Source organism: Sprattus sprattus, assembly GCF_963457725.1.
Source record: "Sprattus sprattus genome assembly, chromosome: 19".
NCBI lineage: Eukaryota > Metazoa > Chordata > Actinopteri > Clupeiformes > Clupeidae > Sprattus > Sprattus sprattus.
The window spans coordinates 22,347,990-22,418,242 of NC_137917.1; the positions used below are offsets into that span (position 1 = coordinate 22,347,990).

The following is a 70,253-nucleotide window of genomic DNA, read 5'->3' on the forward strand; positions in this document are numbered from 1 at the left end:
CCCTTGACCCTTTTCCCTTGTCCTTGCTCTCTTTGTACTCACACTTTGAATTTGTCGTTGAGGGAGTGATGTTGGAACATTTTATCTCTCTGCCAGACTATTGTGATAACTACAGTGGACATCTGCCCGGGGCATCTTGCTGTTAAAAACCCCTGGACCGTTTCAACACAATTTTCCTGGCTGGGATTCCATCTCTGCTGTCCTGACCTTGTTTCTCTGATAGTAATTGGACAAAGTGTTCTGTGATGGCCTAGCAGTACCCCCCCCCCCCCCCCCCTTCTCACCCCCACCCCCCCGGCTCAGTCCACATAGCTCAAGTGCTGAGCGAAGACACTGTTCTGGACTGATGGCCAGGGGCAGAGTGAGGTCAACATTTTGCGATTGCAGAGACGTTCAGCAAATTAGCTGCATTTCACAAGACACCACAATAAGTATTTAACACTATTCGGGTACTATTCTGACACTTAATTTAATTAAAAACTAGACAGCTACTGTTATCTAATGTCTATTATTTGTTTTCTGTTCCATCCAACAGCATTTTGTCGTAGTGATTTAAAGATAAAGAGAAAAGAAAATATCACTTCTCCTTCTTTCTGCTGAAGTATTGTCACCAGTGAAGCCTAAACACCCCCACTGAGCTTTTGAATAACTGTGCTGTGTGTGTGTGTGTGTGTGTGTGTGTGTGTGTGTGTGTGTGTGTGTGTGTGTGTGTGTGTGTGTGCGCTGTGCTCTGTGTGTGTGTGTGTGTGTGTGTGTGTGTGTCTGTGTGTGTGTGTCTGTGTCTGTGTGTGTGTGTGTGTACACTGTGCTGTGCTCTGTGTGTGTGTGTGTGTGTGTGTGTGTGTGTGTGTGTGTGTGTGTGTGTGTGTGTGTGTCTGTGTGTGTGTGTCTGTGTCTGTGTGTGTGTGTGTGTACACTGTGCTGTGCTCTGTGTGTGTGTGTGTGTGTGTGCGCTGCCTGAACATGTCTGTTTACATTCCCTGCGCCTCACTCGTTTCCCTCTCCTGAACAAGTCCTGATCCTTAAACGGGTTGCCCTCGTTGAGGCTATAGCTGACAGACATTACCAGAACACATTTTGCTGTCTGTTGACACCGGTTCCACCATCCTCATCACAGGGTATTGTTTAGTGTTAATTTGGGGGAACCCACCCACTCAACATCTCACATCTCGGCAGGCTACGCCTCAACTTGTCTGGACTAACAATAGACCATAGATTTACCAGTGACAGATTTACGCACTGATTTAACAAATCACAGTGGGTGTCTGTAAGTGGGCCACATATAATAAAGGAATGTTTTTGCAGTTTTGTGACAGAAGAGATTACACAGGAACAAAATATGGCATTTTCTTAGACCAAGGCCAAACCCTGAAGGAATAATTGGTAGGTATGTCCAACAACATAACATGTAAGCATTTCAACTTTATTTGGTAAGTAAACCTTAGATGGCACATCTAAGATAGGCTGAATGGAGTGACTGCCCTCTAGTGGTCTTTTAAGGAAAAACTGGAAGAAAAAAAAATGACATTGAACAGAAGAGGGATCACAATCTCAACCCTTCCTTTGCCACCACCAGCACCATTCTCAAGCGTTTAAATTGGGCAGCTTCACATTGAATGCATCTGGAGAAATAACCACACTGACTATCTGAGGTCACAGCAGAGCGCTCGTTGATAGACAGTCCCAATGAGGAGCTTTCCTCCATATCTGGCTGCCACAGAAGATCCGATGATCACACTCCCATCATCTGCATACACTTGCTTTACAATTGGCTGGTCAGAGTGGATGTTCTTAATCTTAATCACCTGGAATAACATACAATGTACGTACAGTTCAACATTGAACTTGTATCTCTCTATGGCATTCTATGACATATCATTAAGATAATATAATATCATTAAGATCAAACACACACACACACACACACACACCATGTAATTACCTCAGATCCAGGGGGATCCTTAGGATCATTGTGGAGAAATTTGGCACCATTTGGGTGACACCCCAGCCATAAGTCACCTGTATCAGCATCCACATCAATGTTGTCACAAAGTGAACCCACATCGATAGACTGTGGGGGGGAGACGAGTTGCTCACTTTTTAATATGTGACAAATTAAGATTAACATAATTTTTTGATTAACATTGCACACCAGGAACTGTGCAGGCAAAATAAGGGAGGAGGAGTATATTATAACTCCCTTACCTTAATGGGGACTAACAAATTTCGTTTCTGTATTTCCAAGACATCAATTCCATGCTTGAAGATATCAGACACATACAAGTACCTAAAATGGTGAAAAAAGAATTGACAAATGTAGGATATTCTAAGATATACACAGGAAAAGATGGCAAATGACAAGTCTAACTGTCACATGCAAGTACTCATACCACAAAGTGTACCACAACCATCATACCAATGCTTAACAATACTTGACAACAACAACAAAGATACCTTCATGTACATTTTACTGCGGTTGTCAAGTGGGTACCTTCGTCAGTGTGTCACTGAATTAGGCCCATGAGACCTCCAGAGGGCACAACAGTGGTGCATGGCATCCCTGACCCCCCTCTTCATACTCATGATGCATACTAGGCCCATCCAGAAGTACACATGCCCCCCGGGATTACAAACCCAGATTAGGGTAGGGGAACAATCTGGGACACTCTAACCATGCTGAAAACCAAAATCCAACCGAAGCATCGTGGTTGATTTGGCTACAAAGCCAACACCTGGGACTCAACATGTCTTCCCTGGTCACTGTGCAAGGACTCCGGAACCTCACATTATGAAAACATGCCTTCCAGCCGTCTGGTGAGGAAATTGCACATGTCCTAGTGTCTCTCTCTGGGGACGTCCTAGTGTCTCTCTCTGGGGGCGTCCTAGTGTCTCTCTCTGGGGGCGTCCTAGTGTCTCTCTCTGGGGACGTCCTAGTGTCTCTCTCTGGGAAGTCCTAGTGTCTCTCTCTGGGGGCGTCCTAGTGTCTCTCTCTGGGGGCGTCCTAGTGTCTCTCTCTGGGAAGTCCTAGTGTCTCTCTCTGGGGATCCTAGTGTCTCTCTCTGGGAAGTCCTAGTGTCTCTCTCTGGGAAGTCCTAGTGTCTCTCTCTGGGGACGTCCTAGTGTCTCTCTCTGGGGGCGTCCTAGTGTCTCTCTCTGGGGGCGTCTTAGTGTCTCTCTCTGGGGACCTCCTAGTGTCTCTCTCTGGGGGCGTCCTAGTGTCTCTCTCTGGGGACGCCCTAGTGTCTCTCTCTGGGGACGTCCTAGTGTCTCTCTCTGGGGATCCTAGTGTCTCTCTCTGGGGGCGTCCTAGTGTCTCTCTCTGGGGACGTCCTAGTGTCTCTCTCTGGGGGCGTCCTAGTGTCTCTCTCTGGGGACGTCCTAGTGTCTCTCTCTGGGGACGTCTTAGTGTCTCTCTCTGGGGACGTCCTAGTGTCTCTCTCTGGGGGCGTCCTAGTGTCTCTCTCTGGGGACGCCCTAGTGTCTCTCTCTGGGGGCGTCCTAGTGTCTCTCTCTGAGAACATCCTAGTGTCTCTCTCTGGGGACGTCCTAGTGTCTCTCTCTGGGGACGTCCTAGTGTCTCTCTCTGGGGACGTCCTAGTGTCTCTCTCTGGGGACGTCCTAGTGTCTCTTTAACGCCATAGCGAAGCGGCCCTAGTAGTCCCATGGAAGAGGTGCAACACTGTGCTCTGCATCGGTCCTGGGACCACAAGCTGCCAGGTGTTCGTGTCTTTCTGAGGGTCCATCTATTTACGGTACAGCATGTGAGTCAAGCAGCTCGAGGTAGTCCGCTGTGCCTGCAGCTGCTTCACAGCAGTGGCATCTGGAGTCAGCTGATACCTGGTTGGCTGTGGCGCCCATTGTTTCCACACCCAGACTTGTTGGACTGCTGGGCTGCTAGCAGGTCAGTGTGGGAGACGCTGGAGATCACTTGCCAGGTTTCGGAGAGCAATGACTTGGGCTGTATACTCGACTGGGGCGCCATCACTCGTCACTCTCTCTCTCTCTGTCTTTTTTCTCAGCCCGACAGCAGTGGCGATATGAGTCACCACACGGGAGGTGTGAAAGGCCGAATCTCGATTCTTCTCCTTGCCCCTTTTGCTTAGTCTTGTCTTAGTCTTAACCCTAGCACTTGCAAGTGTAAGGGCCAAGGGCTGAGATCTTTCCCCTATGAAATGAGACGCCACTCGGTTTCGGGTACGTCATGCGTGACTGTATGAGCTATGAAACTAGCGATTTAAAAAAAGTCTAATGAAGAACATGGTTGCAAATATATATGTATACAACTGTGTAGAGCACGAAACAAGACTGTCGTCATTTTTAAATTAATTATAAGCCAAAAATACTTACATGTAGTGTATGTAGCATGATAGCTGGCAAGCTACCATATAAGCCAATGGAGTGGTGGTATACGCGCTAATTTGTATCCTAAAACTACCGCTTGAAAGCTTCATTAAAGAACGACAATACTATGCATCGTTCGAGTAGCACATTTCAGATCAAACCGAGTCATTATAAACATATAAAAAGTTGTGTAGATAGCTTTATTCATGTAAAATATTCCTCGCTTCAAGCAGCCATGTTTTTTTGAAAATTCCCGAGCTGGTTTCGCGGTGTGCTCTGGGATAGCTCTTGGAGGAGTAAGGTAGCTCTCCGATCATCTCAAAAACGAGGGCCATACACCCCTTAAACTTACCCCTTAATCTTGATCAAGTTGGGTATTGAGACACCACTAGCTCTCACATGAACGCGCAATTTCAAGGGTAAGGGGTAAGATAAGGGGTAAGGGGAAGTATTGAGATTGGGCCAAAGTGAGTATACACTGAAGTTAAGTCCCTGCAGGATCTCCAGCAACCGGGCGATCTATCCCTCTGGTTCAAGCAAGCCAGACAGTCACTGTACAGATGCAGGTTCAGAGCTGAGATGTAAGTGCCGACTGTACAAGTATGGGCTGAAGTGTTTCACTCCTGCAACCACTGCCAGCATTTCACGTCTAGTGACATACTAGCTTTGCTCCTGTCTGTCCAGGGCACGGCCTGTAGTACGCCACTACTTTCTCTCCCCCGTCTACTATCTGTGACAGCATGGTCCCCAGTCCCACAGTGTCTGTGTCTGTGTCTGTGTCTGTGTCTGTGTCTGTGTCTGTGTCTGTGTCTGTGTCTGTGTCTGTGTCTGTGTCTGTGTCTGTGTCTGTGTCTGCGTCTGCGTCTGCGTCTGCGTCTGCGTCTGCGTCTGCGTCTGCGTCTGGAGGCCAATGGCCACTGGCAGAGATGTTCGGCAGCGAGTCATGGAAAGCACCTGATGTTCTGAAACATCCACTGACAGTGTTACTGCCCAAACATAACCTATTTAGTGAAGTAGCTGAACCACTGCCAGCTTGTGGTGTTCTACTGCGCAAAGTAACCTACCCTGGTAATATACCCTAGTAATATTTCAGACTTTAGGAGAAAACTATACCAAAGAACACTCAAACAGACAATACCCATAACTCCCCAAACCAGGAACTGCTGAACTCACCGGTACATTGCACTCTCAATGGGTATTTATACTGAAATTAAATATTTTTCCACGGTGTGCATACAATGAATACAGAATGTATTTTATAGAGACTTCTTTTCAAAACACTGGTGAACTGATTTAGAATAAAATGCCCTGTTATACATGCTAAGGTACAATTCATGAATTGACACAATGATACAAAAACAAACCATACAGATATCTGGCTATCCAAAGACCGCAGCAAAATCACAAACAACAGTAACACCACAAAGATCTGTATGAGCTGTAAGGACTAACCTGTGATCTGGGGAAATGTTGATACCATTGGCTGAATAGAAGCCCTCTGCCACAACCTCCACCTTGTCTGGGCTATAGTACACAACATCACACCACGCTAGGCCAAAGAGCATCACCAGGAACCCCACGGCTTCATGACTGCTGTACCGATCATTGGTAGCATAGAAGCTATCTGTTCCAACAGCAACAATGTCATTTACACTGTAAGAGGATAAAAGAGAACAAAGAATATGTAAAGGGAAGCAGTGAATCCAATATTAATGTAAAATAATTTTAGCGACAAATCTTCAGGAGCTCTTACTGATGAAGAAGATCGTGTTTAATGGTCTGGAGGTGCACAATGGAGTTCTTCTCTTCAAGGAGTTGGAAAATCTCCACCTGGCTCTCATCGTACGGATGATTCACCACAAATAAGTAAATAGACCCATCTAAAAGAAAAGTATAAAATATATATATGATATAAAAGTGGACAGATTAAAGTTTCATAAAATATTCTAGGAAAAATGAACTGATTATATTAACTTTACAGTTTATAAGGCATATGATCATTAAGGTACAGAACATAAACAGCTTGTTGAATCATGAAGGTGGTATGATTTTCTGAAAGCTTTTCCAAGAGTAAAACATTGCAAACGCATTTCTAAGCCCTCCAAATCTTTCCCATGCTGAGTAAGAATTATGTTAACCTTACTAAAATGTAAGCAGTTAGTCAGTGAAATATAAGTCTTTCCCTTGAAATGTAAGTACTATTCCCTTGCAAAAAACAACGTGGACCATGTGTTTCCATCGGCTTTGAACAAACACCCGTCATACCATTATCGTCAGTGAAGGCACTGATGCCATGTGGGTTGAAAGATGTCTGGTCAAGGTCTCCTTCGATGTGAAGAGGCACAGGTGTCAGGTTGGGATCTAGCATGTCTAAGGTATACATCTTCCCAGGGTCATCAGAATAGGATATCATATTTGGATACTTCAATCCCTATGTGAGGGTACATACAGAGTGTGCACTGTATCAGGAAATAAACTGAAAGAAAAAATGAGCTGCAACGTCCAGGATTATGTTCACTGATGTGGAAGAATGTTCTTCAACTGTAAGAGGCTTGAGTAAGAGTAGGAGTCTTTGTAGCGGGTGAACACTTTTGACATTGAGGTATAGTTTGTACAGTAAAAAAAATTCCAGCAAGTGCTAATGTTGCTTATCACTGCTCTTTAAACAACTTAAAATAAAACATATCTTCATAAAAATACCCAATCACATCACTTTTGCCTAGTCACTAATCTGCAGAATGAGTTACAAATCATAAGTACTGAACCATACATACAACATGTATGTGCATATCCACATTGCTTTAGAAGATGCATTTCTATGAACTTTTCACATGCTATATGCATTTGCAATGGTTAATGTGGTCTGTTTGTAATGTATTGAACAGGTCAGGTAAGTAAGTGGTTAATTTTTTGCATTTTCGACTGATAATTATCAGATAACCTATCCAGTAAAAAAATACTTTAAAGAATATATTTTGACAACCCTCTGATGAAATGCTTTGACCTACTGTGCTGAGAATGGCTAGTCCGTTTCTAAGGATAGTGATGTCCTCTGCTCCAAATTCTGTAAATGTGAAAACAGCATGAGAACTTTTAAAAACAAAAAATACTCCAAATACTACCTGGCTGCAGCACCCCTATCGTAGTCAGGACAGGTACTGCACCTGTTCGCTTACCTATGCCATGAAGCAGTCTACATCTGGGAAGGTGGTTTCGTTTGAGTTCACGATTTGCAAGTGTTAAGTGACTGCAAGTGGAAATAAGTTCAGGTCATGCACATCGCTTAGTTTTACTTTTCCCATTATGCTCAAATGTATTGTGGAATTTACTAAAATTGTCATATATTGATAAATAAATAGTTTAGCGTCGTCCCTTTAAGCACTAACTTAAATAAGCTACTTCCTGTGTCCGTTTGGTCTACTTCAGGAGGCGGATTACACAAACACGCCGGCCAAATCTACGGTCAACGTTTATTTTACTCATAACACAGTTTAAAACGAACGTTAGGTCGAGGTAAGGAATATATTAAGTAGGTTACTAACTGTAGTGCATATAATCGCAGTCCAACAAACACCGCAATTGCCAGAACAATTGTAGACACCACGATCAACCGCCCCATGATTGCACTTTAACCCGCTCGTACGATACAAACAAAGTGACGTGATACGTAGCCTGCCCGTTTTAGGCAATTGTCCTTCATTACAAAACGATGGTCATATAACATCAATGATCAAACGGTTAAACAGACCCTAAATACACTATTTTAATTGTACAGACAGTGAAGCAGAACACCCTCCAACAAACAGAACAGATCGATTTATTGTATATGACCAAATGTGTGCAACATAAAACATGTAAAAACACCAAAGTAGTCTAAATAACTGATAACATTACAAACAAACCATGTTGAATAGAGTAGCAGCTGAAAGTGTAAACAAGCTACTTAAGGCTGTAACAGACTGGTGAGTCCAACAGGTTTTTATATTCAAGTGCAACATGAAAGCTCAAACGTACAGCTCTTCACACCTTGACCGGACGCAGTGTTGGTTCCGTGCACCTTTGATGAATTATGGACATAATTATGTTGATTAGCTTCTTCGGCTGTCAAGTGAGAAGAACAAAACTTCAGGAACTACTTGAGATCGCAGCAGAGTGCTCTGTGATGGACTGAACCGATGAGGACTTTTCCTCCATAGAGAGTCGCTACAGAGGAACCAATGATCACACTCCCATCATCCATATAGACCTGGTTTACAGTTGGCTGGTCCGAAAGGATGTTCTCAATCTTAATAACCTGGTTTAAAATAATAAAAGGCCAAAAGACAAAATGTCAACAAGAAAAAAAACATATGGTTCAGTCAAAAATTAAGCACATATATAGAACAGAAATAGGCCCAGTCAGACTTGCTATACACAAAACAAATATGACACAAATATGACTTTTTTCCCCACCAAACTAGGCTTTACCATAGTTATAAAAACTGTTGTTTTGAAAACCCATCCCCTTAAAGTTACTTTCTTATTAAGGGCGATTAAGTAAGTAGCTCTTACCTCTGAACCTGGTGGGTCCTCTACATTATTCACAAGAGCTTTCCAGGCGTTGGGATGACATCCCAACCACAAGTCACCCGTCTCAGGATCAACTTCAATATTATCAACAAGTGATCCCACATCCACAAACTTTGAAACAAACAAAACAAAACACTGTTAAAATGTTGATATTTCTACGCTTAATCAATAATTATTCCAAAACTTCCCAGAATGGCTGTATGTACACATCCAAACTGCTTGATTTAGTAGATGCATTTGTATCACCTTTCTTACATGTTTCATGTTATATGTGTCATTTGTGACAAATTGTCCTTGAGGAGAAAAAAAATACACATACACATGACATCAATTAGCTTGCATAACTGTGCCTCAAGTCAATAGATCAATTGTGTAGAACTGAATGTTAAAAAGACTCTCTGTGGTCACTGGTCACTCTCAGTAACTGGTTGCTGGAATTAAAAGAAGTTCAAAGATCTTTAACCCCACAATCTTGAGCCGTCTGGGAAGGATACAACAGGTGTGTTTATTTTTCCTTCTCATATCTAAACACAATATGCCAGATGTCCAGCCCACCACTTCACCTTTAAAGGTATTAAATCATTGCTGTCCTGTCTCTCCATCACATGAACCTTGCTGTCGAGAAGATCCGCCACATATATGTGCCTGCAAGAAGACGACCAATATTAGTATCCACATTGCAACAAATAGCACGAACGACATACACATATGATACACAAATAATATACAAATGTTTGAACACATACTTTTTGTCAGGAGAAACGTTGATGCCATTTGCCATGTAAAAACCTTCTGCCACAACTTTAACTTCTTCAGGGCTGTAGTACACTACGGTACACCAGGGGAGGGAAAGGAATAATCCTACCATTTTCAGAATCCCGTTGGAAAAGTAGTTATCATTTGTGGCATAAAAACTCTCCACTCCCAAGGCCACGATATCGTTCACACTGCAAGAGTTGGGTAAAAGAGAGTGAGTGTATTAGTCAGTCAGTTCAGATCCACTCAAAGTCCAAGACCCGTGCCACACCGCTCACCTAACCTATGTGTGATGGTCACGGTACCTCTTGCCTTTCATTTTGGCGCCATGTTAACAAGTTACAGCAGCCACACAGCCTGCTCGAGCCTGAATCCAACGGTGTGTAATCTAGAAATTTGCCGTGGAGCCTATGTTCATGCAAAACGGGTGGTTCTCAGCAAAAATAGACAGTAAATAAATCTCCGTTGATGGTTATGTTGACATCATACCAGTAACAGTGGCGGTGCGGACACACACACATGAGTGCACAACAACACCACCACAACAGTTCAGCGAGGTGGCCGTCACACACAGTTGAAGTAAGCAGTTTGGGCCAAGGCTGACATTATAGAGTATAATACGACATTATAGAGTATAACAAGTTTTCACCTGACATACCCTTACCTGTGCAAGAGTTCATGCTTTATCGTTTTCAGATACTCAAGGGTATTTTCTTCCTCCAGGAATCGAAATATTTCCACCTGGCTTTGAGACTGAGGATGATTGACAACGAAGAGGTGTATGGCACCATCTGTGTAGGGAGGTGCACATTAAGTGAAGCTGTGTGATAGTATGCCTGCAGGATTACATTTCATAGCTTTGTTCTGGGTATCTTGGGATTTATCCTACTACAGTTACTCTGCTACCACCATCACATAGAAAGGTAAACACATAGCAAGGAAGTCAGTTTGGTCGAGAAAGAATCATACCAGCATCGGTGTACACACTGATTCCGTGGGGATTGAATGACTCAAGGTCAAAGCCTCTTCCCATGCGTAGTTCCACAGGCTTCATTCGCGTCGATTCCATATCCAGGAGGTAGATTTTCCCAGGGCCATCTGAAAATGACGGCATGCCTGGATATTTCAGACCCTGAGGATATGAAGGACTGTTTTTGGTTTGACGTTTTTGTAAATGTACGAATACAACAGGTAAAAAAGACTTCACTTTTCTATTTGGATAATAATGCCCAGGACAGGTGTCACATCATATAAAACTAAACAGAATTCTCAAATGCGCCAACTCTTCTTTCATCTAATTTCTTAAACATAATTCAAGATATTGGGATAACTTAGAGCTCACTGGCCCATTAGCAAAATTTGAAGGGCGAACCATTTCCTCCCAATGTTTCCTTTTTTGTAGCTCATGAGAATACACAAATGGAATGTTGAGCACCACAGTAGTCACTCTGCAACTTACAGTGCTGATGAGTGCCAGTCCACCAGGAAGCATTGTGATATCTTCTGATCCATATTCTGATCAAAAGCCAAAACATATTTAGAACATCTTGAATAATCTATCGTTTGGTTATACAAAGATTGTACAAAGTTTTGATATTACGCCATCACACCTCACAATAATAGTACATACCAAGGCCTTTGATATGTTTACAGTTAGGGAGGTGGTTTGGAATTAGCTCCCTAGTAGCATGACATCTTTTCCTGTAAAATAAGACAACCGGTACATACAGGTTCCAGGTGAATGGATATCTCAACATGTTACAACTGCTTCTCTGTCTTTTCCGACATACCTCAGGTGGTGCTGAAACAGCCGAGTTTAGAACATTCGCTGAAAACACTATAGCCTCCTCGCCAGAGGCTAGGGAGAAGGAATGCTCCGGGGATTAAAGGGTTTTAAACTAGTGCAAAATATCAAGAAATTAGTCCTAGATAGTCTTATCAGGCAACTACCACAACCTCCTGTTAGCAATTTTAAGATACTCTCATGTTACAATGAGTATAAATGGATTAGATGATGGGAATAATCTTTTGATTTGCCAAGAGCCCATCACAACATTGCGTCTATCCTTTCAACCTCTTGATGTTGGTAGAGATACAAACAATTGCATTTCCATTCAGTTTACCATGTATAAAGAGCTTTTAGACAACCGTGGGGAGATAACGCACGCAACATCAAAATCACAGAAGTTGTAAGTCAAGTTAGCGATTATTCTTCAAACCAGTAAGGAGACTGTGCTCTCGTTCTGCTAGGACAAACAACTTTTCAAATTAACTTCAACTTCACTAAACTGTTAGAAAGAGACACTTTCCGAAGTTAAAACATTCCTCCACTTTATTAAAGTTCGCAGGCAATCGTTTTCCAAAGTTACAATTTGTTTTGCAACAAGGATGAAGGCTGGCAGTACATTGCAAACTAACGCATAATATTTCAACATAATAATGAACTAATTTTAGTTTTACATATTTTCCCTACCGTAAGGCTATAAGTCGTTCGCCAAGGAATGCTGAAAATGCTGCAATAATGACTGATATGAGGATCACTTTCTTTCCCATTTTGTTGTGAAGCGAAGAATTCCAGAGATCTCAGCTATGCGCCCAAGTGCCGTATGAAAAGAGAGCTACACCAACGGAAGTCACATTTGTTGACCGACCACGTGGTTCGTGGAATGCCAAATAAATACAAAGAAGTGATCCCGTGAAATGAGAAATTGACATTATGTTTATGTTTTTCTTGAATTTAATTCGGCTAGGGCAGGTTTAGTTGCAGCCATGCACCTTTTGCGTGCAGTCAAGCAGCCAGTTGTATGAAGTTCAGTAAATCTTAAACATATGACGTCAGTGTAATTGAGGTGCACTTCGTCATTACGTAGCCTATTTTAATGTAGCTTATTCAACTGGGAGGTCAAAAATAATAACGTGTCTGAACGGACACAGCAGCAACTATCCATTCAGCACAGATTCAGATGTAGCCCACCATGAACTTGGTATCCTAGTTAACTTACCGAATACATATTTCCAAGAATCATCTTTATTTTTTCCTTTAATGAAAAGCCAAATTATAAAACGGATCAAATTCAAACACCGGGGTCACTAGTTCAGGCTTAGAGCGGTTGAAACTAAGCTATCCCGAATAGGCTACAATTTGGTTAAAATACTTTAACGCTACCAAACTGAGAAAAAAAATCGTTCAACTGAAGTCAATGGGAGTGGTAGAGCTATTTTTCTGTACGGGCTCTGCGCTCAACCACTCTCGTTTGTAAAACTTTCCTTCCGGAGACACCCACCGGCAGAGGTCTCGTTTTTTTCTTTGTTTAAATCAGTAAGTTCTGTTCCAAAACTAGTAAGCTAAATGATTTAAAGTCATGCAAAAACCTTCCAAACACCACCAACAGCCCAGTAGGCCTAAAGGACTCACTAACTGGTGTATTTTGGCAGTAGGCCTATAGTTGGCAATGTCATCCGTGTGAAAGCTTTTCTTCCATTTTTGCAGGGGGTTAAATCTGTCCTTCACATGACCATATGCTATCAAAATGAGTGCCAATGCAATTTACTGATGACATTTTCAGTGGCCCCTGCAGATGTTTCAAGTAATTAAGCCTGTGGTGAGTTATTTGTCCCACCCCGAATGAGAACAAGTTCATGACATTGGTTGTGTTATTTTCTAGGTAGGGAGAACCTTCAGTAAAAAAATCCTTGAGAGAAATGGTAAAAGTCTACTTGTAGAGGGAAAAAAACAACCCGACCCTCCAGCTTGCTATAGGGGACTATGCCCCTCTACCTGATACATTTCTGAGTTGTACAGACTCTTACAGAAGTAATGTTTCTGAGGCTCCAGAACAGGTTGTTGTTATCAGTCTATATGTTGCACGGTCATGGCTCTAGTTTCAGGGTTCTCAGCACAATTAGTTTGGGGTGTCTCTCAGATGTATGTGAAGTTATTGGGTCTAGTCATGTTCTAAATTACAATTAATCTGTTTCCCTATTAAATGGTCTGACTGTCAGATTTCAGTGAAACCTCCAGTTCAGAGACATAGTTATCAGTTTGCATTACAAACCTGGCAGTATGTGCATCCAAGTGAATAATTGTACAGTATTTTGTGTGTGCATATGGAACTAGTTTTCATGGATGTGGGGGTACTTCTGAAGACACCCAGATAGCAAATCATTTTGGCTTTGTTTTGGTATACATATGGCCTCTTTGGGCTTCTTTTGGCACATGAAAAGCTCCCTCTAAGTCTTTTGGGCGAGCTGTGGCTTGATTATGATCTGCCATAATAAATAAAGGGCGCCATGTTATTCTGGCTTAGTTATGGCTTATGTCTGGTTAACCAGACGAAATTGTGATGAGCGGGACCGCATCTCATGACTTACGGGCGCGCTTTGGCATCTCTCTGGCTTGCCAAAAGGCTGCGCAAACGCCGGGAATTTTGAACATTCGATGCACAGAGAAGAGCCCCAGCTACACATTACACCCAGCTACACACTAAGGTAAGTCGCATTTTTTTTCTCTTTTAAAAAGTTATTAGACATTATTATTGCTCACATCAAGATACTCATATTCGTTTATCTGTTTTAAACGCCCGTCATGCCCTCCGCAACGTTACATTTAAATAGCCTAATGTTGGATTTGCTATAATTCAGTGAGCCGGTCATTATTTTCCTTCTAGCTATTTCTAGTGGATAAAACGCCTAGCTAGCATTTAACGTGCATAAAGGCATTTTAGATGTTAAAGGGGCTCTAAGTCTTCTTGCGCGGTTTCTAAGGTAAAACATTTTTTGTCACCTATAGTAAACATCTCATCACAGTCCTCTAGCTGCCTGTCCTCTGAATATATATATTAAAAAAACATTTTTTTAAACGGTGTCCGTTGTCAGCCCTGGCTTAGTTATGGCTTATGTCTGGTTAACCAGACGAAATTTTGATGAGCGGGACCGCATCTCATGACTTACAGGCGCGCTTTGGCATCTCTCTTGCCAAAAGTCTGCGCAAACGCCGGGAATTTTGAACATTGACTAACTCATGATTGGCTGTCTCGCACTGTCCCATGCTTAGGCCACTTAGCGCCTCCATGCACGCGATTGACGCAGCAAAAATGAAGGAGAGTGACACATGCACGCCCCCCCCCCCCACCCCCCAATCAATTTTTGAGGATTTAAAACTGCTTTTTAATACTAAATGTTTTGTTTTTGTTTTTCAGCTCTTCTGCGTGAGGTGTTGGTCAACCAACAAATTGTTATGGACCAGCAGAAGACCATGCTCCACATGCTCCAGCACCTCCACAAACACATCCAGGGAGGGCAGAGGATGTCCACCACCACCACCTGGCATGTTGCTTATTTCCCTCTGGGGAATGAGCAGGCACTGGAGGTTCTGGAGGGCGACCTCGCAACCAAGCGGGACCTTCGTCCGGAATTGGTGAGCTGCTTTTGATTTCTCTAAGAATGGTACGCTGAGTGATTTATCAAACAATGGTAGTTTTATTTTTGATACCTAATGCCACTGGTTCTTTTATAGGTCATCACTCTTGGATTGGCGGGGGGAGCCGATGTAAAAGACCCAGTGTGGCGAATATTGAAACAAGCTATTAAAAATTACCTTGCCAAAAAGATTTCCTGACTAGGGTTAAATGGCAAAATAGCATTTGATCAATTGCAGCTAAAGGCAGTAGTGATGGGTAAGCATTTAAACTGTTAATCACGGTTCACACAAGCATCCTGTTCTAGGCTCTGATCATTTTTTCCAAAGGCTCCATAGGGATATCAGGCTGAAACAAACATTCAACTGTCAGACAATTATTTTCTTAGTAGAAATTAACAGAACTGAACTCAAAGTATGTTTGCAATGTTTCTGTGGAAAACACAAAACCCACAGAACCCTCACACCTATCTTCCACATGATGAGTTTGTTTGGCAACGCTTACAGTTGGAACTTTGCATAGTGAAGAAGATTGTAGCATGCATTATTTCTGTTTAAATCCAGTTACATCTGTTAAAATCACTGACACTGAAAACCTTTTTTGTGTATGTCCTCAATTTCAGACGCAGTGAGGCGCAACCCCACCTGCTCGACCGCTACTGATTTAAAGATTGTGGAGGCTGTGAAACGATGGTTTTACTGGGCTGGGGATAGGGAGGGCGGGAGGAAAAAACGCCAGCCGGCTCCCAACCAGGAGCAGCGAGAGTGAATTGTAATAAAAAGAAATATCAATTTAAAATATATTGTTTCATTTTTTTGTGCATAACACGCACAGAACACAGTTTAACCATGTAACTTCATATATGAGCCTAGAATACTAGGACATTAAAGGTTTTTCCATAAAACCACATAAATAAATACATAAATAAATAGGAACACTTTGGGTCAGTTATGGCGTCACTCTGGGTCATTTATGGGGTCACTTTGGGTCAGTTATGGCATCACTTTGGGTCATTTATGGGGTCACTTTGGGTCAGTTATGGCATCACTTTGGGTCATTTATGGCTTCTTTTTGGTAAGGTTTGGGGGGTTTTGGCATCTATTTGGGATACTTCTGGCTAAGGTTTGGTATTCCAAAATTGGTTTTGGCTGAGTTTTGGCCTCCTTTTGTTTTTCTTTTGGCACGCCTAATTTGGCCCAAATTTGGGCCGTACATCATTCCAAAGCTTTGCCAAAATGGCATGCCAGTTTTGGCCCAAATTTGGGCCATAATGATTTTGCTATCTGCAGTGGCTGTAGCATAAGGGGTCAGTCACAGATAAGCGACAATTAAAATATTCATTCTGTGGTACATGATATACAGAACAGAGCAGGCAATATTGCCTTTTAGATGTCATTTAGGACAACAATGGTAAACTTTGTTGTAAAAAGCAAGTGCAGGGACTCCTGCATCGGAGATGCGCCATCTAGTGGTCCTTGACTAAGTCATAAAGACTCATAAAATTGCAAACAGCTATTCAATTTAGCCTTAAAAATGCCTGCCAGAATGTATGCATGAAGTGTACTCTAAGACATTCAGTCCTATCAGTAGCTAATATAGCTAAGCTGAAGAAATATCATTTTAGTATAATTATTAATGCTGTTGTAGTTGATGACGCCGTCTTCAGAAAGAAAGAAAAACGAGATAGAAATACATCTGTGGGCACATGCAGCCAAAGAGTAGCACACTTCATGAAATACTTTCTCTGAGCATCTCATCAGCACCAGGTCGCAGCCGGCGCGCCTTCTCTTAGCGGAGGGACTTGGAAACTGCTGTGACGTCTGGCATCGAACACTTCCGCCCAGAGGATGCTAGACAGAAAAGATAACCAGACTGGGGAGTATAATCTTTTTGTGTTTTGGATGTCCTGATATTTTGTTAATTTAAGCAGCAGGACACCAGTTTGCATCGCAGAGTGTTGCGAACAGCATAACCCAACCACTGCGAGAGGAACAATAGAAAATACGCACGGTACGAATAATGCCATTACAACGGATGCTTACTGTGTTATGCTACATGAAAATGCATATCTGTGATGGTGTGCATGTATTGTAGTCGTCAAATGTGAGTATGTACGTTGGAAATGCGGCATGCTAAGGTTTTAGCTGTCAAAGAGGTCAGTCAAAAGGCCAACGTATAGCCTAATCCCCACATAATTGCCTCGGTTTTACAATATCCGAAAATAAGAACGCATGTATTAAGAAATATCTCAAATCATTGCTGTTTAGTTAATTAGTAATTGTACATGAGTCTTACAGATATTTTAATTTGATCATTCGTTTTGCCTGCTAGGAAGCATCTTTAGGCTACGTCTTTGTTCATATCCCACTGATTACCTGCTCTATTTTCACTGTGTTCACAACGTCATTGTCTCAATTACACCCGTCATACTCATTGGTCATTATACGTCTGTGTTGCTTGTTTATCGATCAACAATCTCCCTGCATTGTCTTTTTCAATAAAGCTTAGTTACGCAGTTCATTTTCGTCATTTGTTTAATTCAAGTTTCGTTGTCTGCAAACAACTATCATTCAGTGTGTATGTCATGTTTTGCCTCATAGGATTAGGTTTCTTGGATTTCACTTTCTCCTTCGTGTGAAAGGCGTCATGTTCAAACATGTCATTTTTAAGGCGTCATGTTCAAACACGTCATTTTTAAGTTGTCATGTTAAAACACGGCATTTTTGCTGTTCACTATTAGGTTAAGCTGATATGCTCCCATTCACATTCTCATAGCCCAGTTAAAACCATATATATTATACAGTTATGATTTTTATTCTCTGTCTTAATCATAAATGCTGTTTCCAGTGTTGGATAACATCATATATCTTCATTGTCTATGTTTATGTTCTTTTATGATAATAGGTCAATACATGTCTGTGACCCAAATTCAGTCAAGCACGTCAATTGATTCACTATGATGTTTTAATATGATGGACTGTGTTGGTCCATGAGAAATCCCGAAGACCGATATCACAGAAGTTGTATACTTTTTTGAATACAGAGATCTCTACCTCTCTTGCCGTGGTCGAAGATGTCTGAAAAAAGTGACCTGAAAGCTGAGCTTGAGCGCAAAAAACAGCGCCTCGCACAGATCCGTGAGGAGAAGAAAAGGAAGGAGGAGGAGAGGAAAAAGAAAGAGGTAAGGCACACCCCAACTCCAAGATCTCTTTACTCTCCACGTGCAAGAGATCATAGCATTGCCCTTGGAAAATTCCAAGTGAGATTCTGAGTGAATACAATTTGTGTTCTGTTTTTTCCAAACATGTCCATGGTGCCTGTTCCAGTCGGAATCTCAGCAGAAGACGGAGAGCGTGTCTGAGGATTCGGATTTAGACCGGAAGCGAAGAGAGACAGAGGCCCTGCTCCAGAGTATTGGCATCTCACCGGAGCCCCCATTAGGTATAACAAAAAAAACGCCAGTGTTCTCTCACCCCAAAATGTTACCATAACAGCGCTTCCACTTACTCCCTAACAATCCCATTTGCACTCCGGAAGGCAAGCGCGCCTCTTTCCATCCTTGAGATGACAGAGGCGTATATTCTCAAGGTATGGTGTAAAGAGCAGTCAGTTACTTTTGATTATTGCTCTTCAGCTCTGTCCAGACTAATCACTGTGGGCACATGCTTATACAATTATTGGCTGAATCCCATTGCTTGTATGTGTGATATGATTGTGGATGTATTGCCTAGAATGATATTACACTATATGGTTTATTTTTAATTTTAGAAAAAGTAGCCACACGCAAGGCTACAGCTCCAGGGATGGGCAGCATTATCAGAATTAGAGCAAAACTTATATCCATGAGGTGTGGTGGCAGGTCAGAAACTATAATTTAACACGCCATTCCACAAATGTTGGAGATTCTGGAGCATGTCAGCAGAACTTCTCACAGGAAAAAAAACATCCTTTTCCTGTAAAAGTGTGGCAACATAAAATTATTGTTTGGGGGAAATATAGCACGCTACAGAGCCCAGCAAAGCCTCAGAGATAAGAGAAAAAGAGCAGTGAAAATGGTCTTTTGATTTCACACTTAGACTACATAAATATCAGCTCTTGCTCAAGAAACCAGTTGGTCAAATGTTACATGAGTGTATGGTTTTGTCCAGTTTGTTAAGGCTCAAATGTTTTGTAATACAAGTGGGCTATTTGGTGTTGAGAACGATCCAGGGAATACGTAGGGTAAGCCACTCAAGCCACTCAAGAATAGAGAAATATAACTGTCCCATTGTGTTTTGAACGCAGTTTACTTCCAGGTTACATAAAAAACGGAAAGGAAACCAGTTTAGTTGAATGAAACACTGAACTAGACACAAAAACAGTGTAACTAGCCAAGATGTGGTACGTAATTGTCTAGGGAGTCTTCCTGAGTCTATCTGGATCTTTATTTTGAGCATGAATTTAATTGTATTGCTTCAATAAAAAAGTCGTTCTCAATATAATAATATGAATTATACAATACAGTATATTGTGTTTGCCTGTTGAATGGAGTAAAAAGGAGCGCTATTAAATTAGTTCCGTTCAATTTGTATTCAGCCACTCGATTAAATCTTTGTTAAAAACTGCAGTAGATCCTGTGCGAAACTAGGTTAAAACAATATTTGTGAAATTTCCATCATATTATCACTGCCAAACTAAAGCCTTGTCACCAGCATTGTTCACATTTATGCTTTTCTGAAAATCATCTGATGATTTATCTGCTGCTTCAGAATTGAGCTGCAATCCATACCTGTAATAATTCATAATCATCCGTTACCATTGATTGATATTCGTTATCATTAATGTTGTATGGTTGGCTTAATGAGCTGTGTTACCCATTTATATTTATTGGCAATTTGTAATGTCTTACCGTTGAATGGTTACAATGATGAGGGCTTCCTCAAAGACATTATTTTGTAAAGAGGGGTATTTAGAGCTTTGGCTGAGAGCCGTTGAAATGTGCAAAGTATCTGCAATGAAGCGGCACTTATACTTGATTGAACTCAAAGCCAAATTTTGGATGAAATGACCAGACTAATGCCCCCTCCCCCAACATCACCCCCCAGTAGAGCTCACAACAGCACACATTTACATGGATTTGGAAACTCATACAGATATTTGGATTTTACATTAAGTATAAGGACATTTTTTAAACAACTCTGAAAATTCGCTTGACAATTTCTTATGTTGTTTTTCTTTTTGGATCCTTTCTTTCTCTTTTTTTTTTGCTTTCAAACCACCATTTCAATCCATCCTGATGATTTGGACTTCCCCTTCTCTCTCTTCCTCTCTCTCTCTCTCTCTCTCCCTCTTTCTCTCTCTTTGGTTTGGCTGTGTCTGCCACTGCTGTCCCCTCAGTGCAGCCTCTGCAGCTTTTAACATGGGATACCTGTTATTTTCATTATTTAGTCCCAACCCCTATGTCTCCCTCTTCGAAATCAGTGAGCACGCCCAGCGAGGCCGGCAGCCAGGAGTCAGTAAACGGAGGGACAACGGGAAGGTATGAAGTATAATATGTTGTATGACCTTCAACCTTAGCACTGTAGTCATGAGCATGAGTGGATGTAGCTTGCCTTTTGTTTTGTTCGATTCATTTCATTATTGGAGGGGGTGGGCAGGGACATTTTCCATTGAGGTGAAAGATTTTGCTGGAAATTAGGAGCATGTGATTAATAGCAATGCAGTGATCAGCTTTTTTCATTCGATATCCTTATAACCTCATTTTTGTAAAGATAAAGTGCTCAAATCAACAACAGCAAACTTGGGTGAAATATTTTTACCTAAAAAAAATAGCATCAGAGAGATTTTGTTATTTACGCAAACCTTAAAGTGTATCTCTTCTTGAAGCACTGCCTTGCAAATAGCTGATGTTTTCCTTTCCTTTACATCTCTTAATGGGGAAGCAGATATAGGTAAGGACGAGTCGGTGTTAGTACATCGTTGTGCCGTGAGCTCTAGATGTGATTTCTGGTCCCATGTATCAGTGCATATCACTGTGTAGTTGCGTCACTGGCTGTTTTTTTCCACTTAAACCACCTCCCTTACCAGCTGTGGATGTGGTGTGAAAAAAGCTGTCTGTTCTGACACCGTGCGTGAAATGGAGTTGTTGCCTCATTATCAGGTCCTGTAGCTAATTTTACGTTTTCCTTTTTTAAATATGACACCTCCTGCTCCCGTCAGGACCCTACAGTGGGATACTGATCCCTCCGTTCTTCAGCTGTTGGACGAGTCGGACGTTGGGTACGTCTAAGCATTCCAGCTGTAGTGAAATGCATCAACTCACAGATAACCGCTGTGTATTTTGTACTGGAGTCACATGGTGTGTCCCTTTGTTCAGTGTCTCATCTTTCTTCCTGTTAGCCGCAAGGTACCAAGACTCGGTCCCTCCAAAATCACACAGGTGGATATACTGCCCAGGGAGCTTGTGTCTTACTGTAAGGAAACGCAGACCCCTCTGGCATCGCATCACTCAGAAGGTACTTTAGGTTTACAGAAAATATCAGTATAACATGACAAAAATAACACAGATAATCTCATTTAGACTGGTATGACATCCATTAAAATGCAGTACATATTTTTCATGGTTTCTTGACTGGTATGGGAGTTCACAGAATCATAACGGTTTCCCACAAAATGGCTGTTTTTCCTCTGCTCCACAGAGGAGGAGGAGGATGAGGAGATCCCAGTGCCCAAACCTGAGACTGGGACTGACCTGCAGGATCATGAGGACAATCAGGAACCCACAGAAGGTATGAGTGCAAAATGGCTGCTGCTCTGTGGGTGATCACAAGGCATGCTTTCTTTTTAACTATCACTATCAGATAATGTATCAGAGGATAAATGCTTGTTGTATACATCGAAATGTCATATTGACTTACCACTCAATTACATGAAATAAAAACTTTGCTCTCCTGTTTGCCTTTATGTGTGTTTATGTTTGTGTGTGTGTGTGTGTACCTCCACGTACATGTTTGCTGGTGTGTGTACATGCCTGTGTGTGTGTGTGTGTGTGTGTGTGTGTGTGTGTGTGTGTGTGTGTGTGTGTGTGTGTGTGTGTGTGTGTGTGTGTGTGTACATCCACATACATGTTGTCTGTGTGTTGTTAAGTTCACCCAAGAGAGCTGACAGAGGAGGAGAAGGAGCAGATCACTCACTCTGAGGACTTCGTTGTGTTCTTTGACCGGAGTATTCGTGTGATGGAGCGTGCCTTAGCCCAGGACTCAGACATCTTCTTTGACTACAGCGGCCGTGACATGGAAGACAGAGATGGGTCAGAACCTTTCTTTCTTTCTTTCTTTCTTTCTTTCTTTCTGTTGACTTGCTGATACAGTCAATAATTCACAACGGGTTCCAGTCAGCAGCTTTCCCTCATTTCATCATTGCTTCCCACAGGGACACGCAGGCCGGCTCTAATTTATCTTTCAATCGACTGTTCTATGACGAGCACTGGTCCAAACATCGGGTTGTGACCTGTCTGGATTGGTCCCCTCAGGTAGAAAGGGTTTTATAGATTATTGGTATTATGTTGAGTGTGTGCAAGCACATGCGATAACTCATGTCAACGTTTTCCCCTTAGTACTCTGAGCTGCTGATGGCATCTTACAATAGCAATGAAGATGCCCCTCATGAACCGGATGGGGTGGTGTTAGTCTGGAACATGAAGTTTAAGAAGATGACGCCTGAATATATATTTCACTGTCAAGTAAGCCATGTTTATTTCAGTCATACATACGACCAGTTCAAAGTGGTGCCAATATTCATAGATAATAGCATCAGCAACAGTGAATAACAGTCATCTCTGTTTAATCCTGCCAGTGGTTATATCAGAGAGTGGCCAAGTCTGGTATTAGCAGCAAAAAATGAATTATTTGAGTATTTACTCTCATTACAGACTCAGCAGGGGATGAACCAAAAATAATCGCACCACTGAGACTGACCTGAATGTGTTTTTGTGCAAACATCAAAACAATAGGCAACAATTTTGTACTCTAAAACGACCCATGCCGGGCATCTAATTTGGGCATTTAACCCTGTTAGGCAATTAAAGATGCCTTATTCCTTTTTCTTTTTTTCTCTCTCTCCATCCCCCTTAATCATCCACCACCACCTCCTCTCTCTCCATCTCTCTCACCCATCCACCACCACCTCCTCCCTCTCCATCTCCCTCACCCATCCACCACCTCCTCTCTCTCCATCTCCCTCACCCATCCACCACCATCTCCCTCAATCATCCACCACCACCTCCTCTCTCAATCTCTCTCAATCATCCACCACCACCTCCTCTCGCTCCATCTCCCTCACCCATCCACCACCATCTTCTCTCTCTCCATCTCCCTCACCATCTCCTCTCTCTCCATCTCCCTAATCCATCCACCATCTCCTCTCTCTCCATCTCCCTAATCCATCCACCATCTCCTCTCTCTCCATCTCCCTAATCCATCCACCACCATCTCCTCTCTCTCCATCTCCCTAATCCATCCACCATCTCCTCTCTCTCCATCTCCCTCATCCATCCACCGCCACCTCTCTCCAATTCTGCCTACTTTGCCCTCTTCCCCACAGTCCTCAGTGATGTCTGTAGGATTTGCTCAGTTTCACCCCAACCTAGTGGTGGGAGGAACGTACTCGGGGCAGATTGTGTTGTGGGATAACCGCAGCCACAGACGAACCCCTGTGCAGAGGACCCCTCTATCATCCGCAGCACACACTGTGAGTTTAAGCTCGTCTCTCTCTCCCTCTCTCCTTCGGGACCTACTGTATTTATAAAGATGATGCTACATTATGGCTAAAAATGTGATTATGCTTATTTGGAAATGAAACAGATGATGTTATCTTGTTGGTCTCTCATGTGACTTCAGAAGTCTTAGAAAGCTTTCCAAACAATACAAGTCAAGGACTTAATCTTATTCCTTTCAAGTAAATGGAAACATTTTATCCTGGTATATAGTAATTAATCTTATTCCTTTCAAGTAAATGGAAACATTTTATCCTGGTATAACTCAATTTTAGCTGACTGCATGTTCACTTTGCCTATGGCCATCCATAAGAGCACAATACTGACACATGCTGACTTTGCAAGTATGTTCTATTCAACAGCACCCTGTGTACTGTGTGAATGTGGTTGGGACACAAAATGCCAACAACCTGATAACGGTGTCCACAGATGGAAAGATGTGTTCCTGGAGTTTGGACATGCTCTCGCAGCCTATGGTGAGAATTGTCGCTCAAGGTGTTTAAGCTGAATTGAAAAGGGGTTTTAAAAACCAGGGGTTCAGATGTATTTTTATGAGTTTGAAGGTCACAGATCAAGATTGAAAGACATTGTTGTTGCTGTATTGTTGTTAACAGGAGAGTATGGAGCTGGTGTATAATAAGTCCAAAGCTGTAGCGGTCACAGGAATGGCATTTCCTGCTGGTGATGTGAACAATTTTGTCGTGGGCAGCGAGGAGGGGACAGTGTACACAGCGTCCCGCCATGGAAGGTGAGTGGGAACGTATTAAGAAGGTGTTTGCTCTTGCCCAGGGTGGCATGATTTGCTCAGTCAGGTGTTTTGCCACAGGGATATGACTACAATGAGCTGGTGGTAAGTGTCTAGAAGGGAAGCCTAAATCGTATAACGTCTCTGTGATACAACATTTGGTTAAAAACTATGATACTGAACAGAGACACAGCCACAAGAAATTTCCTCACCATCTTTACAAACGTGAAGGTGAGAACTCTTCCATCTTTTGTGGTACATTACATTTTGTTTATTTGTTTTTGAAAAACATCTTGCATTCTTTCTCCCTTTCAGTAAGGCTGGCATTGGTGAGATGTTTGAGGGACACCAAGGCCCAGTCACTGGCATCAGTTGCCACAACGCTCTGGGCCCTATTGACTTCTCCCATCTTTTCATCACCTCCTCATTTGACTGGACCGTGAAACTGTGGTCTACTAAGGTATGATCCCCTTACACATTCCACGCACAACGATGCTGCCAGTTCGGCTAGCGCCAATTTAAGACCCAATACGTGTGCGCAGATGATTTTCTAATCTAACACAATTTGTCTTTACAGCACAACAAGCCTCTTTACTCCTTTGAGGACAACGCAGACTACGTCTATGATGTGATGTGGTCACCAGTCCATCCAGCACTCTTCGCGTCTGTAGATGGAATGGGCCGCTTAGACCTGTGGAACCTGAACAATGACACAGAGGTAAACACTTCCATAGTCAATCAATCAATCAATCAATTTGTTTATTTGATCAAGAGGGACAGTGTACATTCATGAACATTAAAATGTAAATGCACCTTAAAAAGAGTGAAAAAGGCTATACAACCTTAACAAAAGGCATGTTTTACTGATCAGTGATATTGCTCAGTGTTGCGTGTAAAGCAGTGATAGCATGATATAATCCTTAATCTCCATTTTATAGTAGGGTGCTCCGTCTGTGAAGGGGCAGGGATGGCAGGAACTGGTAATGTGCAAAAGGGGAATTAAGAAAACAACCAAAGGACATTCCCTTACGTTCTTGGAACACATGCATTTACTGTGTTATGTATAACCATGTAAGAGTTAGGACACAAACAGGAAACATTGACAGTCCAAACAGGAAGTCCACCAAGTATTTCGTTTCTGAGAACCCGCCCACAAAGACTCATGGACTGCCAGAAGCATATTCATCACAAGATCTGACCACACATTAGGAATAAATCAATTCCACGCTCTCAGGCTGTCCCAGATGTCAGTCATGGGAGTGTTTATATAAGGCTGTGTAAAACTACAAAATAGTGGGTAGTGATAACAGCATTCATAAATGCCCTTTTCCTTACAGGTGCCCACAGCCAGCGTGACAGTGGAAGGTGCCTGTGCCCTGAACCGAGTGAGATGGGCATCTGGGGGCCGGGAGGTGGCAGTGGGAGATTCAGAGGGTCATGTCTGGATCTATGATGTAGGAGAGGTAATAACACAGCTATTAAATAAGACACCACCACATCAGTCACTAAATACAAATTACCTACTAGTTTCAGTGAGCATATTTTTGCTTTCTGGAGAAGTATATCATAGCATATTGCCTCTAACTCCTGAACCTTAAGTGACTTTAAATGAGAAAAAAATACTGGAAGTTGACCAAAATATGAGAATCAGCTTCTTCTAGCACCATCAACACACAATGATAGTTGTACTGTGTTTATGTGCTCTCAGCAACTGGCAGTCCCACATCCAGAGGACTGGAACCGCTTTGCCCGCACGCTGGTGGAAATCCGTGCCAACCAAGGAGATGGTGAGGAGGAGGGCGCCGTGGAGATGGCAGCTTAAGAACAGTTCATCCACACGCCGATTTTAAATCAAACATTGAAGATGCCAGATTTATGCCGGCTGACTCAGAAGCACACTCAAGCTTGGCTGTGATCACACCTCATTTTTCGTCTCATGCAGTGGATCTATTTATACCATAAGTGTCAATGGCAATAATTCCTCTTTCTAGCAGCTCTGTTTAACTCTTAGAAGTGTACCGGTGAAACATTCAGATGTAACGCTTGCAGTGATAAATACAATTGGAGTGAGCCATGTTTGTTTGCCAAAATCAGAATGTTTGTTTGGTTCACAAATATCTTGTAGGGCATGTGCCTTTTATGATTGTGCTCTAGGTCATCATTTATGTGTTGAAAGGCAGAACACAAATGCTGACAAAAAAAAGTGTGGGCTTATTTATGTCTGTTGTTTCAAAAATATTGTATTTATCTTGTTTACCAAATAAAATACCAGGCCTATTTGTCTTTCAGTTGCTATGTGCTCATTTGGGTTGAGACACCAATAAAAGACTGATTCAAAAACATAACAACAGATATTTTTGTAACACTGGGTAGGCCTACTTTTCCCCATGTATACTACCCAGAAATAATGTAGGCTAATTATTTTCAGTGCTCACATCACTTTTTAAATTGAAATTGTCGGCTATATTTTACTTTTATTTGATCATTTCGGACCCCAGTCCTTGCATTTGAAAATGTGTCAGCTGATTCAATATGTCTTTATGTTTACCCTTAAAATTAAATATGCCCCCCCATACATTGATGTGATAAGTAGGCTACGTCTTCCGCTGATGGGTCCACACGGACGCAAGCGAATGCACGTAGCAGGCGGGGCTCTGTTACCATGACAATTACGTCAATATTAGTGTCGGGTAACTAAAGGTCAAACTAAAGACAAGAGAGACGGAAGGAAACTGACACGGAATGGCGGAGGAACCAGACATTTGGCAGTAAAACCCGTTGGAAATAACAGTAGTTCGTCTTGACTTTATTGCTCTTTCTCTTGACTTGAAGTGGTTTGATTGAACTGTCAAGGAGGAAGCAATGCAATGAGGTACTGGTGTTGGAAAGGACACTGTGGATATAGTTTAGCCGAACATCGTAGGTTATGTGCTGTTATGCTAGCAAATAGGCTAAAATAAACTAGCCCGATGGACTTTGAGTTAGTACTGTCTTTTGAAAGATCAGATATTGCAGCGGCACTGTTTTGCAGCAGTACAAGCTGAGTTGGTAATAATTGGTGTGTGCATGTTGACATTTGAAATTGCTTTAGAAAACGAGGTCGATGGTCTTGCGACCTTGCTTGCTCGCAGCCAAGTTAAAGTAACGTAGCTAACGTTAATGCCAACATTGCATTGCCTTGTTAGACCGGGAAGAGGCAAGTTTCTTTGACCCGTAGCATTGACATACTCTTAATGATAAATCTATGTAGAGTTCAGTGGTTACTAAGATCTACGTTGATGAGTTCTATGTCTTGAAAGTCTTTACCTTTATGTTAGCCACGGTCACGAGAGATTAAACACGAATCTTGTGAACTAGTTGTTGCGAATAGTGCGAGTTTACCTTATGCAGTTTCTCAACTAAAATTATTTGAGGATATTAGTGAATGCAACACATAGGCAGAACATCAAGGACGTGGACGTTATTAATCTACCTATCGTAGGTCATGCTAGAACACATCGTTATAATGACTTCTAAGATGAAGATGAATCGCGTATGTATGCGTATGTGACGATTTAATGTAAAGCAGTAAGTTATTTGACTAAAACAGAATTGATGCAGCAGTTGACAGACCTTGTTGGTTGCCTTTAATGGACTAATACCGAAGTGCTAATGGATATAATACTATCTGGAGTGTTCTTCTCATAACAGCTCAGAGATGAAGCTTGATACAGACGCTGGGTATTAGGTCATTGCATATGGCTGATAAGAAATAGAAGAAAGGGTACAGATTTACAGTTTATTTGGGGTGTTGCAATGTTATCTGTGACCGATTAGTAAGTAAGATTTATGGTAATATATACAGGACGTATGTTAAAGTGGCAGTCAACTGTAGGGTGTAGTCATTACTGAAGGCGATTCAGCATTATTGGCTCAATGATGACAGCACCCAAGACGAGATGTAATGCACCCAGATAACCTTGTGCTTGGTGTCCTTCTGAAACCTGGTCGTCAGTTGCTGTAAACATCCCCGACTGGAAGCTGTGCCAAAACATCTGAGCTTTCAGTTGGATGTTTGCTGCCACAGGCCTCCTTGTACGTCTTTGTCCCGAGAATGTAAATGTGCGTGCTATTTGTGTTTGTGCATGTTTTCTCGTTTCATGAAGAGAATGTGGAGATGTATTACCAGACACCAGCATGCTTTTACTTTTCTCTTTCTCTTTTCGTTTTTTTTTTTTTTTTTACCACTCTCACCTTTATTTGTGTTGTACTGATCTGTATGCGTGTGCTTTTCTGTTTGTATGCACCCTTCCAAGTGTAGTTACTGTAAACATCCTACACTCAGCTGTCATCACACAGGGCTGGGAGGAGGGTGTTTACTTTGACTGGTTGGAGAGTCCCATCCGAAATAGTCCGTGTCAGTCACAATGTCCTCGAAGTGCCAAAGAGCATCACCTAAAGTTATGTGCATCTTTTGCAGCAATTGCCTTGTTCGTTAAAATAAATACATAAATAAAGATTTATATTTTGAAACTCCCTCCTGTCTATCAGAAATCTTTATGAAATGACATTTGAAACTAACGGTTTGTCTGAGTAAAAACCGCTCCCTAGCATATCAGGTTGGTTATGTCCATTTGGTTGTTGAAGGCGAGAGACGGACTCCAGGCCAGCGTGTCCGACATATCACTAGAGCAATATTGTCAGTTATTTATATATATTCTATTAAGGCGCAGAACTGTGTCTGTCGTGCAATTTTTCAAGTTTTGGATCATTCATGGTAACACTATAAGCCATGAAGCTACAAGTCGATTGCTGGTCACGGACAGTTTCACCTTGCAAATGTGTAGTAGTTATACCTCCGAACGGAAGATGGCGCACCTCAAACTGCCAACAGATTTGCATCCACCACGGCGGCAATGAAGGAGAGTTCATCCGCCATAACATCGCAGATTCGACAGAAAACATGGGCAAAATAATTAAAATCAACCAAATGTATTAATTTAAACACTTGAAACCAAAACAAAATTGTGATTCATTAATGTTAAACTCTTGGATGTTTTGATTGTATTGGGAAATAATGGACGCCTCTAATCCAGGTAGGAAGAATATGACTGTTTCACTGTAGCAAACAAGCTAGCTGACTGGTTACTGTTTATGTCGAAAGGTAAAAGTAGCTGTAGCAGTAGTAATCGCAGTAGTTAAAGGAGCGTAATTAAATGTGCACATTGTAATTTAGGACCAAAAGCTGAAATATTTGCCCTTACACAACAACCTAATGCTGAAGTAGTCCTTGAATGAGAGCATGTATTGGGAAGCTACAGTCAGAAGTTGAAATATGTTTCACGAAACTGGTCTTTAGTTTCTCAGTACGAGCGACAGATTCTCGAAAATATTTTGTACACTCGATATGATGTTTCGCTACAATAAAGTAAAGGTTACTTGTTTCAATAAGCCCTTAATGAAGACAAGTAATAATGTCTGTCCTCATGTTTAATTTATTATTTGGTTGTCACAGGCATATTTAGACTGTATGTGTCCTTACCTGATGAGGAAACATTACTTTAAATTATACTGATCCTTTCCCCCCCCCCAGGTGTCACATCAATATTCATGTGCAAAATCTGCAATCTGTTTTCGCCGAGTAAAACTGACCTCCTCTCCCATGTATCTGAAATCCATAACTCTGAGGGAATTAATCCAGATGATATTATAATCTCTCTCAAGCCTTTATCCACACAATCCCCAGAAATATGTACAGGTGAGTGAAGTTAATGTCAGATTTGATATCAACGCTGTTCACTGTAATGTATAACTCTACAAATACAAATAGCCTAACAAAACCACACCTTAAATCAAGGACTTTTATGATTAATCAGAAATTGAAAAAAATAATAATAATCTGATGTGTTTCTCAGATGGCCCCATCAAGAGGAAAAGAGGAAGGCCTAAGGGCTCCACCAGAAAGGTCTGCTCCGATAATGGGGTGCTGGATTCCGCCAATGACAAAACCACCGAGAAGGAAAATCAGAAAAAGATACCTGAGGTTACAGTGGTCTTGACAGAAGACAACTCTGAGAGCACGTCACTGGAATGCAAGAGGTGCAATCGCAAATTCAGCAACAAGCGCCAAATCACAAAGCACATTTGTTTTGTTGCACTGAAAGAAGACAACGACAATGGTATTTGTCTCTCAGTTTTTATTTGCACATGTGTGAAAAGACCAGCATTTCAGTGTTTGTGTACATGAGCCCCAACATTTGCGTTGCTTCTATATCTGTATGTGCTTGTTTCTCTGGCCATATAGATGCTGCCAATTCAGATGTGGTTGCTGATTCAGAGGCTTCTGCAGAGGACAGGGTGGATGAAGGAAGTGAGAAAGAGGACAAGTTGCGGACTCCAAAGCGGTCACGAACTCACAACTCAGAAAAAGTCTCTGTAAAGGAGTCAGAGCCTGCAGCTGGCCCAGTGAACCCGATCATCAGTGTGGTCCTCTCAGCTCATGAAGCCATTCCTGGTATGGATGTTGGGTGCCTTTTTTCTGGATAAGCATACGTGTTGTCGGAGCATTCCCTAAATGTACTCAATTACATTTAGTTGTCATAGTGAACGTTTATTTTAATTTGTATATACTGACCATGAGTAAAAGCAAATATGTCCTTGCGGCATTGCCACATAAGGTGCAATAAAAGACCTGTTTGGTCTTTTGATGTTGTGACAACCTGGCATACAACCTGGCATACTAATGCACCTGGCTGCCTACCATTGCGTTTCATAGGCTGGGTTGGGTGACTGTTCTCTCCCTTCAACACGCAGGTGCTACCAAGATTGTGCCTATTGAGGCTTCTCCTGCAGATATCATTCCATCTGCAGACACAGACCCCGGCTCTCAAGACACAAGCCAGAAGAGGGGCTACCAAGAGTATGCCATACAGCAAGCTGCCTATGAAGTACCTCTGAAGTCAAACAGGTAAAATGCTGAAAATTCAAGTGTGGCTATTTAAATGGCTCCCAACTGACAAGATACCTGCAATTCCCCTTATACTGAATATGAACTGAATATTGTTGATGATCTCTATCGTTAGATATAGGCTACTGTATTTGTTTATGTATTTTCTTTTTATTATTTTCCAATTTCACCTCTACAGAGTGGGCCAAACTCAGCTCAAGATCTTCACCTGTGAGTACTGCAACAAGGTCTTTAAATTCAGACACTCTCTGCAGGCCCACCTTCGAATTCACACCAACGAGAAGCCATTCAAGTGCTCGCAGTGTGACTACGCCAGTGCCATCAAAGCCAATCTGAGTGTCCACATGCGCAAGCACACCGGCGAGAAATTCAGCTGTGAACACTGCTCCTTCAGCTGCCTAAGTAAGGGGCACCTGAAGGTGCACGTTGAGAGGGTGCACCAGAAGATTAAACGGCATTGCCGTTTCTGCAAAAAGAAGTACTCCGACATAAAGAACCTCCTGAAACACATACGTGAGACTCACGACATGACGGACAGGAAAGTTAAGGAAATCTACGACGAGAATCGCCTTCAGACAAGAGAGGGCAAGAGGCAGCTTCTCTACGACTGTCAGGTTTGCGAGCGCAAGTTCAAGAACGAGCTCGACCGGGACCGCCACATGATGATCCACGGCACCAAGAGACCCTTTGGGTGTGAACTTTGCGATCACGGCTCCACCAAGCTCCCGGCTCTGCAGGCCCACATCCGCAAGCACCCCTTCATCTATGTCTGCGCCATCTGTCTGCAGAAGTTCGTCAGCTCACTGCGCCTCAAGTCACACCTTTCGGAGGCTCACGCTGACGTGGACGAGTCTGCGGGATTCACCGACTCCATCCAGAGCAGCTTCTGTCTCCTGAAGCCGGGCGATGACATTCAACGCGAAATGCTTAAGCTGGAGGAGCTGCAGATTACAGAGGAACTGTCCCTTCTCAATGCCCACGATGACGCTCTGGATCCAGAGTTGGGCAACATAGAGGAACAGGTTGAACAGGCTCAGGGCTCCGAAGGGTTAACCACGGAGGATGACCTTTTGGTGCAGCAGACACAGGACGCTCTCATTTCCCCAGATGGAAGTGTAGTAGACTCGGATGGAACTGTAATAAACTCCTGTGTCGTCCAGGAAACCAAGGTGGTCACGGACCAGGAAGTAATCAGCGAGGAAACACAAGAGCAGTTACAGCTACAGGAAAATCAGCCTCCGCTGCAATGCAGTGACGCGAACGTCTCGACTGATGCCGAAGAGGTTCTGCCCGTGCCTTTGGAAAACAGCGCGGATGCAAATAACGATGGGACCTTCAGCAACCCGTCACTGGTGTCAGGGGACACGAACCCTCCCTCGGAGGCGGCACAGTCTCAGGCTGAGATGTCTGAAGTCCAAGTGGACACCGTTCCTAACCTAGAGGAGGATGTGAAGTGGGTACCTAATGAGGAAATTACATCTTTCAGGCAAATCATAGACCAAATGCAGAAGAAACAACTGACCATGGAATTGTTTGAGAGAATCAGGAAAGTCTATGGCGATCTGGAGTGTGAATACTGTGGTATGTAACTGTGCACTTGATTTACTTATCCTTTAAAGTAGATATGAAGCTTGTGTTTCAGAGTTCAAGGCTGTGAATCACTGTGAATCAAGACATAAGCAAAACACCACCATATATTTACACAAGTTCCTCCTTAGGAAAGTGATATACTACAGGTCATAAGTGTTGTGCCTCATTGCACATTAACATTGTTAATATTGGTGTGTGGATGGCTGTTGCACAAGATGTTGAGATCTTCTACGCATATTCAGGAAACAGAATGACTTTCTTTGAATAACATTGTCTGCATCAGTGCCTCTAGGAACAAGTATATCTAACATACTGTTAGATGCCTGAAATGTTTTTTTTCTTCTCAAGATCTGTTAGCTTAACAAACGTACAGTATGTAAAACCTTTCTTCTTTCGTAACAGGTAAGCTGTATTGGTACCAGGTCCACTATAACACGCATGTACGGACACATACACGGGAGCACCTGCATTACTGTACCCAGTGCAGCTATTCGTCCATCACCAAAAACTGCCTGAAGCGCCACGTCATTCAGAAACACAGCAATATCCTACTGAAGTGTCCAGAGGAGGGGTGTGAATATTGCACTCCTGACAAGTACAAGCTACAGGCCCATCAAAAAACCCATTCAGACAAGGTGAGCCGAGGATTTGAGATGAGATTGCATTTCTGCTGCTGGGTTTCTGTTTTTTAAAGGCACCCAGTGCAACTTTATGTAAACATTCAATGAAACATAAACATTCAATTTCTAGTCTTTTTTACACGTAGTTAGTTTCAATAACTCCATACCATTACATATCGACATTCAAGGAGCAAAGATGAGACGTCGTTGTGTGGTGAGAACTGATAGAACATCGTAAACAACAACAATCGCCGGTGGGGAGAAGCCATTTTTCCATTGACTGGAAGCCTGCTTTATTTATTGTAGGTAAAAAAAAATAAAGAAAATGGCGGCGATTGTTGTTGTTATCGATTTTCTATCAGTTCTCACCACACAACGACGTCTCATCTTTGCTGCTTGAATGTCGGTATGTAACGGTATGGAGTTATTGAAACTTACTACGTGTAAAAAAGACTAGAAATTGAATGTTTATTTTTAAGCCTCGAAAGTTGCACTGGGTGCCTTTAAGCTTTGTAGATGCTACATTATTATGCAGATGTGTCACAATAAGCCCACTGTCTTCCCTTAGTCTCACATGCAGACATGACAGATGGTGTTGTGAAGTGCATCTGCAAATTCCTAATTACAAAAGACTAGAACAAGTAAAGTGCATTCTACTTTGGAAAATGCAATGCAAAACAAGTACAGAGGAACGTACACACTGGCGAAACACTGGTTCATCTCAAGCTTGTTTTCCCACTGATGTTCAGTGTGACAAAACCACTGAAAAGCTATAACATAGGATCATTGTATCATATTGTATGATTTCAATCTAGTTAGTCACACTTTACCACTCCTCACCAATGCATGAAGTCCTGAGTACTGTGCTTTGTTTTTTTTCCCTCAGGACAAAAGCGTTTTAGCATGCCCAGTTTGTGAGGAGACGGTTGCAGAGGAAAAAATAAAGTCTCACCTCAAAACCCGCCATCCAGGTTAGAAAAAAAGCATGTTAAACTCAGCAACAATTTTGTGCATTAGAACCAGCACAAAATATTTCTTCAGGCAACATCCCAAGGTTTTTTAGAAATGTGTGAATGTGTGAATGTGAATGTGAATGTGTGAATTATTGTGGTTGCACCAAGGGGGTCCAGGTTCTGGGCTCTGTTAAAATGTTATTGTTATGGCGCTATATAAATTGAATTGGATTGGATTGGATTGGATTGGATTGGATTGGATTGGATTGGATTGGATTGAATTGAATTGAATTGAATTGAATTGAATTGAATTGAATTGAATTGAATTGAATTGAATCGGATCGAATTGAATTGGTGTTATGTGTTATGTGTTTGCAGATGCACCTTTGGACTCAATATTTGAAGCTTTGGGTATCAGTTGTGAGACTAAAGGCAAGATTGGCAAGAAGGCTTCCAAGTGCCCTTACTGTGACCGTTTCTTCAAGAGGAATGGAGCTGACCTGCAACAGCACATTTGGGCTCATGAAGGTGAGAGGAGAGAGTAATCGTAACGGTGTTAATTGTCGGACGGCGTGTGTTATCGGCAAACACTTGCATTGTCATGTGAAATCAATTATTAAACTGAAGTTGTAGATTGTTAATCCATTTTTAAACTCAGGATTTTGATTGTTTAACAGAATGGCCAATGTTTGACACTGTCCGATAACTGACATAGGTACACTACTGAGTATGTGATTTCCCCTGGAAAGGACTCACTAGTAGCCTTGATGATCCTCCAAAATGCTCTGCTTTGTTGACATTATCAACAGAAATCTGATAGTGTGGAGAAATGGGAAATGTTTTGCCAGGCTGTCTTGAAGTGACCAAATCCTTTCCCAGTGACTATTTTTAAAATTGTGTCTGTACTTCACGCAGGTGTGAAACCCTTCAAATGCTCAATCTGTGACTACGCCTCGCGTAGCAAGAGCAACCTCAAGGCACACATGAACCGGCACAACTCAGAAAAGACACACCTGTGCGACCTGTGTGGGAAGAAGTTCAAATCCAAATGCAGTCTGAAGAGTCACAAGCTCATGCACATGGCTGATGGTGAGGGCCTTTTAACAACCCGTTAGACAGCTGTAGAACCGTTAGATGCCCCGTTCGATTGCACAGAGGCTTTTGGTATGTTCCTCTAGACAGTGGCAAGTGTCAATGAAGGTCATCGGGTGATTAGATTAAGTTATTAAATTACATTATTATGTTTTTATGTGGTCTGTTGTGTTATTTTCATGAAGGAAAACAGTTCAAATGCACAGAATGTGACTACATGGCGGTGCAGAAACCGCAGCTGCTACGTCATATGGAGCAACATGCATCTTTCAAGGTAATGATACCCGTTTCTCTTGTGTGGACGTGACCCTATTTAAAGACCTTAATTTATAGGCCTCTGATTTGTCATAGTTCCTAGCAAATGCAATTTATCTAATTTAAATTTTTAGATAAATCACGTTGATTAATCCTTAAACGATGTTATCATTCATAGAAGCCCTTAAGTGTTTAGTCATACCTAGAAGAATTTTGAGTGATGAATTGTTGTTTTTTTTATTTTGATTAAGCCATTCCGGTGTGCGCATTGCCATTACTCCTGCAACATATCTGGCTCCTTGAAGCGACATTACCACAAGAAGCACCCCAACGAGGAGTACTGTAATGCAGGGTCTGGAACTACAGCCTCCGACTCAGTAATAGAACAAGGTATGAGACTATGCCCTACCATGCGTGTTAACAACTGGTAGGCTTCCCTGTTTTTAACTCCCTCATCAACTGACAGGGAAATGTCCGCTTCCTTTCCCAGGAGGCTTTAAGTGTCCCGTGTGCAACTATGTTTATGGAACTAAATGGGAGATGAACAGGCACCTGAAGAACAAACACGGCCTCAAGGTGGTGGAGAGTGACAGCCATGCGCTGGGTCAGTGGGAGGTGAGAGATTAACGCCGTTAAGCGTGTCTACATTTTTGTTGTGAAACAAGTCGACAGTGGGCCGTCACATTAAAACCAAGAGGTTGAAACTCAAAAGTACACCATCATAGAGTTGGACTTTGGTACACGGTTTCACTTATTCCACCTCAACTCATGGCATTTGCTTATATCTAAATTGGCCTTAGCATTTAAAAGGAAGTCATTTAATTCATATTTTCACTTATATTATTTGAATTTGTGATGTGACCTCCAGGATTGTCCTCAGTTTTGTTACCGTTATCTGAACACAGGCAGTCTGTGTAATGCATTAAACCATGCTTTAACTTTAAATACTTATGTGTGATTGTGTGTGTTCGCCATAGGTGGTGGAGTCATTGGAGGAGCAATCCACTCAGTTCCTTCACATCACAGAGACTGAAGACTCACAGGGGACTGAGGAAGCTGTGAGCGCCTTGCAAGACCTGCATTATACGACACAGAATGGTGAGCAACTTTCCTAATCATAACCAAACAGCCCACACTCTTTCTCAAACAGGATAATGTCACCATCAACAACTTCTCTCACATAGGAGTTGTGTCTGCTTCTAATGCTGAAGGACTAGACCCTGCAGCAGTGAACATTCTGCAGCAGATCATTGAACTTGGGTCTGAGAACACTGATGGCACCGTGGCGTCTGTCGTTGCCATGGCACCAGGAACAGTCACCGTAGTGGAACAGGTAAGCATTCTACCACAACAGGTCATAATAGCCATGAGTGGACAAAATAACATGATTAAGTTTTCACTATTTCTCCCCTGGCATGGTTCCCTTGTGGAAAAGCTGCTATGCTCTGCTGTCTGTGTTGGAGCAGTGTGTGTCTTGTGTATGGGTATGTTGCATCTTCAGAGTTCCCCCAGTGTGCTAATTCTGTGGCTTCTCTTGTGACCTGAACAGGTGACTGAGGAGGAGCAGCAAGCTGACCACGCCATGATAATCCAGGATGCGCTGCAGCAAGCCTCGGAGGGGATGGGGGAAGAGCACCACCTTGTGGTGTCTTCTGACGACATGGAGGGCATTAAGACGGTGACGGTGTACACTCAGGGAGAGGACGCATCACAGTTCATCGTTTATGTACAGACTGATGAACAGATGACGGAGGCTCTATGACAGAACCTTGTTGGTTTGTGTGTGTTAGGGATATGTTGTCATGTCATGCTATTCTTACTTCCAGACAAGTTTCCCGTGCATCTTTTCTCAGCCTTGCGATTTTCAGTCAGTTCCTTTTGAGCCTCAACATATGACCTTGACAAATTCAACTCAAATCAAATGTATATAAGCGTAAAATTGATAGCTTTCATACCTTCTATTGCAGGACCTTCAGTTCAATCGTTATAGATGTTTTAAGGTATTTTCTACTGCACCAGCCAAAAATCTTACAAGAAAACAGACATTATATGAAGCAACTAAAAAGCTCTGCAAATGCTTAAGCAGCATATTTTTTAACAATACATGTATGTTTTCTTACAGATTGTACATTGGCCTTTGTTTATGACACAATGCCTTTTTGTAAATAAACTCTATGCACCCTAATTTCAATGATGGGCAACACATAATGTCCGTCGTGCATCCGTCGTGTTTGCTGGTGACGATGCTCGCTGCTCTATGACCAAAGTTCAGACCACAGAAAGCCCTGAGGTACAGGCGTTCAAAAACCTTGCAACTGCGATTTGACACAGCAAATCTTTTGCAACTGCATCAGATGGTTTGCAATGACAACTATTAATTCACACCATTGCAACCTGTCCCTGCGATGTTCTGCAAAGGTTTCATCTAGTCACGAATCTCTAGTGTTAATGTGGTCTAAAGGGCATTAAAATCCTAATAACAGAAATTAGTTATTGTATGTGAAGGAAAATCTTCACAAGGAAACCACAAGTAAATTATATTTAATTTGGTAAATTCCCCTACGAACAGAACATTCACACACATACTACTGTTATTGTACACTTTATGATCCAGTGGGAGAGCAGTGTGAATCAGCAACATGTGATGGTGACACAAATACAACTCAAGGCCTCTTATTGTCCTCAGCCATGAGTTCGCTTATCTGTTTATCTTCGTGATGGTCGTCATCCAAGTCCTCCAGTGGGTTCTGCAAATGGTTTTCTTTCGCCAGCAAATACGCTTTGGGCGTGATGTCGTTGTCAATCATCTTTCTGGATTTTTTCTTCTTCTTCTCTATTATCTTCTGCTTCCTGAACTCTGCAAAAGCGTCCAGTTGCTGTTGAGTGAGGGCCGCGGAGGAAGCCAGAGGGAGGGCGTCTTTGGCCTGTTGTTTGTACTCCTGGATCTGCCTGAGGAGGGCATCGTGGTCCACCCCAAAAAGCACAGGCCGCTTTCTCTCTGAAGGCTGCTGCTCAGCGTAGTCTGTGGCGTGCGCCTTGACCCTAGTGGGAAATACACCACATGTTCAAAGCTTACTTCTTGAGCCACGCTGAATTGCAGTCCAAATGTCAGTGTTACACATACCCGTACTGACCCAATCAAACAACAACAACAAACACTTACCCACTTTCCTGCACACTGGTTGTCTCTACCAACTCTTCATCTGGGCCGAAGTCTGCTACCTTTAATAGGTTATCAATCTAAGGAGATAATTCAGCCAACTGTCAATGCAGTAACTACATGTATAAATATGTTATATTATCTGTTAATATAATAAACTGTACCTCGTTAAGAGCAGCATATTGTTTATCCCTGATAAAAACCAAAACAGGGACACTTCCAAGGATTTGCTGAGATGTAAGAAGATACCTAAGGGGGAAACCTGCCATATCAATTGCTTCGTCTTGCCTTTCTCTACTATTTGAAATATATTACTAAATTACAAAGGAGAAAGCTTTTCAGTGGCACAACGAGCGACGTATGTTCGTGGGTGGATACCTTATACGAGGGCCACTTTTGTCCAGAAGTTGTTGAATTTGGATATCCCTCTCCGTGCCACCAGTCTTCCAATAGATCCGACATGCAGAATAATCGGGAGACAGCGATACCTGTCAAATGGGAGAGCATAATTGATGTAGAGCTTGTTATGTACATAATAACAGAATTACGTTTTCCAATATTTACATTTTCCTTTACAAATTCATAGGTTAGGTGTTGGCCAACCAAGACAGAAGATGGAGTAAGAGTTGTCACCTTGGAAATCTCCACATTGAAATAAGGTAGTTCTGGACTGACTTCGTACGAGGCCAGCAAGTCAGAAACCGCTTTGAAGAGAATGCTATTCAGCACACGAACCCTCGAGTTGTCTTCTGGGTTGCGCTTTTTAGATTGTTTGAGGATACTTTGGCTGGTTGGTGGTCTCTGTAACATAAGGAATCTAAATGAGTATACTTCGACCAGGTACTAATGGTTGACAACGCAAGTTTCATGTTAATCCTGTACATTTACCTGAGGTGGAGAGTCGTACCAGTTCTTCTTTGACCTAGGAAATGCAATTTAGTGTTAGATACCACTAGATGACTTAACATCACCTCATAACAAAATGAGGTAGTCAGCTAGCTGGCTGATGTGGTTGAGATGTAGATTAGCACTGTGCTGTGCTAGCTAGTTAGCAATTGAACTAAGAAAACTCAGACTTAGCAAACGCAGCATTCTGCAATATCCTCTAAGAGAACTCACCTTTCGCCTTTTAACATTTTCATCAGTTTATTACTTCCATGTTGGCAAATACATGTGTGAAACGTGTTAGCCAAGCCACCCGGTGTCCATAGTTCTTTGAGTACGGTGTTAGACGTGGTTCGTGGAACGCAGATCCAAACAACGCGGTTCGCGTTACAACGAAAAGAAACCAACTTTTTTATACTTTGAGCAAACATTTTGTTCCTTTTTAATATTGCTTGAGATTTCTACAACATCGGCAGTGATACGCTTGGCACACTGCTGACATTTCTAGTATCTACTTAGTGACCTAGTGAATGTCAACAGCTTGTCTTGACTGAGTCTAAAGCAAGCGATGACCAAATTGTCGATTGAGGATGCAGGTTGCAAAAGTAGCCTCGCCTGCAAACCATCAGTTTACGCATTAAGCAGCCACGCACAGGAAACACCAAAATAGTATTTTTGTTAAAATAACAACATACTTCTAAGCCACACCCCGCATTTTCACAAATAATGACACTCCACATTTAATGTTATTTAATGTTTCAGCAATTTATTAAAAACTTCTGCAGGTATTATGTCATATTTGTCAGCACTGCATTAGAGCATTTAGGGAATAGCAGGCACTTATACATGTTTCCTCATATTCATAAACCATACACCATGTGATATGGGGTCTTTTCCTATCATGTTAAATAGAATGTGCTTCATTTATAGTCTGAACGATTTGTAGGTTATATGCAAGTCTAAATGGTCCTTAATTGACCAACTAAAAAAATATGTATACTTCTTACAGGTTTGCCCAAATTACACAGAACAGTCTCCCATCTACGTGTGGTGAATAAAAAATACAAAAAGCCTATACTGTCTGACATAAGATAACAAATTATAAACTCCTCTTGAAAACTTTACTTTCACAAACAATTCAACAATAACTCAGAAAAACATAACATGAAATCTGCAACTGGCCTTTGTCGGTTTTCTTTCCGGTTTACACAGAGTTTAATGTCAAGGGCTTTGGGTGAACTGTACAAGAAAAGCTCCGACAAGCATAACTGAATTCAACTAGCAACTTTCTTCAGACTTTATAAGGACTTCTGTTTGTACAGATACATCAGCACTGGCATCAACTGTATGAACTTCTGGAACAAGAAGATTGTGTTGCACCTTTTTCATCTCCGCCATGTTAAACCCCAGAAGCACTACAGTCCTCCTGGTGCTGATGGCTTTCATACACATGCTTTGCTTCTTAACGAAGGCAGTAACCACGTCTGGTCTTTTCAACCATAGACGTGCTGCTAGGGTCTCCGTCTCCGTCTCAGTCAGGTAGGGCTTTTGGTTGAAATACTTATTGAGCAATTCCTTCCGAGCCTGTTGAGACTTCATCTCCATTCCCCGTCCTTTGCGTACCACCTTCCCACCTCGAGCTGTAGTAGTGTTGATCTTGCTCACCACCACTGGTCTGGCCTGGACAGGTACAGTGACCCGAACTGGAGCAAAGGTATAGGTTGGTGCTCCGTTGAATTTGTTTCCTGTGGGCGTTCTCTTCTGTTGTGGGGCACTGCCACCCACTTTGGGCTGGGCCAGCGCACCATTGCCGACTTGGTTGTTTGGGTCAGGGTATATTTGCCTCTCTGCATCTTTAACAGACTTGGGCGCACACCGGCACCGTTGGACATGTATGGAGATGGTTTTGGAGGTGAACTTCTCTGTGTAAACACCTAAGCAGAAAATGCATTTGAATGCGGGAGTTTTTAAAATGGCATGGATGGTGGCCATAATGTGATGCTTGGTCTTCAGATGCAAATCATAGTCCTCTTTGTTTAGGATTCTCACTTTACAAAGCGGGCAGCCAGTGGTGAAATGCTTCACAGATACTGTTCCAGCCACCTTCGAGGACTCTGGGTACATCTTCATGAATATCTTCTCAAGACCACCAGTCACTAACACCAGGTTGAGTTCCTTGTCCCCGATTTGCTCTTTAGGAATATTTGTGTTTAGGTCAAAAGCGTCGAACACAAGATTACCTTGTTCGTTGGTGTCAATTTGGAATTCTCTCATGAGGAAATCACGATTTTCCTTGACAGACAGACTATGTTCTGTGTTTGCGTGATCCATGATCTGTTTGACAGAGTAGAACATTGATGGACAGAAGAGACACTTCAAGCCATGCAACAAATGGTGAAAAATCCCCTTCTCTGTGAGCAGAATTTTGCATTTTAAACACCTGACTGTTTTATTGTCAGTCTTTAGGAAAGGTGACAAGACAGCTAGCTCGTTCATCTTTGATCTTGACAAAGCCAGCTTCTTTCCTGCAATCACTCCTGTGGCACCAGGTGACATTGGTGTATTGAGCTGCTGGACAGTGGTAACATTATTCTGGGTCAATACCACTGGCCCTTTGCCGCCAACAACTTGGGAACCACCAGGTTGAACTGGAACTGTGAGTGACGCGACAGGTGCAAGGGTGTAGGTTGGTACTCCATTGACGTTGTTCCCTGTGGGAATCAGCCGGATAGACTGAGAAGACAGCATTGGGGCGTTGGGATGCATCATCGCAGGGTTCGGCGTCACCAGAAGAGGCCGTGGATGCTGCTGTGACCCCATCCTACCAGGGACATTGATGTGAACTCTTGGAGGGAGGACGACTTGGCGGGATTGTGTCTGTGGTAGACTGGGGACCCTCACAGCGATGGGAACCTGCTTGGCTGCATTGGGATTCAAGTTTGGCACAAACATACTGAAGCCTGTTTTGGCTGATGCCTGGGATGGAATATACATCTGCCTTGAGCCTGGGCTGCACAGCAAAGCAGTGGTGCTCCTTGGTGCCGCCAAGAGAACCGTACCCGTTGAGGGGCTCTGAGTTGGATTCTGACTAATCACGTTGGAGTTTTGCCGTTTCACTACAGTTATAGGGGTCTTGGTGGCCTTTTGTCCAGCCTTTGGTGCTAAACTTTGAAGTTTTTTCTGTGTACCATTTTTAGGGCCAAATCCCTCATTTTCACACACAAACGGTTTTATGTGCACTTCCAGCTCTTTGTGTTTCTCCGAACTTAAAATATGATAAAGCAGGTGTTCGCAAGTCTGTGCGGGCAGATTGCACATTTTGCAAAAGTACATCGAGCCATCGGTGTGCTTCTGTTCTCGATGCCCAAAGTAGCGGTTCAGCAGTGTCGCATAGTGGTTCACCAACACGTGCTTCTTCATCACATAAATCAACGAATCATGGTAGCCACAGCTGCGACAAGTGTACCTATCTGGTGGATTGCTGACGACTTTAGGTGGATTGCTGACGGCTTTAGTAGCAGCAGGTTTTGACACTGCCGCTCGGCTTGAGCCGGAAACCGGCTTGGCTGTTGAGTGGAAGATTTTGACGTGGTGTTCGATGGTACGGGGGGAGCCAATGAAGGAGCAGCTTTTGCAGGAGGACAGTGAGGCCAGATCCAGTTCCTCCTCGTGGCAGCGCTGCACGTGCCCTCTGAAGGTGTACCAGGACCATGTGGAGAACCAGCACTGGTTGCAACAGAACTTTTCTGACCGATAGCACCACTAAAAAAAAAGAAACAGACAGACACCAGTGTTTAATAAAGATATTTAGACATTTAACTTCTACCAGCACACACAGAAAGTAAAGCCAAATAGTGGGTTAATAGTGAGTGACTGGCATCTTGCTTAAGAAACATCATTAGCCCACCTTTTTCCTCCGTTTGGTACCGTATCCGTCAGTGAGGTCATCCCACTCTGTGTTGTTGAAGCACTCATCACCTTTGTCAAAACTCTTCAACTCCTAATGAAAATGTCATTTTAAGTTAGTTACACAAACAAATGTATTTTATTCTGGCACATTAACCAAACTTAAAAACACAAGTTTTGTTCCATGTCAGTATCTACTCTATAGTTTGTATATTACTGTGTGTTAGTGCAGTAGTTTCTTTTTTTCCAGGTGAAATACAAAATGACTGAAATACTTCAAAATATGCAATCTTACTATTCTAACTTATATGACTATTATTAAGTATGAACAAAAGTAAATAGATTCTTGGTTCATTAATTTCCAGAACATACCTCGGATAACTTGTTACAACTCTCCAGTCCAATGTCAGACAGGATACTCTTAACTCTCTTCCTCGACTGTCTAAGTGTTTCCAAGTCACCAACTGGGTTTTGATACATTTTGCTTTCCTGTAAAGAAAAGTAGTTATCCAAATACAAGTTAGTTTTCAGGTGTGGCCGAAAAATAGATCGACAGACCAAAACTGGATCTGTACAGGTCCTGTCAAATTAACGGCAAGCGATGCTTATCTGACATAGTGGATGCAACCAAGCCAGCCTAGTGCACTTGTGTTAGCTCCAAACGACATATCCCTTTGATTTTGGAGATGGCCCACATTTTCACACCAAATATTTTACGCAACGTGAATCCACACAGTTGAGAAACTGTAAACATCAACCTGTAACGTTAACTGGCTGCTTCTACGATGAAATACAACTCACAGACATGTCTATTAGCTTGGCATGTAGGCTACTGATACAATTATCTTAGTGTGACTAATGCGACACAATATGTACATCAATTGGGCGTATCATAACCTCTCAAATGTGTTTAGTTTAGGTAGCTACCTTGCACGTCCAGGCGGTGTGCTCCCGAGGTCTGTGTGGATGGATGCTTGTTTTCACCAGGGGAGAACTCTTCCGGCGTCACTAAAGCGCGCGCAGAACGGACCACGACTACATGGTATGAAATAACAAACACGACATATTTAACTTAGCAAAACGATCGTCCCACGTACAACAAGTTACTGAATGAACTGTATCTCGATTACACGTAGATTTCTTTTGTGTATGCAACCGTAAACCATCACCCCTATCCCGCTTTGGTGTGAAACATGGCGTCCAGGAAGACAGGAAGTGACGTTGACTCATTTGCATATTGCCTGGTGAAGATTGACCAATGGGAGGATGATGGGCTGAGCGCTCAATATTGCCATTCTAATGCATAATTGAACCATTTGATTAATCCTGATGACAGTGGGGACTTCATCAAGCCAGTGTTATGGGTTACCTGGTAACCCCTCATCTCACCTGTTGCTTCTTGATTGTGGTGTAAGATGAGATATTCTCTCTATATCTTTGCATGAGCTAACAAGTAAGTTGTAGTAATAATTTGTTCTCTAAGTTGTAGTAATACGTTTTTCTCTGACAAACATTTTTAATTTAGGTTGCTTGGATTGGTAACCTTGACATCATACGTGGCCTGCAGTGGCTTATGAAAAGCTCTAACATCCTAACACATAGAAGGGTTAAGAGTTCAATTTCATAACATGAGCACACTCTCTGACAATTGCTCTTTCATAATCGGTATCAAAATTAAGAGACTTTGTGATTGTAAGGCGCCCATGTGTGTAGTTACTTCTCATTTCAGCCAAGGCACTGCACCTTCTGACTGAGTCTATAAAGGTCCTTGTTATGTGGGGAAAATAGTCTTTTCATGAGTATATCATTTATGTTATTCATTTTTATGACAACCCAGCTACACCTCGCCATTCTAAATCAATCTTAAGCCTACATGATGTCAGTGAGAAGAGACATCCCTCACAATACAATTTATCCTGAGCTACTTAAATATGTTTGACTACAGACTTGATATTATTAAAGATTACATTACATAACTGCTATTGTGTGTTTCTGAAATGTGACTCGAAAAAAAGTCCAGACAAAGAGCTTTAATAATTGCATTTCCATTTAAAGTATACATTTATTGCTTCGCTCTTAGCCTGTTTTTTTCTCCAAACTATGCTTAATACACAATACATAAAAGTCATATTCCAGTGTAACGCCCATGTGCTTAATGCCAAATCTGTCATATGCAAATTCCTGGTACAGTGAGAGAAAAGTAAAAATGTCAGCATATTCTGATGGCCGATAATGACCTGATAGGACACAAGTTAATTTCATCAGGCAGGGAATCAGTGCACATTAGAGAATGAACACAATCCCATCCTCTTCCATGCCTCCCTGGGCCACGTCCAGGCTGGGGAGAGGCTCTGTTCGTAGTGTGCGGAGCATACTGCTGTGCAAGCTGGCGGTACTCCCCCTGACAGTGGGACTACTGCGGTACTGCTGCTGGAGAGTGAGATCATGGCACAGGCTGGCGCTCAGCAGGTCAGTCGGGCTGGTGGGGATGTTCAGGCAGGGCTGCGAGCGGTACGAAGACGCGACGATCATGGAGTGCGGACGACGGTGGCCGCCGCCGCCGGGAGATTTGGGGCGGGAGTGAGCCCGCATGCGTGGAGGTGTCGGGGGGCGGGGGACCGAGTAGCTCGAGCAGCGAGACGGCGGTTGATTCATTTGCCTCTCGATCACCACATCTAGGTCGTCGTCACTCTCTAACCCCTCTCCAATCCAGCTTTGGTTTCCCAGTAGGACCGGCAGGCCGGGGTACAGGGTCCCGCTCTCAGGGTACAGTGTCCCACTCCCGGGGTACAGGGTCCCACTCCCGGGGTACAGGGTCCCACTGCTCGGTCCGTCAACAGACAGCTCATTGAAGTTCGACATGCTGTAGCTGTGGCGCATGATATTGTTGCGCTGGTTCACAGGTTTCACCGTGACGATGAGGTTGTGGCTGTTGGCGATCATCATGTCGGTCACCTGATCCAGGGTCTTACCAGCCACCTCGATCCCGTTCACCTCCAGGACCTGGTCATTGATGGCCAGCAAACCCGTGCATTCGGCCAGCCCTCCCGGAACCATGCGAGAGATAAAGACCCCCGGAACCTTCTGTAGGCCGTGGGGGGTCACGTTCACCGTGGCGCCATCCCTGATGTAGAAACCTAAGGGCTTCTCGGAGCCCTGCCGATAGAGGCGCACCCTTCGGTGAGTCTCCGGTAAGATGTCGACGTCAATGATGGACGACACGGGACGGAAATCCTGAGGCAGGCCTATCTGGACCTGCCTTCTCCTGCGATTTGTATCAGAGAGCAGAGCCACAGCCGGCTTCTTCCGCCGCGACAAACTACCGCTGCAGAAGGTCCCCTGGTCTACCTCCTCTGTAGAAATAGAGTAGTAACTATTTAATTACAAAAGAAACAACCATGTATTTACACAATAACAACACAGGCACAATTATGCATACACTTTGTTAAATTACACCATATTACAAATGCATCTCTTTGTACAATTTACATAAAACTATTAGATTATACCAAGTATCAAATTTAATTACGCAGGGAAAATAATAAAATAAATATTTTTTTCGTAGTTATTCTTGGCATAGACCGTAGCAGTGAGCTATTTTTACTGGATGTCACTGAATAAGAGGAAGTGCCTAATTAACCTAAAAGCTCCAAATATTGACTAACACATTAATTTCCCTCTCTCGACTGGACAAATGCAAGGACTGCACATTTTATGACCCCTATACCTATTGTAGATAAACATGTGAAGAATGAGGCCTCATGAGTCTTTCCAACAAAATAAAGAGTGAAGATCTTTTACAGCATCCTTCTTATATATACCTAAATGATGCAGACCATTCATATGAAAATAAATATGTGTAAATATAACCAAAAATGGCTAGCTTCTTACCTATACTAATTCATTTATGTGTTCATCCATGAATGAGATATCTTGCTCTTTTTAAAAATCATTATGGTAATGGCTTAACCATGACATATTCACTATAAATACACTCAAAGATTATGTTCTATACCTTCAGCATAAGATCTGATGTATATGAATTTCTAAATTAAGAGTGATTTCTGGATCACACCACTGACACTCTAGTACATTCATGAAACACCCATTCAACATCTTTCCAAACTCTGATTCCCTTATTCCGCTCGGTCCCATACAGATTAGTTAGTCTGTCGGTCCTATACAGATTAGTTCTGTCGGTCCTATACAGATTAGTTAGTCTGCCGGTCCTATACAGATTAGTTAGTCTGTCGGTCCCATACAGATTAGTTAGTCTGTCGGTCCTATACAGATTAGTTCTGTCGGTCCTATACAGATTAGTTAGTCTGTCGGTCCTATACAGATTAGTTAGTTTGTCGGCCCTATACAGATTAGTTAGTCTGTCGGTCCTATACAGATTAGTTCTGTCGGTCCTATACAGATTAGTTAGTCTGTCGGTCCTATACAGATTAGTTAGTCTGTCGGCCCTATACAGATTAGTTAGTCTGTCGGCCCTATACAGATTAGTTAGTCTGTCGGTCCCATACAGATTAGTTAGTCTGATGTACTTGGCCTCCCTTTCTATGAGTCAGAGAACAGAGGGCCGTTAAAATACTATTTATAGTGTGTGAATGTATAGTGTGTGTGTGTGTGCATGTGTATTTCTGATGGTTGTTTTGTTTCATTGCACACAATTGAAAGTAACCCAAGGCATAATGCTGCTTCTGACTCCTGCCAGCATTGCTTACATGACAGTGGTAAGTTTGGCCTCTAGCAAGTTTCAGCAGACTACAACGATTGGGATGCTGAATAAATTGTGGCAAGAAAACAAATGTAAATAGCGTGTCACGCAAACAAACTCACCGCAGGGGAATTCAGAGCAATTACTCACAAGTAAACACAGATGAACAGCTAAAATGACTTCCCATTTTGGGCGGAGAGACAGAATATGTAAACAAATGTGCTGAGGAACAACAAGAGACATTTACTTCAGCACATATGTCCAGTAAAACAGAAGTGTATTATAGTTATTTATTTAGTTCCCTTTTCATCCTGTTAATATAAACACGAACTTGTTTGGCTGGTCCAGTTTGACGTTGGACTTTATTCCTCAAAACCATGACCTTCTAATTAATACAGACTAGGCCTTTCAAGAAGGGGCTAAGCACTTGAAATTATCCCATAAGAGACACAGTTTTAGAAAGAACTCTATCATTTTAAGACATGTAAATCCAACCTTGTCTGATGTTTAAATGAAGGGACATACATCTCAAGACAAGCAAGAGCTATAATTTTCACGAGGGCACTTAAGTTATTTTTATATGTCACAGGACTGGAGTGTGTGTCTATTTCCTTGAAATGTAATGGACAGGAAGCAAATCTGTCGCTGGCACTGCAGCAATCTAACAGAACAGGAGTGTCCTGGATCCTTTTTTTTACCTGGTCTTTGAACAAAGATGCGAAGCAGTGTCTGTGTAGTAGACACAGCCTTGCCGAAATTGTCATCATTGTTGATTGGAAGGAAGTCCCCCTGGATGTCTGCGTACGCAATCAGAACTGGAGTACTTGCCAACTGGTGCAACTGTAGAATAAGCTTGTGAAACTGCTCAAACTTTGCTGGTTTGGACCGATCAACGGAAAACCTCCGGAATTCTGCTCCATACTATAAAATAGAGAAATAGTATCAGGCTTGAAGTCGAAGAGCATGGACATTGGACACCATTTTTTTTCTTCTTTGTGGAAAAACTGTCTTTACACTTCTGCCATGATTTAAGATTTCTGGTATTGGTCATTATATTGCCTTCAAACAAGCAGTGGATAGTGCATTATCTGGAAAACATCCTTGCCTTTTGAAATGTAGTCTTGTAGCCTGTTATATAACCTATTTAGAATAGAGTTCATTTGAGTGACATGTCTGGTAAACATGGAAGACTCTCTGTGTTCAACTCGAATCCCTCATCAGTAAGTCAATCAGCTGGAACAATAGCCCTTCTCTAGCTTGTCTATTAAACATTCATGCTATGTGGAATTCCTTTCGGACAACTTAATAATTGTAAGCACTGCTCAGTCAGATTACTAGAAACTTGAATGCACAAATTCTGATTGAATTATACATCTCTAAAAAAAGGAAAGTGGCTGTGTACTTTTCCAAACACTTTTCGCACAATACTGACGTTGCAGGCGTGCTCCTTCCCGTCACAGTTGTATCACAGGATATTCCTTCGTTGGCCACCGCAGGCATTTTTTTTTACATGTTTATTTACCCTTACGCTACTTAAGGCTGAGAGCAAGTACCCGAGCACAATTGTGGACAAAATTAAATGTACTCACTTTGCTTTTCACTTCGACAATTGAAAAGCTGCGCAAAGACTGCGATTTACTCCGATTCATTTTCCCAGTTGCCTGAACGCCATCTGAAATAAACGGTATTAATGTTTTCTTCTTATCGTTGCGGTAAGTTGTCTTCTTCTAAATAATTCACATCCTTAGATGAGCGGCCCCCCGACCATCGGTACACGTTCCATCAGTGCTTGGAGAAGACAGGACGGGCGGCAAGAACGGAGGCACAAATAATATTACAATGACATCACTTAAGTCCGCCTTTTTCCGTTCTAAAAACGGCTTGACCGCACTACCGGATAGAAGAGGACTCATTGTCAGAAGTGATTTAAGAATTCTGTTACTAACCACAATGGACTGCACTGCAAGCCTCCACTGATCCCATTTAATGCACTGAAGAAACAATCGTGAAACATTATATGTTCATTCGGATTTTTATTGTAAAATGTGATTTAAGCATTATGAAACAGTTTAACTTGTAATACAAATATATTAGTACTATTTTCCACAGAAGGCACATATTGTGATTTTTTTTTTCCAACAGAATGAGAATAATGAAACACTTCATTGTAAAATTGCTGGAACTGAAATCATACATCATCACTTTCAACTCTCTTAAAAGAAGGCTACAATAAGATAAATCAAGACTACAAAAAGATAAATCTACTGTGAGAACCATGATTTAAAGGAGTATTAATTAATCTGACAGATGGCTCCCAATGTAGTCGCAATGTACACGCAGACTTAATTCCATCCTCTATTTAACCAACAGCTTGAAGTCCTACACCTTCACTTCATCTGGAGGTGTGCCACCGCTGAGGGCTGCAAGAGCGTTGGTCACCATCCTCTCCACCATCACCCCTGACGTCTCTCTGGTGTGAGTACCCATGTGAGGCAGCACAAGCACATTTGGGAAGGAGAAAAGTGGGTGACCTCTGTGAGATTAAAAAAAACTTCCATGTCAGATGTAAACACATATAAACAGCAAAAGCTCTGATAGGTGATCGCACAAACAGAACCTAAAGCATTGGCATTTGCCTTTCATAAACGTTGCAAAGCTGTGTTTATTTAAAACACAGATTAGCTACTGAATAAAGGTGCGGACCTGGGTAGTGGTTCTGGATACGTGACATCAAGAGCAGCAGCAGCTATAGTTTTTCTCTGAAGAGCATCCACAAGGGCATCCTGGTCAACAACCAATCCTGTATAAGGAATGATGAGATAGCATAGAGGTTATGCCATCATAGCATAGAGGTTTAATCAGAATTTTTTGGAAACTAGACATTACAGCTGTCCCTTATATGAAAAGAAAATAACTTCTTGTTCATGTGCGCACCAGTCATTGATTCAGTTCCCCAAATTAAACCCATAAGTCATTTGTGAATATATAATTGAAACTGAAATTTGTATTTAAGTAGAATTAATTAAGCTTCATTGAATGATGCCTTTTTGGAATACTGGAATAGTTTAGTTCTCTTTGCATTTTGATCGTTAAATAAATGGTCTGTCCTCTGCTCTGTAATCAGCAAACAATCTGTAGACCTGACTGTATGTTGGCTAATCAATCTGTAGACCTGAGTGTATGTTGGCTAATCAATCTGTAGACCTTACTGTATGTTGACTATGGTTGTGAACACCACAGCCTGGATGGAGTGACCACGTCTAGTTAAGGGCAGCAGAAGTGCTCTCTTTCACAGCAACTTTATATTATTAACTTATTGTTATTATTTAATATTATTAGATATTCTTCACCGTAACTTTATATCATTCAATATCATTAGATATTATTCACAGTATTTCACAGCAACTTTATATTATTCAATACTATTAGATATTCTACACCTTATTTCCACTTGCATTTTTTTGGGCCAATAATAGAGGAACATTGCATTTCATGAATGCTCTGCTTCACTCCAAGGTTTTCAAAAATGGATCCTGAAAATGAAGGCTGTGCTTATAATATGGAAAAAATGTGTAATCATCACATCACATTCTTGTTGCAAAGGATTTGTGAGCTGTAATGAAATCTGTTAATGCAATGTATTATCTTTACCTATAATTAAAATTCTAAATCCAATTTATCAAATGCAGAGAGCTGCTACCTCAATTTCGTTGTACTTGTGCAACAACAATAAAGATATTCTATTCTATTCTATCATCATGGCTAATTTGGTGCAAGTTCCATGTCCTGTCCTGAGAGGGTGCCAATGTGCATGACCCTGTTATAAACGCTGACACATGTGGAACTGTCGTAAGGAAGGAAGGCCCCTTTAGCTGTTGACTAAAAGGAACTTGTGATATCATGAGACTTGTGTGTGATTTCGCCTCAGTGTAGCGGGAGTAAATCTGTTACAACACTGGGACACATAAAAGGGTAATACTATCGTGTGTACTTACATTACATACTAGTCATATAGACATTATTACAACACATTCAAAAGTGTAAAGCACTGGTCACCTCTTATGGAGTTTTGTTATGTCTAGTTGTGCATAAACCCAAACTGATTGCAATAAATTACCCTTCAATACTTCATCTTTCATTCACGAGAAACATTTGTATGAAACGGCACAAAGTTTCCTTTAACCTCGGCTTATGTTGATCAGGGTGGCAGTAGATTTCATGACGGCCAATTCTTTTGCTCCAATCAGCTTGTGGGTCTGAGGGGACAGATTCACCACCACCATGACGAAGTCTGAGCTCCTCAGGAGGTCCTCCATCTTGGCACAGTATGCGGCCCCCACTGCCTGCTCCACGTCCTCCGACCTGCAAAGGGCAAAGGTCACAGCAGAGATGTAACCGAGGACAACCGACGACAAAACAAACTGCCCATTCTGATCACCACAATCTGACCGGCTATTCTTGAAGGTATATTTGGCCATTTTTCTTGAAACACAAAGTGCTTCAAAGTATGAAATGCTTCAAAAGTTATAGTGAGTCAGTCTGAAGAAATGTTATAAATGTAATATTTTCTGATATCCCTGGGTATGCTGATTGAATGTTGCTGGTGTTTGGTGGATATGTTTATTTTAGGGCCTACTGGAAAACTCGTGAACGTTAATTAGGCCTTTAGAACTACAACGCCTCATATTTTTAGGTTAAGCAGCATGCACTACAAACTGCATTAACTTTTCTCAGTTCACTTTCTCAATATGTTGCTGTGTGTGACTCTAAAGCTCAACTAAGTTACAGTATAATGACTTAATACAGTTAAAAAGTAATACATGTATGTACTGAACTGCCTAACAGACAGAGCAGCTGTTTCGGCAATATTTAACCTGACAGCCTAACGATGAGACGATGAGAAACAACAGGGCATACCTCCGGTTTCTGTTGTGATACAGGATTTTCATATCAAATGCAGCCGCTCTTTTGGCCACCTTTAACCCAATCCGACCCATTCCAATGATTCCCAGGGTGGCACCACTAACATCTGTGCCCATGGAACTTTCTGGCAAATCCTCTGTGTCATGGGAGACTGAAAAATTATGTCCTGAAAGCAGAGAAAGAAGTGTAGATTTAGCCATGTTACATCCAAACTAGACTGTAAAATATGATCATGTTATAGACATCTTACCCTCCATAATCTTTCTTGCAGATGCCAGCATCAGCCCCATGCCAATATCTGCGGTGGCATTGTCAACAACGTCAGGGGTATTGCAAACTTTAACCCCAAAGCTGTTGATCAATGGTATGTCCAAATGGTCAACACCTACCCCACCATTCACTACCACTTTAAGATTGGGCAGTGATTGTAAGAGAGCGTGGTCCACTTTCAGGGCACCACCCCACACAAACACTGCTTGAATGTTGCCAGCGAGGTTGTTTCTGTTCTGAGCAAACTCCTCCGTGGGAATTATGGTGAAGTGCTTCTCAATGCAAGGTGCATAACACTGGTATATTCCTCCTGGTACACCGAACCTGGTCGCTAATATGCATGGTTTCGCCATAGCCTGCATCAGAACGGGGTCAGTCGGTCACAAATGCACTGATAATATTTCGAGATAGAATGACCGACAGTAGCCTGCATTTGACAGTCTCTCAGCTGTTCGGTTGGCTCGCCTCTACATCTACAGTCTACTTACCAAAATGAATACAAGAATGACGTGTAGGAAGACAACGTTTCATTCAAGAGGCTAGCTAACAGTTAGTCAACATTCTCCTGACTGAATGACCATGCTACGAAGTGTTCTAAGTAAATGCACAGTTTAAATTCTCGTGCAATAGGTGATTTACAAGTGGTCACAAAATCAACACCGAACAGATGATCTATCGGTCATGGACAACATGCAATTACAATGTTCTCACCAACTGTGAATACATGCAACGAGAACCTCTAACCAGCCGAGAAGCCAACTGTAAACTGTGTGTCACGATCATTTTTTCATGTCTTCCAGACGCGGTTAATCCCGTGCCGATTCACCGATGACAGAGAACATTGACCCTAGTAACTGTATGCTTCTCTGCACACGTTTCAGTCATTGCAACATATTAACTCATTCTAACGTCAGTGAGTTAGCCTATCACAAAGGCAGAGACGGGAAAAATAGCCTATATTTGCATTTTTACATTACTATATGGCATAACACACTTACCAGCCAACCTCTTTTAGATGTAACCATATAAAGATGTAACAATGCGACAATTAACCCGTGTCAATTAATAATATGTTATCTATTTAATTACAAGTCAATCCATCTATCTCACTATGCAACAAAACTGTGCTACTGTCCATGCTCGAGTTCTAGGTATCATCCACTGTCAAACCGCCCATCTTGACGTGTCAAAAGAAGGCCAGTAGAGGGCATAAAACTACTATGTTAAATAAAAAGTCAAGACAGACTACTGCCAAGTGTCACACTCATTTTCTAGTGGCCTATATACTTGTAGGAAAATGTTGTATGTCACTGATTGGTTTTATTAATTGTGTGAACTTTAATCAATGTATATTGTTCCTGTTTCACATGTTAATGGACATTTATCTGTCATGGAGGATCTCTCACGTATTTAGTGCATTTTAAAAAGCACTGTCAATGCATACATGTTCTAGTTCAGTGGCTGACTCCACCTCTGGGCCAGCGGTTCCCCCTCAGTGATCTCAGTGACTGCCTCCCCAAATTTGGGCCTCAATCTAGCAACAGTGTCTATAGGGCCTTTAAAAAATATATAAATTAGGTTCCCTTGTCTGTCCCAGCCTGTCTGGACTCAAGTCATTAGTCACCAGAGCTGTTCTCAGACACTCCTACTAAGTCCTATGGACTCTATGAACTGGTCCCTGGAAGGGATTTAAAGGCTCATGTCAGTCAGCATCCAGGTGGAAACCTTTAGAGTCTCAGGCTCATGTTGGTTGGATGTCGAGCGGTGACTGTGCCAGTGTTGGGTTAAGCGTCTTTGAAAGCGTAGCTTTGCAAGCTTCCAATTACTTCACACTGGAAGAAGTTGAAGTACGGCAAAGCTACCCTAAGGAGAAATCTAGCTTGGTTAACTTAACTACGGCAAAGCTACCCTACGGAGAAATCTAGTTAGGTTAACTTAAGCTACTTAGAACACAAGAGCTCAAACTATTTAACTTACTAATAAATTGATAATGGACGTGTGATACGAAATTGTAAGAAAGTAAAATACCCCACTATTCATGGAAAAGTGTAAGGAATGTCAGCTTTAGTTTTGTATACAATGTCCATCAGTTAGCCACCTGCCCTGCAGAAAACTAGAGCCCAGGTAGGGGTATTGCTCCAAGCAGGATCACTCGGTTAGCCTGGTAACAACTTCTCTGAACATTTGTTAATAATAAATAGCAATAATCAATACTTATGACTAATTAACACCTATGATATTAAAGTTATATTAAAACTATAGGCAAATATTATTCACAGGTGAGCTCACAATCCTGGGATACCTCTGAGTCCTTAGCAAAACAATCCCATCTGGCCTTTTTCACAAAGACCAAATGTCTGGGTTGTTATATTCTTGTTGTACAAATCTGGATTTTGAATTATCTTACTACAACTTAAACGTTGAAGAAGAGTTATTTTACTTACATTTTTAAAAATGAATCTGACATGAATAATCTGAACCACTTAAACAACGTCACTTCAATTTACACCTTTTAAGAGCATTTGAACAGCTTGAACACTGCTCTAAACAATGGGCCTATCTTTTAATTTGTCAGAGCAGAATCTCTTGTTGCTACGACACATGAGCAGTCTCAAAAAATGATAGATAAAAGGGGGCAGGGCTTATCAAAGGGGGTTCAATTGCTGTACAGAAGCATAAAAAGAAGCAATGGTAAATACAAATAAAAAATGTCTTTCCTTTTATGGCTAAAAATGTCAAAGAAGTCATTTAACTTATTGAATCACTATGCAAATATGAATGTAGTTGAACTACCAGCTAGCTACTGCTAAAATGAGTGACTACCCAACACTGGTCTGTCGGGAGAGCTTCAGCTGTTCCATCGCTCCCATCTGCTCGTCTGTCTCTGCCCAGACTCAGTGAGTCAGTGTCAGGAGCGCACACGCCGTCCAACTCCCAGTGCCGGCCGCGTCCAATTAAATTACAGTAGCCCTACATCCCATAATAAATCACACAGAGTGTGCCTTGTTATCAGAGCGTAGACACTGGAACGCCACCATCTCATTTATTGACGTAAATGTGAGGAATAAAGAAAGACAGGATGGGTTTGCAAATGGTCTGGCCCAGATGCTGTCAGAGCAGGAGGCCTTAAACGAACACCTTTGGTCCATACGGTCATGCTGACTAAGTTAGCGGAACAACCAAATCCACCTAAACAAAGACTGCTGGTCCGGAAAAACCTACGGTGGCTATTGCACCAGGCAGTGCCAGAGCTAAATCAGGTGGTCACAGCGAATGAGAAAATCGGTGATAGAAAGGAGAGGGAAATGTCTGTTTCAAAAGTATTTTATTTGATAAAAAGTCTATGCCCTACAGATAAATGACCTTATTGAGTTCTGATTAGACAAAAATAATACATTAATATCCGATGAATCATAATTATGGGTTTGAAGTATGTTTGAAATTATTAAAGAAGTCAGACTGATATTGCCTACCGCACTCCAACATTACTTACCTCAAATCTGGTGCAATTGCTGAGTCACATGAAGAATAAACTGTCAGTCCAGCTCTGACACTGCTTATATACTGTATGTCCCCTTTCTGATCAAATCTTTTATGGCATGTCTACCCAGATAAGCTACACTACTTGTTTTATGCAATCATTTAATAAACGAAATCTGCCCATGTGTCCGTACCTTTATTGGCACATCGTGAAATGATCCTTTACATCTGCAGGGCATTTTCTTCTTTCTTCAAGTGTCTAATTCCCAGCCTATCTATCCCATCCAGCGGTCTGAGCCAGCTCCCTAGCATGATTCATTAATCCTTTGACCTGTAAACTGGCCCGTTATCCTTGTTGTTAAAAAGTATATTGTTGGAGTTAAGATCCTATTATTTAGCCCTTTGCAGACAAAGTGTGAAAAATGTGGGCCAGGTTCTTGGTTTTTCATTTGTGTCTACACAATAAGGCTTTGGCTGTATGCCCATGTAATCTTGTTCTCGATCATGTAAATTCAAATGATTTGCAAGTTTACACATACACTGATGATGCTCATGTTTAATACATTTTCATTAATTCTATTTTAATGGGGGAGAAGTTATATATAAGCATTTGACTGAAATAAGCAATAGCCTACTTTAGGTTTATTTAGGTAAAGTTCCGCTCACATGTTACATATGACACTTTAAATCAAAAAAACATATGCCCACTCACACACACACACACACACACACACACACACACACACACACACACACACACACACACACACACACACACACGCCAGATCAGAGTTTATTTGATAATAAGAGAAAGCGTAAAGTCACTGAACTGAAGCACATATGATACTTTTTATTGCAGGCCGTTAATGCTGTGAAAGCCACATTCGATTATGGCTGAATCTCCACACTGACCATGTGCTCCGCTCTGTTACATGCCTGGGTCAGGTGCCTGTAGGGCTGCACTCATACTCATCTGGTCCTCTCTCTCTCTGTCACTACTGATGACAAACACCACAGTTTGTTTGCTTTTCAAGATTTATTTTTAGGCTTTTTGGCCTTTAATCGATAGTTTTTAGTGAAGAGGCGGGACAGGAAATGAGAGGGAGGAGTGGTGGGGAATGGACAGGAGAAATGACATCAGGCCGGAAACGAACCTGTGTCCTCCATGGGCATGAAGCCCGAATGTGGTCGGGGCTACTGGTTGCGCCACATTGTCCCCCAGTTTGTTTGTTTTTTGACATTATATATTGTTTCACACCTATTGTTGCATTTAAATATTGATTTCAATTGAGTCATGAGGTTGCATCTTGAAGCATATTTTTAACAAAATGTCCTCCTAACAACTGTAATTTCAGTGACTTAACCATTGACGGATACAGCTGTCTATGTTTTGAAGACTAGCATAGTCGGGCATTGCCCTGGTATCTCCTAAGGCCTTTTATCTTGTTACCGTCAATCCTTGGCAGGTAGAAGAGGTTCTCCTGTCCTTGGCCGTTATATCCATGACTGGAGTCTCTCTCGCTGCGATTCGTCCCTGATACCTCCGCAGTTTATTTATAACATTCCATCCACCAATTAAAGCCAGCCCATCTGTCTGTGGGCACGGGATGAAAGATAATGCCACCCCTTGCACTTCGCCATCAGCAAAACAAAGCTCAGACAAAATCACAGGGGACAACCTTTTTCCATGTAAACATAGTCTGCATTTATAAGCTACAAAATAGTATGAAGATGCGTCTGATGATTTCCTGCTGAAAATAAATATCCTAAGAGACCATGTGAGGGACTGGTGACCTAGTTTAAATATACTTTATGTTATAATGTTATAATGTATTCCTCTGAAGAATAAAATACCTTAGGTGGTGGGAGTAGAGTGAGCCGCTACTTTGCTGAGCTGTGGCACATGAGACATCACAAAGCTCTTCCTGCAGCCTCCAGCGGGGGAAAGAGAAAATAAGGATGAAAAATTAGATAAAAGAGGAAGATGCGATTCTGGGACAGAGAGCATGCACAGCGGGGACCGGGGTCAGGGTGAAGAGCTTCAGTTTATCAGCCCCCATCAGACATTTGATCTCCACTGGATAAAACCACAATCGTTTTAAGCCTTACCCAGGTAATGCAAGACTGTCAGTCTACTGGCCCTTAATGGCAGCCCTTTTGTCATTCAGTTTCACCAGCTCAGCCCAATTTCAAATGTTGCCTGAATTTATTTATTCATTTATTTATTTATTTAGTTATCAAATGCAGTTTGTTGTGGCTTTTATTGCTAATGTTCTTGTCCAAGAACGATGCTCTCAATTATGTAAAGGCCTTTCACATGAATAAAGACCTCTATTCTATGGCACATGGTGCTTTTGAGACGTGACAGGGGGCCAGATAGAGGATACATTGTGTCGTCCTTTTAAAAGCAAAAGGCACTGCTGTTTCAAATGGAGTCATGGGATCTCTTTAAATGCATTCCATTAGATAGTGGAGAAATCCTTAAATTACGTTGTATCTGATAGACCGGGGAAAATTAGACATTCTAGACCTTCTAGGGATCTGCTACTATGACATGTGGCGTTATCGTGGTTACCAGTTGAGAACCCCGCTGTCTACAGGGCTAGGCTTCAGTTTGGAATGGCAATGTGTAGAAATTCCTCATTGTCTCTTTAATGAAAGGATATAGCTCTTCCACAGAGCACTCGGCTGCCAGGAACGTCCACTTCAAGCTTGTAACACAGAGAATAAGATACTGTTGCATGTGACAAGTTCTCAGTATCAATGTCAGTGTTTCAATGTTGTCATTGTTATGATTAAGTATCAATTGTCAGTACAATGAGAAGAATATCCATGTACGGACTGACTGTGTGGTGGTTGTGATAGCAAAGAGAAGCTATATTGAAAGTCCTATTTTTGGAGATGAAAATACGTTGCTGACTTCTGCTTGGGTTGTTGTTTTATGGAATGGTGCTGTAAGTACGAGGGGTTTAAAAAAATGAAGTTGAAATTGCGCTACTGAGTGTATGTACACGCATTCAGCGTTGCCCTTTATTCAAGCCTGTGGCCTTGTGCAGATTGCTTGGTACTCAGGTCCTCCACTTCCTTACCAGGGAATATTAGATGCAGTTTTCTGGAAGTATTTGAATCAAGTGAACAAGAGATTTTATTTGCTTACCACTTCTTGTCTTGGGGATTGCAGCTACATAGCTCATATTTAAAATCCTGGATCACAAATAAGAGTGTTTGAGTATTGGAATATATGACAAATTATATGCCATGATTGACAAAACTCTTGGTTCACTTTGGTTCAAGTGATTCAAGTGATTTCCTCAATGGCAGAATACTATTGTTCTTTCATAATACCTTTACTTATCACAGGTGGTGACAGTCTGATACATAGGCTATAAATCAGATGAGTAATTAACAAAAGGGGAAACAATGTCTGCATTTGTATCAGAGAACAGATGCCAATACTCAAACACTGTTATTTGTGATCCAGGATTTTATATATGAGCTTTGTGGCAGTATTTTGCCCTTCACAAGCATGACAAAAATGAACTTGGGTAGTGAAGCTGTGTGTGTGTGTGGTGTGTGTGTGTGTGTGTGTGTGTGTGTGTGTGTGTGTGTGTGTGTGTGTGTGTGTGTGTGTGTGTGTGTGTGTGTGTGTGTGTGTGTGTGTGTGTGTGTGTGTGTGTGTGTGTGTGTTTTGTGTGTGTGTGTGTGTGTGTGTGTATGTGTGTGTGTGTGTTTGTGTGTGTGTGTGTGTGTGTGTGTGTGTGTGTGTGTGTGTGTATGTGTGTGTGTGTGTGTGTGTGTGTGTGTGTGTGTGACGAGAGAGACAGAAAGGGGAATTGGTGTTAAAGAGTTTTTTTTGTCATTTCAGTGTTTAAAAAGTAAGAAGTCTCCCTAGGGCCCTCCGTGCATTAAAATGAACACACAGAACACAGACCAGTGGAGTGTGACATCATGTGACATCAGACCAACATCGAAACAAAACAAATATCATTTGCATACGAGTTTGGGTCGGCCTGAATGCATACTCAAACACCTATTCTAGAATTAGAACACTGGGAGCATCGGGAAAGAATATTCTGGAATTCTGAGAATAATGGAAGAAGTGCTCTCCTCTCTTGCATGGCAACTGAGTCACTGTTTGGCTCGAGCATTGGTGCCCTATAATTTGCCCGTTCTCATTTCACCTCCCTGCAGCAACCACTCTCACCCTATAGGGGCAAAACCATACAGATGTATGTGTGATGGAGAGATAGGGTTCAGACCCGTCTGAACATTCAGATGAGATAGGTGGAGGAATTCCACAGATCTACCCAACCCCCTGTGCCCGGATGGCTGAATTAAGAATTTATTTTTAGAAATAATCCTTAGATTACCATGGAGAGGGGCTTGGCATAATCCTTGAGGACTCAGATTGCGCCAGTGTTGGTACTCTCCCTACAAGTGGGGGTCCCCTTTGTTGTGTAGCAGTTAAACTATTGTGTCAGTGGAACGCAGGTCCACAGTATTTGACTTGTCACATCACTGATGTCGAGACAATGGAATGTGACTCTGTGATAACAATCATGTTTATTATTTATCACTTTATAACATGCCTCATTTCCCAGCATTGTGGAGGTTTTGAATGCAATAGAGGTTACAATGACTTTTATAGGTAACAATGGCATTGTGAAAATGTACAGCATGATATATATCATTTTGGGACATGGCTGTCACACAGTTTAAGACTTGATTTAAATTATTATCTCTAGGTTTGGCTTTAAACAACAGAGGTGTGTTCATGTGGTTGCTCATTCATAATTAAGAACATTTGAATGAAAAAAAAAAAACCCAGTTTTGATGGGATGCTGATTTTCAGGTTTTAATGATCCCATTTCCCTGGAAATCTTGCTTTACAGAATATCTCTACGATGAATACATTTGATTAACTTCTTCAAACTTCTTCAAAAAGATGGAAACTGCACAGACTAGTTGTGTTTTGGTGTGATATCTGCTAGACTTCTGAAGTCATTTAAGACATTATCAGCAATGTTACCCAGGGCCAACTCATCTCCAGCCACAAACTGCCTGAAGATCACATTACCAAAACAGATCTGAAACATTTTGATGGACCTCTATCTTCTTAGGTAGGCTAGTTTGATAGGGCATAGTTTGGCTATGGTTCACATGAAGGTCAAGCACATGAGCTTGACAATCATGCAATCCATAGTAGGCCTAGGCGTGTGTGGCCTATGCTATTTTAAACGAACCGATTTCTGAAATACCCCTTCAAGTGACTGAAGTCAATCGCCCTCGTCGTTACAACTCGATATAAATAAAGCACAGTAGACCACCGGGGCAGCGCTATGTGTCTGCTGGTGGGAAAGGCCTCAGATCACTCATGCTTCCAGCTTCGCAAACTGGCTTTATAAACAGCACTGGCCCTGTTTGAAGTAATCTGATATCTGAACAATCCGAAACGTCTTCAGTTTGGTTGCTGATATTTTTAACACATACGTGACTAAATAATTTCTCCCCTTTCACATGCCGCGCTTACGTTTTAGCATACAGAGTTGCCCTTTGGTATAACTAGTCATCATGTACAAATTGAAGGTAGTGTTTGGGCGTTTAATTGGGGACAGTAAAGTTGCAGGCATTTAAAGTTACCGCGAAATGTGGTCATGCGTTGTGATAGGACTGTGCTGCCGAAGAAAGACACCAGCAGTTCGTAATAACATTGGTGCCGAGGAGTTCGCACATTATCTGATAACAACGGTCAAATAACTCTGGACGTCATCTTCACCGAAATATATAGACATTTACCTAGACACGATGTAACATTTAACGATAGATAATCGCCAAGGGGGACGTTACTGCGAGTGCGGGCTGCGCTTACTGGAGGGTTGACGACGCTTTTTGTATGCCTAATGGAAGATTCTGAAATGCTTTATGGTGGATATGTTATACCGTGGTGATTTGTCGTGTCGAACCGGGATTTCCTCTTCTTGGATGTATATTTTGGAATCTTCTTTATGCGATTTGTGATTCTGCAGAATTCGAACACAGGGATAAAACAATCTCTGTCTACCTCGCCATATCGCTACCCGGGATTTAAATTATCACGTGTTATAACAACGGAACCATAAATAGTAGCCTACATCAAAATTAATGTGGCGACTCAATCTTTAGCGAATACAATCTGGATTGCAGAATGAGCAGGGAAAGACCCAAGAGGAATATCATTCAAAAGAAATTTGTAAGTGCACGTTTTATTTTATGTCTTACTAGAACAGTTTCCACATATATCTTATTGATGTTAACTTGTAACGTTACCTTAAGTACAATTTTGAAATATCCTAAACCACCTGAGAATCATGCACGATAGGTATTAATTCAAGCATACATGCCATTTGTTTATATGTGCTCTTAAACGTATCGATCAAGCCCGTCAAAGGCTTCAAACAGATGGGAGTTGTTTGTTTATAAGACGCACGTTATTACTTCAGAAATGGGGCAATACATCTGTTTATTGAGGTGTGTTCGTAAAACGGATTTTCTAAGAATATCTGGAGTCTAATAGTTGACCCCAGAAATCGCTTTGTTTGCTATTCTCAGAACGCAGGCAGCCACATTTCGCCTCTGGCTTTTCCGGGTTCTTTCGCCATCCGCGACTACTAACCCGGTTTGCATTGGCAGTCTTTTTGTAATCAATCTATTGGTGATCGAAGCACTTGGATAGCTTGGTGATCATCAAAATGGTCATGGGGTTCAAAGTGTTGCACACGGTCATGTATGTAGAATTGTCTTTAGCATGTCTCGTCTGGTTCAGGACCCTGGATGCCCACTTGATAGCTGTTGAAACCGTCTAATTTAATGCGATCATTCAGACGCAAATGTAGCCTATATGTTGGAACTAAAATTAGTGATTGACCTCAGGATTAGGACGCTTCGTTTGAGGCCTTAGGATAGCCATGAAGTCATTGTTCTCATTTTCCTACTCTATTATTTAGGGATATGACTTAACACAGTTGCAATTTGTGTTGCTGTTTACATTAATGCCAGTCTTCTGTTAAAGGAAGCATTGTATCTCCCCACCAGTAAGACCAGTTCAGTGCAACGTCAGAAACATGACAACCACAATGATGTTGACTGCCACACAGAACACAATGGAGCGGCTGATTTGTGTGGCAAATATGAGGGCTATGAACGAGATATTCTGGTATTTCAGGGACGTATGTAATAGAACTGGACTGTGGAGGATGTGTATGTTTAGTGGCATATTTGTATAGTCATTGTAAACTCTCCCATGAGAAAAGGAGAACTGTGAAGACGCTGAAATCTTCATCTGAAAAATACTGTATTTCCTCTTTTAACTGCTGTACTGCTAGTCTATTTGGTGGTTAAGGTTCATGTGCTAGCATACGTGCACAAGTTCCACCATTTGCAAAGTTAAGGCATGGTATATACAGTGAGTCACATCTCATGACATTTGATTTACAACATGGCATGCAGTGCAAAGCTGTATGTCAAGGGTGAACCCTAGAAGAAGCCGGGTGGAATACGAAATAAACTACCTGTGTTGTTCCTGACAGAATGTAAGTTTGGAGGAACAAAACCAGTAAAGGTGGACATTTGGTTGGCCTGTGCTCTGACAAGTACCTCTGCCCTTGTAGTTTAACCTCAACTCAATTAGTGTTAGACTAATTATACATGCTTGGCTTAAGAAGAAGTGGATGGAAGAACAAGTGGGCCTTTACTGCAAGAACTTAGCTAAAACGACACTTGGCTACCCCAGATAAGCACCTTTTTGTGATCAAAAGCAATGTTGACACACAAACACACACACGCAAAGTATGTTGTTTGTATTTGTGACAGTGTAAAGAAAGTCACGAGATAAAGACACCTGTTAAAACATGTCTTCTGTGTTAAGAAACTGAGTGAGAGAGAGAGAGAGAGAGAGAGAGATGACAGTGGTTGTAATTGCAAATGACAAGTGCAGGGGGGTGAGAGGACGGCTTTGCTAGACTGTTGGGTGGTGTGGTGGTCTAAAACCTAATTCACTGCCATGTGCTCTAAAACTTAATTCACTGCCATGTGTGAGGACAAGCACAGCTGCTACAAGGGTTTTGCAAATGTAAAGAGGCTGTCAGTGTTTGTTTGAGAAGGCAGGCACACAACTGACAAGTCCAGTCAAAGAATCTGACCCACTGAATGGTACACACACTCGCTCGTGCTCTCTCGTTCTGCCTTTTCCCCTTTCTGTCTGTCTCTCTCTCACACACACACACGCGCACACACACACAAGCATTATCTCTCTCTCCCTCTGTGTCTTTCACTCACTCTCACACACACACACACACACACACACACACACACACACACACACACACACACACACACACACACAAACAAACACTCACACACACACATACAGAGGGCTCTTTAAAGGCCACAGTGTTGCCTTGTGGCATTAAAACTTAATACGAGGCTCTGGCCTGACTCGAAGAGTATCGCTATAATCTGTGTCAGGCCTCTGTCGAGCTCCATCTGAACTGAGTCAACGGAACAGAGACGATCCGGCCGCTGCAGCCAGAGAGATGCGCTCAGCATGTCGTGCTTTCGGGACAGATTGTGAGCATGCGGTACAAAAATGTGACCTTTATACTTATGGAGTGTGTATGGATTGCTTGGAGAGGGAATATGAACCCTGCATCTGCGGCGGACGGGAACCTAACCCAGCCGAGCTATCTCGCAACAGTCAGCATTTCACACTTCTGATGCCCTCCTATAATTTGTTTTTGTTTACACAGTGGCTGCACCGTCTCATTACTGCCGTTATGTAATTTGATTGGGAGCAAGGATTGTGAAAAAAAAAAGAATAATTATGTAACCTTATTCCGAAGTGAACTTAACGACTTTGCTCCAGCCAGATTATTGTCAAGATAGGCCGGGAAGAAGTTTTGCCAGTGATAAGAGAGATTATCAAAGATCTGTCACTGTCCAAAGAACAATTATAATGAATGAGATCTCTTGTCTTACATAATATGCTAGACGGGTGTACAAACCTGACTAGCCTTTGCAGTTTGTTGGTATATAGTCACATAATCCACACATGTATTTTGTTCATTCAAATGTTTTGTACCAATGGTTTGTACCATGCTCCGTTAATTCAAACGCGACCTAGATCTGGTATCAACTGATTGGTACAGTATCCACAAAACAGACACTTGATGGCTCTTTGGGTGTTTTGGCCTGTGAGCCTTGCAAGCCACAAATGTATGTCTTGGCTCTCCCTTCGCTGCGAAGAAGTATGGACTTTCCACGCATCACAATCTGCTTTCACTTCAGGTCGCATTCTTTACATTTCTTTATGTCCCTCAATTTATACCAGGCAGAGCGGGTTTTTATCACAGGGCTGGTTGTCAAACCTCTGGTACATTATTCCTCTTGTGGCTTAACAGTGTTTGTCAAGAGCCCCCCCCCCCCCCCCTCTTCGCAGTAGAGAGACCAGCGGCCTCTCAGTGCAGATTCCAGTCACAGTACATTAACCGACACGTTAACAATGCGGGACACATGCACTGAATTATGGGAAACATAGATTTTCACTCATCTATTTATCGCTTTCAATTTCCATGCATTGTGGAAATATGGCTCACTAATCACACCGGACTGCCATCGGCCACAGTGGTTAAATCATCTGGGCATGGCACGTAACAAAAAAATTACAAGGAAACCAGTGCGGCTCACAATTATTGGTCAGACTTCCCTTGGAAACTGTACAGAAATGAAAAAAAAGGAAGTGGTCTCGATGCTTCTGATGTTGGATGGGATCTGATTGTTGACCGCTAGCTTTTCCTCAGTCTGACATTTTGGCAGCTGTGTTGTCATTTCGGTGACACATGCCATATGTAAATGCTGTCCGCGGTAGCTAAAGGACATGGTAACAAAAGGATTATAGCTACCTCAGCAGAATGATAAGTTTTCCTCAACAGCCACAAGATAGCCCTTATAAGTACTTGGCTTTTGGTAGCTTGAGAGGAGCTACAACAAGTGTAATTGTCCACTGACAGGCAAGTCCTAATGCTTCCAGATGTGTTGCAGTCCTCTGTAAGAACACCATCTGTTCTTGCAGTGAAAGCGAGAGAGAACGACTTAAAATTCACATAACCAACACTCAGCCGTCCACCATTTTCTTAAGAATTTTTCGAAAGTCTTTTTGCCCACTGTGGCCGATGGCAGTCTGCTGTGCATTTTTTTTGCACATATTTTTTGGGGCTCAGAAACATCTCGGGCTGTGCTTCTCGTTTGGTCGGGCACATGAGCGTGACATGCTGTAGCAGGTCCAGGTGTTTTCCATCTCAGGGCTGCAGGAGAAGCCGGCCCTGGAGTTAGGGTTAGCAGTCCTAAGGGCTCAGATACACATACGCGTTTTTGTAAAAACGCGACGCTAGGAAATGCATTGATTCCTATGGTACGGGGCGCTTTGCGTGAAAGCGCGCCGTACCATAGGAATCAATGTATTTCCTAGCGTCGCGTTTTTACAAAAACGCGTATGTGTATCTGAGCCCTAACTCAGCCTGGGGATATCCCCAGTGCAGCGAGGTGCAGGCTGCTGTTCTGCTCTGCACCTCCCATGCTCGAGCTGCTGGCCTTTGGCCTGATACTCTCTCTCTCTCTCTCTCCCTCTCTCTCTCTCTTTCTTTCTCCCTCTCTCTCTCTCTTGCTCCCTCTCTCTCTCTCTATCACTCTCTCTCTCCCTCTCTATCTCTCTTTCAGAAACTGAGCCAGGTTCTGTTTACATAGATCCTTGAGTGTGAGGCTTTCCTTCTGCGCTCTGAATGGGAGACTCTCACTCAGCTGTTGTCAGAGGAACAGTGGCACTACTGTGAGTCAGGCCTGCCCTTACAATTTGGGCTGATCAAACATAATGTTAAAAGTTTGACCTGATTTAAAAAAAAAAAAAAAAAAAAAAAAGAAAGAAATAGCTGCTGTGTGTTTTCTGTCGTTCACTGGATTGGAAATAACATTCGATTATTTCGAGTCTCCCCTCAGAGTAACTATTAATATTTAACCAACTACCATCCTGCTGGAGAGAGGGAGAAAAAAAAGAGTCCTGAAACATCTTGTGCCACTCAGGCCCAAACGAGCCGCTGTGTCCATAATGATCAATCTGTCATGGAGCAAATCCAGTTTAGAATTTCATTAGGTAAGGGCAGGAAATTGGGAGTAATGGACGATATATCTTTTCCTGGTCAGTTCACGTGACATTGGGCCTAATATAAGCTAACGAAGTAATGTGTAATGTCCAGTCTTGCCCCTTGGCGTCCTGCGGCAGTTGTGTCGTCAACGCTCGGCGTGGTAGAACTGAAATGGCCTTCCCAAGCTTGCCTCTGCTTGATATTGAACAAAGCAATCTCCCAACCCCACCCTACTGTTGAGCGTAAAGTAAATACTCCCTCATTTGGATGGACTACTTGTCAATATTTCTTCACATTGTTGTGAAGAACTTGACATGAGTGCAGAACTTTTTTTTAAGCTGCTTTTCATAGCCAGTTCTATTTTCTCTATCCAAGAATCGTTTATAAATATAGTGGTGTTCATCCTTGAGTTTCTCCATGAGGTATTTCTCTTGCAATATATTGCCAGTTAGAGGGAAGCCTGTCTTTAGAAAAGACGAGTTGAGGGCACTGACAGCATGACTGCTGTCAGAAAAGGCTTTCGACTTGACAAAAAGATGTTCCTTCAGAGCACAAATTGAAGGCTCGGAGTCCTTTTGATATAGTGTTTTGTTCACCAGTAGTACAATTACTGGTAAACCTGAATTATAGATGTGTGTCCCTGTTATTAAAATGGCCTCAAATCAGACCTGTGAGTTTCAGAAAGAGGTCGTTACGTGACTGAGCGTGGTTGTGTTCTCGGTCTAACAAAAGTATCAGTCCGCCAGACGCCGGATGGCATAAACACCCTGTTTGCTGTGAGAAGCCTCGTGTGATTTAGCGAAGCATTGTCTCTCCTAATGCCAAAACAAAGACATAAATCACCACAGGAAATATTCCAAGGTGCCAGTCATCTCCCCGAGCCCATCCCACTCCCAGACATGTCCAGCTGTGCTCTAATTAAGCAAATCACTTCTAGGATCAACACACACTCCACCGAGGCACATGCAACCAAATGAAACAAGCCTGGTTTTATATTTTATATAAATATATATGTGTGTGTGTGTGTGTGTGTGTGTGTGTGTGTACGCATGATGTTGAAAATAATTAGTACATCAGTGGCAAGACAAGATGGTGTTTTGTTTTGTTAGAGTGCACCCAGATGTAGGTTAGTTTGCTTTTGGTCTTCTGTTCCTCCTGTGCTCAGAGGCAAACCTGGCACTGATACATTATGTATCGCCACCGATGTGCCGTAGACTCAAGCATGTCCCAAGCATGTCCCTCCGTGCTTTGTGCCGCCACTCTCCTTCAGGGACCTCTTACCCACACTGGGCCCCCCTTTGTTCACAGTCTCCCTTTCTATACAAAGGGGTTAGGGGATAATATTTCACAACAGTTTTCCTTTTTTCTCTCTTTCTTTTACTGGTTTGACTGACTCGTTCCTTTCCCCTTCGCAGGGAAGGGTCAGTGCCCATCCATTTCCTTCAAATTCACAGCTGCATTCAATACTGTGGCTGAACAGACTTTTTTTTTTCTTTCTGGAAAGCCTTATGCCACCACCACCACCACCACGCACTCCTCGGACTCCTTAAGCCTGAATGCAGAAGGCAGTGGAGCGCGGAGCGCTGAGCTGATTCACGACTTGGGAAGTTTTATCCGGTGACAAAAAGCGGACAAAAGGAGAAGCATCAAGGCCCATATGAGTGAATGAGCTGTTTGATGTGTGCTAGAGAGTTATAGGTAC

The 70,253-nt window shown here is 42.2% G+C and overlaps 8 protein-coding genes across 8 annotated transcripts in view; 3 read left to right on the forward strand and 5 right to left on the reverse strand.

The window, feature by feature from the left end:
* Positions 1–1,512: 1,512 nt before the first annotated feature.
* On the reverse strand, positions 1,513–12,235 carry LOC308380669 (uncharacterized protein). The gene is made up of 18 exons (XM_080858075.1): positions 12,140–12,235; positions 11,297–11,367; positions 11,126–11,181; positions 10,636–10,798; positions 10,331–10,457; positions 9,657–9,857; positions 9,474–9,555; positions 8,893–9,021; positions 8,478–8,635; positions 7,884–7,967; positions 7,518–7,588; positions 7,350–7,405; positions 6,607–6,772; positions 6,095–6,221; positions 5,794–5,994; positions 2,206–2,287; positions 1,943–2,071; positions 1,513–1,805 (listed from the first exon to the last, which is right to left on the reverse strand). Exons 1-18 carry the CDS (start codon positions 12,217–12,219, stop codon positions 1,644–1,646), a joined length of 2,145 nt encoding a protein of 714 aa, XP_080714201.1. The 5' UTR covers positions 12,220–12,235; the 3' UTR covers positions 1,513–1,643.
* Positions 12,236–18,156: 5,921 nt separating this feature from the next.
* dync1i1b (dynein cytoplasmic 1 intermediate chain 1b) lies at positions 18,157–26,402 on the forward strand (the record flags this gene model as incomplete). Its single annotated transcript, XM_080858077.1, has 16 exons — positions 18,157–18,264; positions 18,410–18,524; positions 20,511–20,601; positions 21,282–21,341; positions 21,462–21,577; positions 21,761–21,850; positions 22,209–22,371; positions 22,494–22,593; positions 22,678–22,803; positions 23,664–23,810; positions 24,198–24,311; positions 24,450–24,583; positions 24,896–25,040; positions 25,158–25,298; positions 25,918–26,043; positions 26,292–26,402. 16 exons carry the CDS (start codon positions 18,157–18,159, stop codon positions 26,400–26,402), a joined length of 1,887 nt encoding a protein of 628 aa, XP_080714203.1.
* Positions 26,403–30,136: 3,734 nt separating this feature from the next.
* On the forward strand, positions 30,137–38,089 carry zfat (zinc finger and AT hook domain containing). The gene is made up of 15 exons (XM_080857942.1): positions 30,137–30,317; positions 30,475–30,738; positions 30,864–31,073; positions 31,373–31,526; positions 31,705–33,107; positions 33,519–33,751; positions 34,623–34,707; positions 35,068–35,217; positions 35,605–35,778; positions 35,967–36,055; positions 36,288–36,426; positions 36,527–36,651; positions 37,014–37,134; positions 37,221–37,369; positions 37,586–38,089. Exons 1-15 carry the CDS (start codon positions 30,170–30,172, stop codon positions 37,796–37,798), a joined length of 3,657 nt encoding a protein of 1,218 aa, XP_080714068.1. The 5' UTR covers positions 30,137–30,169; the 3' UTR covers positions 37,799–38,089.
* A 472-nt stretch (positions 38,090–38,561) lies between these two features.
* rbfa (ribosome binding factor A) lies at positions 38,562–40,593 on the reverse strand. Its single transcript, XM_080857435.1, has 7 exons — positions 40,316–40,593; positions 40,085–40,118; positions 39,830–39,997; positions 39,575–39,684; positions 39,361–39,445; positions 39,200–39,276; positions 38,562–39,078 (listed from the first exon to the last, which is right to left on the reverse strand). The coding sequence occupies exons 1-7, from the start codon at positions 40,510–40,512 to the stop codon at positions 38,700–38,702; spliced, it is 1,050 nt and encodes a 349-aa protein (XP_080713561.1). The 5' UTR covers positions 40,513–40,593; the 3' UTR covers positions 38,562–38,699.
* Positions 40,594–40,939: 346 nt separating this feature from the next.
* On the reverse strand, positions 40,940–44,982 carry adnp2a (ADNP homeobox 2a). The gene is made up of 4 exons (XM_080857489.1): positions 44,915–44,982; positions 44,360–44,476; positions 43,989–44,081; positions 40,940–43,843 (listed from the first exon to the last, which is right to left on the reverse strand). The coding sequence occupies exons 2-4, from the start codon at positions 44,465–44,467 to the stop codon at positions 41,360–41,362; spliced, it is 2,685 nt and encodes an 894-aa protein (XP_080713615.1). The 5' UTR covers positions 44,468–44,476; positions 44,915–44,982; the 3' UTR covers positions 40,940–41,359.
* Positions 44,983–46,270: 1,288 nt separating this feature from the next.
* pard6ga (par-6 family cell polarity regulator gamma a) lies at positions 46,271–50,385 on the reverse strand (the record flags this gene model as incomplete). The annotated part of the gene is made up of 3 exons (XM_080857551.1): positions 50,297–50,385; positions 49,406–49,628; positions 46,271–47,340 (listed from the first exon to the last, which is right to left on the reverse strand). Exons 1-3 carry the CDS (start codon positions 50,354–50,356, stop codon positions 46,271–46,273), a joined length of 1,353 nt encoding a protein of 450 aa, XP_080713677.1. The 5' UTR covers positions 50,357–50,385.
* Positions 50,386–50,888: 503 nt separating this feature from the next.
* On the reverse strand, positions 50,889–54,683 carry LOC308380425 (glyoxylate/hydroxypyruvate reductase B; the record flags this gene model as incomplete). The annotated part of the gene is made up of 6 exons (XM_080857759.1): positions 50,889–51,240; positions 51,411–51,507; positions 52,891–53,069; positions 53,625–53,796; positions 53,881–54,256; positions 54,612–54,683. 6 exons carry the CDS (start codon positions 54,681–54,683, stop codon positions 51,087–51,089), a joined length of 1,050 nt encoding a protein of 349 aa, XP_080713885.1. The 3' UTR covers positions 50,889–51,086.
* Positions 54,684–63,077: 8,394 nt separating this feature from the next.
* The window catches only part of jarid2a (jumonji and AT-rich interaction domain containing 2a), a 46,641-nt gene continuing 39,465 nt past the window's right edge, over positions 63,078–70,253 (forward strand). Inside the window, exon 1 of the mRNA XM_080858207.1 lies at positions 63,078–63,609. Coding sequence (XP_080714333.1) covers positions 63,565–63,609 — 45 coding nt within the window. The 5' untranslated portion in view covers positions 63,078–63,564. The remainder of the gene's footprint in view (positions 63,610–70,253) is intronic.

What these genes read in the sequence shown, in the direction of transcription:
- LOC308380669 (XM_080858075.1), bottom strand. Translation starts at nt 12,219, where the DNA reads ATGGGAAAGAAAGTGATCCTCATATCAGTCATTATTGCAGCATTTTCA. An exon ending in CAGTGTGTACACCGATGCTG is followed by an intron (nt 10,458 to 10,635) that starts GTATGATTCTTT and finishes CTCCCTACACAG; the next exon opens with ATGGTGCCATACACCTCTTC. An exon ending in GCACTCTGCTGCGATCTCAA is followed by an intron (nt 7,968 to 8,477) that starts GTAGTTCCTGAA and finishes AGCGGGTTAAAG; the next exon opens with TGCAATCATGGGGCGGTTGA.
- zfat (XM_080857942.1), top strand. Translation starts at nt 30,170, where the DNA reads ATGTGCAAAATCTGCAATCTGTTTTCGCCGAGTAAAACTGACCTCCTC. An exon ending in AAAAAACCCATTCAGACAAG is followed by an intron (nt 33,752 to 34,622) that starts GTGAGCCGAGGA and finishes TTTTTCCCTCAG; the next exon opens with GACAAAAGCGTTTTAGCATG. An exon ending in CCTCAAAACCCGCCATCCAG is followed by an intron (nt 34,708 to 35,067) that starts GTTAGAAAAAAA and finishes ATGTGTTTGCAG; the next exon opens with ATGCACCTTTGGACTCAATA.
- rbfa (XM_080857435.1), bottom strand. Translation starts at nt 40,512, where the DNA reads ATGTTTGCTCAAAGTATAAAAAAGTTGGTTTCTTTTCGTTGTAACGCG. An exon ending in TCAATGTGGAGATTTCCAAG is followed by an intron (nt 39,685 to 39,829) that starts GTGACAACTCTT and finishes CCCATTTGACAG; the next exon opens with GTATCGCTGTCTCCCGATTA. An exon ending in AAAAGTGGCCCTCGTATAAG is followed by an intron (nt 39,446 to 39,574) that starts GTATCCACCCAC and finishes TTTCCCCCTTAG; the next exon opens with GTATCTTCTTACATCTCAGC.
- adnp2a (XM_080857489.1), bottom strand. Translation starts at nt 44,467, where the DNA reads ATGTATCAAAACCCAGTTGGTGACTTGGAAACACTTAGACAGTCGAGG. An exon ending in GTTGTAACAAGTTATCCGAG is followed by an intron (nt 44,082 to 44,359) that starts GTATGTTCTGGA and finishes CATTTTCATTAG; the next exon opens with GAGTTGAAGAGTTTTGACAA. An exon ending in GTACCAAACGGAGGAAAAAG is followed by an intron (nt 43,844 to 43,988) that starts GTGGGCTAATGA and finishes CTTTTTTTTTAG; the next exon opens with TGGTGCTATCGGTCAGAAAA.